This window comes from Aethalodelphis obliquidens, unplaced genomic scaffold (assembly GCF_003676395.1).
Source record: "Aethalodelphis obliquidens isolate GAN/ISIS:26980383/991018 unplaced genomic scaffold, ASM367639v1 scaffold93, whole genome shotgun sequence".
Lineage (NCBI taxonomy): Eukaryota > Metazoa > Chordata > Mammalia > Artiodactyla > Delphinidae > Aethalodelphis > Aethalodelphis obliquidens.
This window is the reverse complement of record NW_020838037.1, coordinates 4,774,890-4,846,978: the sequence shown is the minus strand read 5'-3', so window position 1 is coordinate 4,846,978 and position 72,089 is coordinate 4,774,890. Positions and strand designations below refer to the sequence as shown.

Genomic DNA, 72,089 nt, shown 5'->3' with positions numbered 1-72,089 from the left:
TTTTCTAACTCTTTATTAAAAACATATAACTTCTCTCTCTTGCATCCATTCTTCTCCTGAGGTCTTTGGTCATCTTTATGATCACTGCCTTGAACTCTTTCTTGGGTAGGTTGCCTATCTCCACTTCACTTAGTTCCTCTTCTGGGGTTTTATCATCTTCCTTCATTTGGAACATGTTCTTCTGTTGCCTCATTTTGCCTAAGTTTCTGTTTTTATTTTTATGTATCTGATGGCTTGGTTATGTTTCCCAACCTTGGAGAAGTGGCTTTTTGTAGGGGACATCCTATGTGTTACAGCAGCACTCTCCCCTCTAGTCACCTGAGCTACATGCTCTAGGGGTTCCCCCTATGAGGAATGTGTGGGACCTTCTGTTGTGGCAGGTTATGTCAGTGGTTTGGTAGGCTTTGTTGGCCCTCAGTCCATTTGGTTGCCAGGCCCTGCCTTGTGCAAAGGCTGCTGGCTGCTAGTTGGCAGCACCAGGTTATGTGGCATCTGACTGTGGAACTGCGGCTGGTTCCTGACACAATTGGATGCAGGGGCTGTGTTGTCCCAAAGCTAGTGTTGGCCTGCTAGTAGGTGGGGCCAGGACCCAGCTGGTCCCAGGGCAGGATTTGGCTTGTTACTGGGTGATCCAGGTTTGTGGGCTACAGGGCTGAGGTTTTCTTGTGGCTGGTTTCTGCCCTCTGGTAGGTGAGGCTGGTTCCAAGACTAGTGCAAGCATCCTGGGGGATAGGGCTGGGGACCAGGCAATTCTGGGGCTGGTGTCTGCCCACCAGTGAGTTGATCTGAGTCCTAGGATCTCTGGCTGAAGGATCCTGAGGGTCCCAGTTCTAGTGCCTGTGCACTGGTGTGTAGGATGGGTCCTGGGCTCTGTGGAGGGCAGGGCCATGTCTAGAGGCAGCTGTGGGCTCAGGGGTCTTAAGGCAGCCTGTCTGCTCATGGATGGGACTGTGTGTTTGCCCAGTTACTTGCTTGGCCTGAGGAGTCCCAGCACTGGCACCTATAGGCTGTTGAGCTAGGGTGGGGCTGGGTCTTGGTCCAGTAAGCTAGAAGGAGGATTCCAAAATGGTGCTTTTCAGCACCAGTGTCCATGTGGTAGAACAAGCTCCCCAAATAGCTGCTGCCAGTGTCTATGTCCCCAGTTTGAACTCCAGTTGCCTCCTGCCTCTCCAGGAGACTTTCCAAAATCAGCAGGTAAGTCTGAACCAAGCTTCTATTGACTTACTGTTTCTGCCCTTGGTCTCAGAGTGTGTAAGATATTGTGTGAGCCATTAAGAGTGAAGTTTCTATTTCCCCCAGCCCTCTTGATCTCCTGAAAGTAAGCCCCTTCAAAGCCAAATGTTCTGGGAGCTCATCTTCCTGGTGCAGGACCCCTGGTTATGGAACCTGACTTGGTGCTCAGGCCTCTCACTCCTTTGGGAGAACCTCTGCAATTATAATTATTCTCCTGTTTGTGGTTCATCCACCCAGGTATATGGGACTTGACTATATCACGTCTGCCCTCCTACCCATCTCATTGTGGTTCCTTCCTTATATCTTTAGTTGTAGAAGATCTTTTCTGGCAGGTTCCAGTCTTTTCCATTGATTTTTTATTTTTTATTTTTTTTGCAAATAGTTGTGATTTTGGTATGCCTGAGAGAGAATGTGAGATCAGGGTCTTTCTTCTCCACCATCTTGGCTGATCTTGATCTCCCTCCAAAGTCTTTTAAATTAATGAGGCATTTTTAAGTTAATAGGCTACTTTTATTTTTATTCTGTAAATTGTTAGAGTAAATCCTTTAGATATTTATAAATTGGTATGTTCATCTTTTTCTTATATATTTATAAAAGTTTGTATATATTAAATAACCCTTTGGCTGTCCCACATGTTAGACATATTTTGGCCCAATTTGTCATTTGCTTTTTAAAAATCATTTTATTATACTTTATAGTCAGGGTAAGTAAGATATTATTTAGAAAAAGTGAAATTTTCCCTTTTCTATGAATTTTAACAAAAGAATACACTCATGTAATCATCAGTACAATCAAAATATAGAGTAGTTTTATCACCCAAAAAGAATTCTCTCTTGGGACTTCCTTGGTGGTCCAGTGATTGAGACACCATGCTCCAAATGCAGGGGGCACATGTTCAATCCTTGGTCAGGGAATTAAGATTCCACATGCTGCATGGTGCAGCCAAAAAAAAAAAAAAAAAATCTCTCTAGTTCTCTTCGCCCCCAACTCTTCTCCTTACTAATCACTGATTTGTTTTCTGTCTCTGTAGTTTTTCCTTGTCCAGAATCTCATATAAATGAACTCGTACAGTATGTAGTCTTTCTAATCTGGCTTCTTTCACTTAGCATAATGCATTTCAGATTTATCCATATATCAGGTTTTTTTTCTTTCTATTGCTGAGTAGTATTCATTCTATGCATATCCACAGTGTATTAGCCATTCACCAGGTGCTGTAAATTTTGATTATTTCTGGGTTTTGGTGATTATGAATTAAAAAAATAAAGTCTCCATTATTATTCATATAGAAATGTTTGTGTAGACATATTTTTTCTTTTCCTGTGGCTAAATATTTCAGAGCATGGTAAATGTATATTGAACTTTGTAAGAAATTGACAAACAACTGTAGTCCAAATTGACTGTACCATTTTTGCATTCCCATCAACAATGTATAAGAGTTCTAGTTGCGACCTTCAAGATGGCAGAGGAGTAAGACATGGAGATCACCTTACTCCCCACAGATACATCAGAAATACATCTACATGTGGAACAACTACTACAGAACACCTACTGAACACTGGCAGAAGACCTCAGACTTCCCAAAAGGCAAGAAACCTCCCCACGTACCTGGGTAGGGCAAAAGAAAAAAGAAAAGAACAGAGACAAAAGAATAGGGACGGGACCTGCACCTCAGGGAGGGGGCTGTGAAGGAGGAAACGGTTCCACACACTCGGAAGCCTCTTCACTGGCGGAGACAAGTGGTGGTGTGGGGGAAGCTTCGGAGCGATGGAGGAGAGCACAGCATTAGGGGTGCAGAGGGCAAAGCAGAGAGATTCCCGCACAGAGGACTGGTGCCGACCAGCAATCACCAGCCTGAGAGGCTTGTCTGCTCACCCGCTGGGACAGGTGGGGGCTGGGAGCTGAGGCTCTGGCTTCGGTGGTCAGATCCCCGGGAGAGGACTGAAGTTGGCTGCATGAACACAGCCTAAAGGGGGCTAGTGCACCACAGCTAGCAAGGAGGGAGTCTGGGAAAAAGTCTGGAACTTCCTAAGAGACAAGAGACCATTGTTTCAGGGTGTGTAAGGAGAGGGGATACAGAGCACCGCCTAAACCAGCTCCAGAGAAGGGAGTGAGCCACAGCTATCAGTGCTGACACCAGAGATGGGCATGAAATGCTAAGGCTGCTGCTGCAGCCACCAAGAAGCCTGTGTGCAAGCACAGGTCACTATCCACACATCTCTTTCTGGGAGCCTGTGCAGCCTGCCACTGCCAGGGTCCTGTGGTCCAGGGACAACTTCCCCAGGAGAACACATGGCACGCCTCACGCTGTTGCAACATCACGCTGGATTCTGCTGTGGCAAGCTCTCCCAGCATTCCCTACCCCTCCCTCCCAATGGCCTGAGAGAGCCAGAGTCCCCTAATCAGCTACTCTTTAACACCATCCTGTCTGGGTGCGGAATAGATGCCCTCAGGTGACCTACATGCAGAGGTGGGGCCAATCCAAAGCTGAACCCCAACAGCTGTGAGAAAAAAGAAGAGAAAGGGAACTTTCTCCCAGCAGCCTCAGGAGCAGGGGATTAAATCTCCACAATGAAATTGATGTACCCTGCATCTGTGGAATACCTGAAGAGACAAAGAATCATCCCAAAATTGAGGTGGTAGACTTCGGGAGCAACTGTAGACTTGTGGTCTGCTGTATGTGACTGACTGGTTTCTGGTTTTATGTTATTCTTAGTTTAGTATTTAGAGTTTACTATCATTGGTAGAATTGTTTATTGATTTGGTTGCTCTCTTCCTTTTATATATATATATATTTTTTCCTTTTTCTCTTTTTGTGAGTGTGTATGTGTATGCTTCCTTGTGTGATTTTGTCTGTATAGCTTTGCTTTTAACATTTGTCCTAGGGTTCTCTCTGTCCATTTTGTTTTTAATATAGTTTTTAGCTCTTGTTATCACTGGTGGATTTGATTTTTAGTTTCGGTGCTCTCTTCTTTCTTTCTTTTTTCCTTTTTTTATTAGTTTTTATTTTTTATATTTTTAATAATTTTTTTATTTTAATAACTTTATTTCTTTTTTTTTCTTTTGTTTTTTCTTTTTTTCTCCCTTTTCTTCTGACTGTGTGGCTGACATGGTTTTCATGCTCTGGCTGGGTGTCAGGCCTGTATATCTGAGGTGGGAGAGCCGCAATCAGGATATTGGTCCACCAGAGGCCTCCCAGCTCCATATAACATCAAACATCAAAAGCTCTCCCAGAGATCTCGATCTCAATGCTAAGACCCATCTCCACTCAAAAACCAGCAAGCTACAGTGCTGAACTCTCTATGCCAAACAGCTAGCAACACAGAAACACAGCCCCACCCATTAAAAGAGAGGCTGTCTAAAATCATAATAAGGTCACAGACAACCCAAAACACATCACTGGAATGGGTCCTGCCCGCCAGAAAGACAAGATCCAGCCTCATCCACCAGAACACAGGCACTAGTCCCCTCCACCAGGAAGCCTACACAACCCACTGAATGAAACTGAGCCAATGAGGGCAGACACCAAAAATAATGGGAACTATGAATGTGCAACCTGTGAAAAGGACACCACAAACACAGTAATTTAAGCAAAATGAGAAGACAGAGAAACACACAGCGGATGAAGGTGCAAGGTAAAAACCTACCAGACCAAACAAATGAAGAGGAAGAAAGCAGTTTACCTGAAAAATAATTCATAGAAATGATAGTAAAGATGATCCAAAATCTTGGAAATAGAATTCAGAAAATACAAGAAATGTTTAACAAGGACCTAGAAGAACTAAACATCAAACAAACAATGATGAACAACACAATAAATGAAATTAAAAATTCTCCAGAGGCAATCAATAGCAGAATAACTGAGGCAGAAGAATGGAGAAGTGACCTGGAAAAGAAAATCATGGAAATAACTACTGCAGGGTACAATTAAAAAAAAAGAATGAAAAGAATTGAAGGCAGTGTTAGAGACTTCTGGACAACACTAAATGCAACAACATTCAAATTATAGGGGTCCCAGAAGAAGAAGAGAAAAAGAAAGGGACTGAGAAAATATTTGAAGAGATTATAGTTGAAAATTTCCCTAATATGGGAAAGGAAATAGTTAGTCAAGTCCAGGAAGCACAGAGAGTCCCATACAGGATAAATCCAAGGAGAAACATGCCTAGACACATATTAATCAAACTGTCAAAAATTAAATACAAAAAATATATATTACAAGAAGCAAGGGAAAAACAAAATATACCATACAAGGGAATTCCCATAAGGTTAACAGCTGATCTTTCAGCAGAAACTCTGCAAGCCAGAAAGGAGTAGCAGGACATATTTAAAGTGATGAAAGGGAAAAAACTACAACCAAGATTACTCTAGCCAGCAAGGATCTCATTCAGATTCTATGGAGAAATTAAAACCTTGACGGAGAGGCAAAAGCTAAGAGAATTCAGCACCACCAAGCCAGCTTTACAACAAATGCTAAAGGAACTTCTCTAGATAGAAAACACAAGAGAAGGAAAAGACCCCCAATAAGAAACCCAAAACAATTTTTAAAATGGTAATAGGAACATGCATAGCAATAATTACCTTAAATGTAAATGGATTAAATCCTCCAACCAAAAGGCATAGACTGGCTGAATGGATACACTAACAAGACCCGTGTATATACTGTCTACATGAGACCCACTTAAGACCTAGGGACACATACAGGCTGAAAGTTAGGGCATAGAAAAAGGTATTCCATGCAAACGGAAATCAAAAGAAATCTGGAGTAGCAATTCTCATATCAGACAAAATAGACTTTAAAATAAAGACTATTACAAGAGACAAAGGACACTACATAATGATCAAGGGATCAATCCAAGAAGAAGATATAACAATTGTAAATATTTATGCACCAACATAGGAGCACTACAATACATAAGGCAAATGCTAACAGCCATAAAAGGGGAAATGGACAGTAATGCAATCATAGTAGGGAACTTTAACACACCACTTTCACCAATGGACAGATCATCCAAAATGAAAATAAATAAGGAAATGCAAGCTTTAAATGATACATTAAACAAGATGGACTTAATTGATATTTATAGGACATTCCATCCAAAAACAACAGAATACACTTTCTTCTCAAGTGCTCCTGGAACATTCTCCAGGATAGATCATATCTTGGGTCAGAAATCAAGGCTTGGTAAATTTAAGAAAAGTGAAATCATATCAAGTATCTTTTCCAACCACAATGCTATGACACTTGATACCAATTACAGAAAAAATCTGTAAAAAATACAAACACATGGAGGCTAAGCAATACACTACTTAATAACCAAGAGATCACTGAAGAAATCAAAGAGGATATCAAAAAATACCTAGAAACAAATGACAATGAAAACACGATGACCCAAAACCTATGGGATACAGCAAAAGCAGTTCTAAGAGGGAAGTTTATAGCAATACAATCCTACCTTAAGAAACAAGAAACATGTCAAATAAACAACCTACCCTTACACCTAAACCAATTAGAGAAAAAAAACAAAGTTAGCAGAAGGAAAGAAACCATACAGATCAGATCAGAAATAAATGAAAAAGAAATGAAGGAGATGATAGCAAAGATCAATAACACTAAAAGCTGGTTTTTTGAGAAGAAGATAAACAAAATTGATAAACCATTAGCCAGACATATCAAGGAAAAAAAGGAAAAGACTCAAATCAACAATGTACAAATAAAAAAGAAGTAACAACTGACACTGAAGAAATACAAAGAATCATGAATGATTACTACAAGCAACTCTATGCCAATAAAATGGACAACCTGGAAAAATGGACAAATTCTTATAAAAGCACAACCTTCTAAGACTGAACTAGGAAGAAATAGAAAATATAAACAGACCAATCACAAGCACTGAAATTGAGACTGTGATTAAAAATCTTCCAACAAACAAAAGCCCAGGACCAGATGGCTACACAGGTGAATTCTATCAAACATTTAGAGGAGAGCTAACAACTATCCTTCTCAAACTCTTCCAAAATATAGCAGATGGAGGAACATTCCCAAACTCATTCTATGAGGCCATCATCACCCTGATACCAAAACCAGACAAAGATGTCATAAAGAACGAAAACTATAGGCCAATATCACTGATGAATGTAGATGAAAAAATGCTCAACAAAATACTAGCAAACAGAATCCAGCAGCACATTAAAAGGATCATACAACATGATCAAGCAGGGTTTATCCCAGGAATGTAAGTATTCTTCAATATACGCAAATCAATCAACGTGATAAACCATATTAACAAATTGAAGGAGAAAGACCATATGATCATCTCAATAGATGCCGAAAAAGCTTTTGAGAAAATTCAAACCCATTTATGATAAAAACTGTCCAGAAAGTAGGCAGAGAGGGAACTTACCTCAACTGAATAAAGGCCATATGTGACAAACCCACACCCAACATCGTTCTCAATGGTGAAAAACTGAACCCATTTCCACTAAGATCAGGAACAAGACAAGGTTGTCCACTATCACCACTATTATTCAACATAGTTTTGGTAGTTTTAGCCACAGCAGAGAAGAAAAAGAAATAAAAGTAATCCAAATAGGAAAAGAAGAAGTAAAACTGTCACTGTTTGCAGATACCATGATACCAAACATAGAGAATTCAAAAGATGCTACCAGAAAACTACTAGAGCTAATCAGTGAATTTGTTAAAGTAGAAGGATAAAAAATTAATGCAAAGGAATCTCTCGCATTCCTATACTATTGATGAAAAAGCTGAAAGAGAAATTAAGGAAACACACCCATTTACCTTTGCAATCAAAAGAATAAAATACCCAGGAATAAACCTACCTAAGGAGACAAAAGACCTGTATGCAGAAAACTATAAGACACTGATGAAAGAAATTAAAGGTGATACAAAGAGATAGAGAGATATCCCATGTTCTTGGATTGGAAGAATCAATATTGTGAAAATGTCTATACTACCCAAAGCAATCTACAGATTCATTTCAGTCCCTATCAAACTACCACTGGCATTTTTCACAGAACTAGAACAAAAAAATTCACAATTTGTATGGAAACACAAAAAAACCCGAATAGCCAAAGCAATCTTGAGAAAGAAAAACGGAGCCAGAGGAATCAGGCTCCCAGACTTCAGACTATACTACAAGGCTACAGTAATCAAGACAGAATGGTACCTGAACAAAACCAGAAATATAGATCAATGGACTAGGATAGAAAGCCCAGAGATAAACCCACACACCTATGGTCACCTTGTTTTTGATAAAGGAGGCAGAAATACATAATGGAGAAAAGGCAACCTCTTCAATAAGTGGTGCTGGGAAAACTGGACAGCTACATATAAAAGAATGAAATTAGAACACTCCTTAACACCATACACAAAAATAAACTCAAAATGGTTTAAAGACATAAATTTAAGGCCAGACACTCTAAAACTCTTAGAGGAAAACATAGGCAGAACACTCTTTCACATAAATCACAGCAAGATCCTTTTTGAATCACCTCCTATAGAAATGGAAATAAAAACAGAAATAAACAAAGGGGACCTAATGAAACTTAAAATCTTTTGCACAGCAAAGGAAACCATAAACAAGAGGAAAAAACAACCCTCATAATGGGAGCAAATATTTGCAAATGAAGGCAACTGACAAAGGATTAATCTCCAAATTTTACAAGCAGCTCATGAGCTCCTGCTCATGGGTAGAAGACCTAAATAAACATTACTCCAAAGAAGATATACAGATTGCCAACAAACGCTTGAAAGGATGCTCAACATCCCTAATCATTAGAGAAATGCAAATCAAAACTACAATGTGGTATCACTTCACATTGGTCAGAATGGTCATCATCAAAAAGTCTATAAACAATATATTTTGGAGAGGGTGTGGAGAAGAGGAAACCCTCTTCCACTGTTGGTGGGAATGTAAATTGATGCAGCCACTAGGGAGAACAGTATGGAGGTTCCTCAAAAAACTAAAAATAGAACTACCATACGACCCAGCAATCCCACTACTGGGCATATACCCTGAGAAAACCGTAATTCAAAAAGAGTCATGTACCACAATGTTCATTGCAGCTCTATTTACAATAGCCAGGACATGGAAGCAACCTAAGTGTCCATCAACAGATGAATGGATAAAGAAGATATGGCACATATATACAATGGAATATTACTCAGCCATAAAAAGAAACAAAATTGAGTTATTTGTAGTGAGGTGGATGGACTTAGAGTTTGTCCTACAGAGTGAAGTAAGCCAGAAAGAGAAAAATAAATACAATATGCTAACACATATATATGGAATCTAAAAAAAAAAAAAAGGTTCTGAAGAACCTAGGGGCAGGAGGACAGCAATAAAGATGCACACATAGAGAATAGACTTGAAGACACAGGGAGGCGGAAGGGTAAGCTGGGACGAAGTGAGAGAGTGTCGTGGACTTATACATACTACCAAATGTAAAATAGATAGCTAGTAGGAAGCAGCCGCATAGCACGTGGAGATCAGCTCCGTGCTTTGTGACCACCTAGAGGGGTGGGATGGGGAGAGTGGGAGGGAGACACAAGAGGGAGGAGATATGGGGATATATGTATAGTTGATTCACTTTGTTATAAAGCAGAAACTAACACACCATTGCAAACAATTATTCTTCAATAAAGACATTAAAGAAAAAAAAAGAGTTCCAGAGGGTCCATGTCCTTGACAGTACTCGATATTGTCAAGTTTGTTTTCTTTTTCCTTTTCTCTTTTTTTTTTCCCACTTTAGCCATTCTAATAAGTGTGTGGTGATATGTCACTGTGGTTTTAATTTGAATTTCTCTAAGAATAATGATGAACATTTTTCCAGTGTTTATTTGCCATTCCTACATCTACTTTTTAAAAGTGTTTAGATCTTTTGTTTATTTTAAAAATGAACCTGGGACTTCCCTGGTGGCAGTGGTTGAGAGTCCGCCTGCCGATGCACGGGACACGGGTTCATGCCCCGGTCCAGGAGGATCCCACATGCTGCAGAGCAGCTGGTCCCGTGAGCCATGGCCGCTGAGCCTGTGCGTCCGGAGCCTGTGCACGGCAAAGGGAGAGGCCACCACAGTGAGAGGCCTGCATACCAAAACAAATAAATAAATAAAAGCCCCCCCCCAAAAAAAAAAAAACAAGTGTTTGTTTAAAATTAAAAAAATGAACCTGTTTGTTTTCTTATTATTGAGTTATGTGTCTTTACACATTCTAGATGCCAGCTCTTTATCAGATATGTGTTTTGCAATTTTTTTTCCAGTTTGTGGCTTGTTTTTTCATTCTCTCAACAGCAGCTTTTCAAAGAACATGTCTTTAATTTTCATGAAGTCAAACTTATCAATTGTTTCTTTTATGACACATACTTTTTGTGTCTTATCTAAGAAATACTTGCCTATCCTAAAGTTGCAAGGATTTTCTTCTATGTTTTTTTCCAGAAGTTTTATGGCTTTAGGTTTCATACTCAGATCTATAATCCCTTTTCAGTTCACTTTATGCTTATGATGTAAGAAATGGATCATTGTTTCAGAACCATTTGTTTAAAACGACTACCTTCTCTCCAATGAATTGCCCTAGCACCTCACCTTTGTAAAACAAACAGCAAACAAACAAATCAGTTGACTATACACATGTAGATCTATATCTTGACTCAATTCCTCCATTTACCTCTGGATTTATACTTTTCCCAATACCATATTACTTTGATTACTCTCAATTTACAATAAGTCTTAAAATCAAGTAGTAGGAATTCTTCAACCTTCTTTTTCAAAATTGTTTTGAGTATTTCAGTGTTTTTATTTTTTCATATAAATTTTAGAATCAACTTGTATATTTTTACAAAAATAGAATGCTGAGATTTTATTTGGAATTGTACTGAATCTATAACTCAATCTGGGGAGAAAGTTCATTGTAATAAATATTCTCCCAGTCTGTGACCATAGTATGTCTCTCCATTTATGTAGGTCTTCTTTCTATTAGCTATTTCATCAGTGTTTTGTAGTTTTCAGCATACATTTGTTGAACTTTTATGTAAGCATTTCATATTTGTTGGTGCTATTGTAAGTGATACTTTAAATATTTCCCATATTTATAGTAGTTTTGCATTTATATATTTAATGCAATTTATGTATTTCATTTAATTAACAATGTTTCATCTGGCCTGTGTATTGCCAATATTTTTTCCCAATTCGCCATTTACCTTTTAATCTTGTTTATAGGCAAATATTAAGTCTTTTCATTCATGGTTCCTCCATTTGCATAAATTCTTTACATTTCAAATTACTTTACTTTTATCTATAGTATTTCATTTTATCTTTATGATAACTACAAAACTACAAAAAGGACCATGCTATTCCTCTTCTATAGCTTATTACACTGATATCAAAAGATTAATTTTTCTAGATTATGTAGTTTGTCAGAGGGATTTTTCAAACTAGACTTTTAGTTGCTCTGCTTCTAAATATTTTTCACAGACCCTGCACTCAAGGAGCACACAGTCTAATAGGAAAAATAGATAAATAAATGAATTGAATAACACTTCAGTGGTAGCCTTGAGGAAGTACAGTATTTAACATGAGGTGTAGTCACGCCAGTACTAACTAAAATCCTCAGTGTGCCCCTAGAAGTTGACACAGTCCTTACATCACATATTAATTTAGTTCCTGATTGAGACAGTACTTATGGGACTGCATTTTAAAACTTCCTTTACATTACTTTCTGGACTTTCTGACTTGTGTATTTTTTCTACTGATTGAAAGCTCTGAGATTATATCTTGTCATATGACAACTATCAAATGGGGTAAACCAATATTCTAAGTGTAAATTCATACATTTCTTAAGTAAAAAGTAAAAAGCAGCACTCAAAATAACCCAAATATAAAAGATAGTATCATCATGGATAATCTTTTGGAAAAGCTGGCATGCGGATCAAAATGGTACCCCTGGACCTGGCAGTAAAAATTATTGGTAAAATGTATGACTGTATATAAGGAAATGCAGCTACTAATTACTTTCAGATTAAGATTAGAATAAATCTTTAAGAGAATGACACATATTTTCCATTCTAGAAAAACACTACTTGTTATCAAAACACAAGAAATAGCAGAGGATTGTGTATATGCTTTCAGCACAAAAGAGGCTATTTCCTCAAGCTAAACATAAATGCTCATCAACAGCTTCATTTAACTCTACTCTCAGAGAACCAACCTAAGCCAAATCTGCCCTTATGATAAAATCTAAACTGTGACTCAAGAGCTAAACGATGATGATAAGTAAGACAGAATTCACAATGACTTAATCGAATATTCTTAGTCTTCTGGGGAAATAGAACTAGCCTTATAAAACACCACACAACATCAGAAACTTTCTATTTGGATCTTTGTTGATCACCCAAGTTGCAGTAATTCCTCTAGAAGGAAAAAGCTCTCCATCTGAGGACCACTGACCCACTCATCTGTCAACAGATTTTTAAAAAATGTGCTTGTATTGGTTGCAGGGATTTTAGTTTTGTTTAGGTAGAGATAAAATTTCTTTTGGATTTGTTTTAAGAAATGCAATCTTGAGACACAATATTTTATTTAACACACTTATAAATTTACTTTTATTCAACTTCAGTGTAAAGAAGGGAAGAATCCAATATGAAAGGAGAGGGATAAAAATAGGAGAACTGAAGATAAAGAGGAGTCTATTCTCAATAATGCATTTAAGAAAAACTATAACTTGAAAAGATTGAGCAGAAAAAGGAGCAAAAATAGGGAGCAGGGAAGGGAGAAGAAGGTGATGGAAGAGAAAGTACTTGCATTAATGTACATCCCACAGGAATGTACACATGGTAATTAGGTAAGGAGATAATGAAGCAAAATTCTGAAGGAAGCAATTGAACAGAAGCTATGTGAATACTTAAGAAGAAATGGGTGTTAACTATAAATAAGTATGGATGAGTTCACCAAAATCTTCTTATCAGCAGATCGAATTTCCTTCTAAAACGGGGTTATTAAATCAGTAGATCAAAGAAAGACTTCTACTGATTTAGGGTATATCTGACAAACTCTCTCTTAGTACTTTTATGAATAAAAAAAGGAAAATGTAAGTTGAATGTTGGCTATGTTAGATGGGTAGATATCTAGTTGAATAAACTTACCCAAAGCATATTGCTTAATATGTTGATTCATTCACTCATTAATTCTCCAATTATAAACTCTTAAAGTGGCTTCTATTTGCCAAGTACTATGTTAAGCCTTAGGTGTACTAAGAAGACCAAGGTGTGGTCTCACAGTCTACAAGGGAGAAGCAGTTCTATCACAAATAACTGCAATAAACTGTTCAGTAACTAAGATTAGAGGGAAATCTTTAATGAGAAGAAAAGACACTCACAAGGTTCTTTTCAAGCTTACTTTATTCAACATTTTCTCCAGTAATGTAGCTAATACCAGAAATGACTTGCTTATCATTTTTTCAGATGTCATAAAACTTGTAGATGTGGCTATACATTGGTAGATAAAAATAAGAAGTCAAAAAAGTTATAATGGCTGTAATGATGGGCTAAAACCATGATGAATTAAATAAAAATAAATAAATGTAGCAGTCTACATTTAGGTTAAATAACACAACCACATGAATACAGGACCTGGAAGACCTAACTTGACAGCAGCTAATATAAAGGGGACTTGACTCTTAGTCAAACACAAACTCAACATAGGTTAGCTGAGAAGTGTAATGGGTGAAAATACTTGTGTAATTTGAGGTTGCATTATCAAAGCAACATATCCAAGCCAAGAACTGTCACAACACTGCATTCTATGCTGGTAAGAATGATTCTGCAGTGTGGCGTAAGAATGATTCTGCAGTGTGGGGTCCAGTTCTTGGGCACACTTCAAGGAAGTATTTGACATATTAGTGAGGATTCAGCAAGAGGTAACCAGAAGGGTTTTTTATATAAAACCCATTCGTTTTATATCTTTAAAAATGTGTAAGGAAATGGAGCTCTTTAGTTTAAAGAAAGGAAGATGTAATGAAACATGACATTGTTTTCTTTAACAGTGAGTAGAATTATTCTGTGAAGTCCCCGAGGGTGAAATAGGAAAAACCAACTTTTTATTGGGATTCATTCTTTGCAAAGAATTGTCCCATGTCCTATGAACCACAGAATGTGGTTCTCATAATGACCCTGAGAGTTAGGCAGTGCAGACACTGTTACCATCATTTTATAGGTGAGGAAACAGGTTCAGAGAAGTTGGGGTTTGCCTAAAGTGAAAATGTTACAGGCCAAATTCCAATTTTCTGACCCGAGACCTATGCTTTTCCCATAATACCATGTTATCCTTCCACTTAGAAGCAGATTTTATTTCAGTACAAAGAAAGTCTTTCTAATAAGGACCACACAAGAATGAAACAGACTGCCTCACAAATTAATGATCTTTCTTTTCCAGAAAAAGGCCAACAAGAGCTGGAGGACTTTGTGTTGAGAACATATTTTGGAGGTAACTTCTACTCATGGAGGAGTGTGGGTCAGGTGACCCCTAAATCCATTTAAATAAATGTTTACCATGGGAAAAAGAGAGAGAGGAAGAAAGAAAGAGAGCGAGAGAGAGGGAGTGGGAGTGGGAGGGAGGGAGGGAGGAAAGAAAAAAGAAATTTTGAGAGATTCAAGGTGATATTCATTAGTCATCCACAGAATTCAATCATTCATTCGGCAAAAATTCACTGACCACTTACTATGTGGTAGTCGATTCTGGGACAGTAATGAGCATACCAGACTTAAAAATAAAAATCTTGGTATTAAGTACTAGTTAACTCAGTTATAATCTGTGTGACTTTTTGAGTCTAAATTTTCCCATATGTCAACTGAGTACGAAATCCGCCTCAAGAATTGTAAGGATTAAATGAGATAATATTTTTAAAGTACTAAACACATAGCAGTATCTCACAATATTAGTTCCCTTCTTCCCTTGCAGTATGAGGGGTGCCATGAAGTTGCTAGGAAATAGTTTTATGAAGTGAGTATGACAATAAGACAGGACCTAGATATAGAGAAAGTGGGGTGCAAACAGAACATCCCTTGGTGTTCCCATTATTTAGCTGGGTGGAGGGTGATCACTCAGGCTTAACTCTGTAAGAATAGGATAGTTTGTTAATTCACAAGCCTAAGTACAACATCTCTAAAACTTTGTTCTCAATCTAAGATTTATTCCTTTTCATTGATTTTTATACATTCTTGAACACATTGCACTAGTTATTCTCAGAGAGAACTGGAGAATAGGAGATATTTGTCTGTTGGATGCTCTTATAGATGAAACAGAAACAGGAACAGTATTTTACAGTGATTTAGATATCCAAAATAATATCTAACTAAACATGTTTTTAATCAGAGAAAAAAAATCATTTGCCTAAAAGTAAGAAAATTTCCACTTAGATTTACTAGTTACACATTTCTGTTTGTAAAACTGAACTTGGCTGTATCTAGAGTGGCTTAGGATGTAATAGTTTGGATAATTTTGCCAACTTCATGTTCTGGCCACAAAATAAGAACACATCAGGAGACAATGTTTCAGCTGGTTATGAAAGATTGTTGGTCAGTACATAAGCTCACCCAGCTATGGAAACCAAGTTTGTAAACAAAACCTTGCTCAGCCCCCTGCTGAGCCATTCTTTCAGAAATAAGACTGAGTGAAGACTTGTTTTATTTTTCTTCCCATTTTGCTTTAATATATAAATTAAATATTTGCTCAGTTTTACATTAAATCATTAACAAAAACTGAATTCTTATTGAATACAGAAGTGCTTTATTCACATTTGTCTCCTACTGTGTACCCAGAAGTGTAAATGTTACCACAGAAGTATGAGTAAATCTATGCTTAGGTGTTTTCCCGTGTTGAGAATATATATTTAATAGACATGAAGCAGTAAAATAGCAATATAAAATTTATTTGATGTTCATAACAGCAAACATTTATTGTATAACAAGCCTATTATGTGCTATGCATACTCATTCTTGAGAAACTTACAGTCTGGTGGAAGTGGAGGGTGGCAGATATAGACAAACTTGTAATAACGGTATAATGTAAAATGGGTTTCATTAGAGCTTAGGACTATGGTACCATTAGGAGGTTATGACAAGGTAAGATTGTGTGTCTGTGTACACAGAGAGGGTGGAGAGAGAGGGTTCCAACTCTCAAAAAAAGTTGTCTTATTGAGCCAAGCAATACCCTAACTAAATAGCTTGAAAATTACATAATGCAAAGTTTAACAAGGAAAGCAAAACAGAGATTCACTTTATTGTATATTAAAAACCAAAACAAGGGCTTCCCTGGTGGCGCGGTGGTTGAGAGTCCGCCTGCCAATGCAGGGGACACGGGTTCGTGCCCCAGTCCGGGAAGATCCCACATGCTGCGGAGCGGCTGGGCCCGTGAGCCATGGCCTCTGAGCCTGCGCATCTGGAGCCTGTGCTCCGCAACGGGAGAGGCCACAACAGTGAGAGGCCCGCATACCGCAAAAAACAAAACAAAACAAAACAAAACAAAAATAATAATAATTCTCAGCTCCCAAATACCTAAGAAGTACCTGGCAGCATGCTAAATGCAGACTCCTAGCTTCACAACAAGACCTTCTGGCTCAGCAGCTCTGGAATGGGACACTCTTCAGTTTAAACAAATCAGGTGATTCTGATGCAGATGTTATGCAGGACTCATTTTGAATTATTTTACCAAGGGAATAAAAATTAGAAAGAATAGGATACAGCTTTTCCAATCGCAGACTTCAAAGATTTAAAACTCCTTTAACAAAAAATATAAATTCCTGTAAAAAAGAGCTCTAGGTACATCCATGTTGCTGCAAATGGCATTATTTCATTCTTTTTTATGGCAGAGTAATATTCCATTGTCTAGACCTATATGGGAAAAGAATCTAAAAAAGAATGGATATATGGATATGTATAACTGATTCACTTTGCTGTACAGCAGAAACTAACACAACAATGTAAATCAACTATATTCCAATTAAAATTTAAAAAAAAGAACTCAAGGAAAGAAATAATTGTTTTTAAAATCAAAATAATTAACTATGCTCATTATCACATTTCCTCCTTTCATTTCATCCAGATGATAACATCAACTGCAAAAGGAGTGAATTAGGAGCATTTCTAGGAGAAACTTCCTGACAAATAGAGTATAATTTGGATTACGGTAGAATAAATTATTAAATAAGAGTAGAGAATGTTTTTTCCTCTGGTATCATAAGGTTACAACCACGTGATATCAAAACAACCATTTGAATGAGATAAGGTGATTCTACTCATCAAGTATTTCCTTAGGAGACTACCATGTGTACGACTGTATGGGGAGAGGAAATGGGAATATTGCTTGAGTGAAATCTAAGCTGCTGAGAAACCTAAAATGTCACTTAAGAGACAATACAAAAGTACATAAAACACACATATGGGAAACAATAAATGTATAGTAGAGACTATGAACATTAGATAAGTTCAATGAATCTTAATGTGCTCTGGACTGATGTAGGAAAAGAGCAAGAATTGGAGTCTGAAGGATGGATAGAATTTGGATCGTTAGAGAGAAGAGGAAAACAGTATTGGCAAAAGCACAGCACACTGTTTTGTTTAGGCTGCTAAACAGGGAGACAAAATGCTGGCTAAGGGAATCAAGCAGTTATTTTGAGGTCACCAAAGCACACCATTAGCTTTTCAACAATAAAAACCAGTAAAGATAGGCAGAGAGAGCAAGAAGAATAAGATAGAGACAAATAAAGGGGAAATTAAATTCCAATGAAGAAAGAAGAATGACTTCTGTTAGGCAGACAACATATTTCTTCACTGAATACCCCTGGGTTTATTTAAAGTAATAATCTAAAGAAAATAGCAAACATTTATTGAGCACTTACCGTGTATCAGACACTATTCCAAACACTTTCATGTATTAGTTCCTTTAATCCTCCTAAGAATTAAGATTGAGATAGGAACTCTTTCCACTATAGCATCAGAGTTCCTAACAGCCCATCACCCTCCTAAACAAGGAGCTTTAAATAGAAGATTGATTTCATTTGGTCATGTTCATTACTCCCAATTTTTATGCAGGAAAGAAGTTTGCTTTAGGAAAATATCCTTTATTTCCTGTGAACATTATATTTAATTAGTTGTAATGTGAATTTTAAGAGTTAAAATCAGGAAATTCCCATTGAATGTTCAATACAAACTTTACATATATTTGTCTTATGTATAAATTTTGAAATTATTAGTCTTAATAAGAAACAAAGTATATAAGCTTATACCTCAGGCTAAGAGAATGAGTCGATGTGGAGCAGAGGAAGCCCAGAGGGCAATGTCAGAAGAAAGTCACTTAAGAATTTAATAAACAAGGCCAAACAGAGTAAACTAGACACCTAATAGAAAAATGTACCTATTGTAATCTTGCATTTATGGTAATAGACCAGTTCTGTCAGTAACAAGTCAAGTGGGTTTAAGAATTACAGCTTCTATTACTTAAACTTTCCAGCAGTTCAGAAAACTCAACTGATTTTTTTTGCAACTGGGTTTTATGATGACTCTTCTGGATAATATTAAAATTCCAAACATCTCTGATCTTCTCCCAAACTTACTGAGCAAAAATTAATGACTTAAATGCAGAGCCCACCCTTGTTTAGTACTTACATGTTTCTGTCTAACCTTAGCAAGAATGCATTCCTGAAAAATTGATTTCCCCACATATACCAAGCAAGTTGTCTTCATTGACTGAATAGGCTCAAACCACCAAGTTGCTTTAAAAGTTAGTTAAATGGTCTATGTTATCTGTGTACGTAACTGTGATATGTTAATCACAGTTGCAGAAAAATTTAAGGTGACATTTATTGGACTAGTTTCCAATCATGTCTAATGATCAATAATTTTGGAAATCTGTAAACTTACTATTAGTTACATGCATTTCACATAATCATTGCAGTATTGATGTTCATACCACTTGAAATTACTGAATAGCATTTTAGATTCTGTAAAGTGCTTTGCCATACCTTATCTTACTAGAACCTTATGACAACTCTTGGAAATTGTCTATGCAAATCATCTGGCTTCTAGTCCAGAAATTTTTCTACTGCTAATAAATCAGCGTTATGAGAAGGCAAAGAGAACAGTGAATTCTCAGTTATTAATGGACAGATTTTCTAATTTATAGAGAACTGGTCTTCTCCAGCTTGACTTTTGGAAGGGTGAGACCAACTCCACAAAGTGGCTGTACAAATTCCCCTAACATATTTATCTCATTGATCATAGAAACACGGACAGACCATTCTCCCAGGAGTGCATAGAATTTTATATTTAAAAGAAATAGTTTCTGAATGAAATCCTGATGTCCGCTGATCTCTCTTTTACTTTTAGATATTATTGGGATTTTTCTTGACAATTTCTATTTTTTAGTGGTGGAGTAATTTTCCAAATTCACATGTTAAGTACTTGAAGGCTGTGTCATGGCTAGAATCTGGCTCATGATGGTTTTCTCTTCCTAGTTGTCATTTTTTCCCTTTAACTACTCTCTGATTATTGGGCTGTGGAGAGTATACAATTTCTCAATGAAATAATACAATAACTATTTGTTCATACTTCTGAAGTACTTCCTGTTTTGTTTTTTTCCATTCTGTCTGTATAAATATATAAGAAATCTGAACAATTTCCTGTTTTCCCTTAGCCCTACTAGCTTCTTTTCATGCCTTTTTCCAATTAAAGACAGGATAGACAACTCATGGAACTTATAATAGCTGGTGTCACTTCACTTTGCCTTTTTCCATCACTTCCACACACAAACCTATAGTCTATATTTCTGTTTCTCCTGTATCTTGATCTATTCGGTTACTGCCAACTGTATCCATATGCATTTGCTTAGATAGATAATATAAGGAAGGTATTGAAGGAATTTGTATTTTAACAATTGGAAGAAAATAACATTCTAAGCAGTTCTGGGCAAACTGCATATAAATCTATACTGTGGACTGCACTAAATCATAGCTTTTGTTTTTAAGGAAGCTTATATCACTTTAAAACATAACAGGATTTCTAAATAATCACTTTTCTTTAAATCTTACAGATAATTAACTTATTTATGTTAAGGAAAGTTGTTTCATGAATGTTAAAATCTTGAAAATGAAGTTACCACACTATAAGCAGATCAGTTATAATAAAGACAAAGAGGCAAGCATGTTTTACATAGATAAGCATGAAAGAAGGAAGCACAAAAGTGAAAAACAAATCTAAAAATATCTCAGCTAAGAGTAATGCCAGAAGGCAAAAACTCAGTTTAAACTGCAGACTGTGGAAACTGCTGGGAACTTCTTCAGTTAGGTTCAGGGTAAGAGAAAGGAGAAAGGCAGGGATGGTTGATGAAGAATGTCACATTGAGTACAGAGAGAAAATACAATTGCTTGAGTCCTAGTTTAGTTTCTCTCCTCTCCATTAATGTGAATGTAAATCTGAAATAAAAAGAAGATAGTTTCAAGAATGAGGGGAGTAACCAATTCTGTACACCCTGAGCTGGTTGTATCAAGCTGGAGTTTTATGTTTGTTTCTAGGTTCAATATTTTAAGAGAATTCAAAGATCATTGAAGCAAAGTATATTAATTTGTTCATCCATAAATTCATTTATTCTTCAACAAATACTTCTTGAGCAGCTACTATATACCAGAACCCAAATTATATGCTAGAAAATATATTCATTCATTCACTCATTCACTTATTCATGCATGTCCCTCATGTACCAGGCACCGTGGACAAGTCAGTTAAGGTTCCACCTATCACAGAACACACAGATATGTAAGAAACTTACAAAACAGTATAAAAATCACTGTAGTAAGCGGTGAGTAAAACATAGTAAAGCATCTATGAAGCACAGAGGACAGAGTTAAAATTTTGGCTGGAAGAAGACAGGGTTTAAATTGGGCCTTGAAGAATGAGTAATTCAGTATATGGAGGAAGGGATGAAGGGTAATGCAGGCAGAAGGATGGCATGTGCAAAGTCACTGACGTGCAACTGTACAAAGAGGCTGCATCAGGAATAAAGGCTAATTTTATTCCTCATAACAGAAACTATTACATGAGAAACATTAGAGAAACTAGAATTCTTTTATTGAGATATAGTTGATTTACAATATTATGTTAGTTTCAGGTATACAGCAAAGTGACTCAGTTATATATATACATATATATTTTCAGATTATTTTCCATTATAGGTTATCAAGATATTGAATATAGTTCCCTATGCTATACAGCAAGTCTTTGTTGATTAACTAATTTTATGTATAGCAGTTTGTATCTGTTAATCCCATACTCCTAATGTATCCCTCCTCCCTTCCTTACCCCTTTGGTAACCGTAAATTTGTTTTCTAAGTCTATGAGTCTGTTTCTGTCTTGTATATAGGTTTATTTGTATTAATTTTTAGATTCCATATATAAGTGATATCAGTGAATCTATGACAAAGTAGGCAAGAAAATACAATGGAGAAAAGACAATCTCTACAGCAAGTGGTGTTGGGAAAGCTGGACAGCTATATTTAAATTAATGAAATTAGGACACTCCATCACTCCATATATAAAAATAAACTCAAAATGGTTTAAAGACCTAAGTACAAGACATAACACCATAAAACTCCTAGAAAAGAACATAGGCAAAACATTCTCAGACATAAGTCACAGCAGTATTTTCTTAGATCAGTCTCTGAAGGCAAAAGAAATAAAAGCAAAAATAAATAAATGGGACCCAGTAAAATATAAGCTTTTGCACAGCAAAGGAAAGCATAAACAAAATGAAAAGATAACTTACAGAATGGCAGAAAATATTTGCAAAGGAAACAACCAACAAAGGCTTAATTTCCAAAATATACAAACAGCTCATACAGCTCAATATCAAAAAAACAACCCAATCAAAAAAATTGGCAGAAGACCTAAATAGACATTTCTCCAAAGAAGACATACAGATGACCAACAGGCACATGAAAAGGTGCTCAATATTGCTAATTATTAGAGAAAGACAAATCAAAACCACAATGAGGTATCGCTTCACACCAGTCAGAATGGCTATCATCAAAAATTCTACAAATAATAAATGCTGGAGAGTATGTGGAGAAAAGGAAACCCTCCTACACTGTTGGTGGGAATGTAAACTTGTGTAGCCACTATGGAAAATAATATGGAGATTCCTTTAAAAAAACTAAAAATAGAGCTACCATATGATCCAGTAATCCCACTCCTGGGCATCTTCAGAAAAGATGAAAACTGTAATTCGAAAAGATATATGCATACCAATGTTCATAGCAGCACTATTTACGATAGTCAAGACATGGAAACAACCCAAGTGCCCATCAACAGATGATTGGTTTAAAAAGATGTGATATATAGATATAGATGTAAGTATAAAACAATGCAATATTACTTGGCCATAAAAATGTAACAGGTTCTCTTGCTCATTCTCCAATGGGGAGAAAGCTGGTTCCCTATATGGGGTGAGGATAGGGGTGGTCCAAGGGTCAGTATGGAGGTATGGCTTAGGTGGTTTGCCCACCCCTTTGGTGGTATTGAGGGCAGGGGGCATGTGCAGTATATTGCTTTTGCTCCTGACATCCTGTTTTTCTCCCAGCTCTTCAGAAGTGGCAGTTGGGAGGTTTTGTTTTTTGGGTTTTTTTTTGGGGGGGTACACTTGCTTTACCATGCTGTGTTAGTTTCTGCTGTACAATGAAGTGAATCAGCTATATGTATACGTATATCCCCTCCCTCTTGGACCTCCCTCCCAACCCCCCACATCCCACCCATCTAGGTCACCACAGAACACCCAGCTGAGCTCCCTGCACTATACAACAGGTTCCCACTAGCTGTTTTACACATGGTAGTGTATATATGTCAATCCCAATCTCCCAATTCAACCCACACCCCCTTACCCCCCCCCCACATCCAAAAGTCTATTTTCTAAGTCTGCATCTCTATTCCTGCCCTGAAAATAAGTTCATTTGTATCATTTTTTTAGATTCCACATATATGCATTAACATATGATATTTGTTTTTCTCTTTATGACTTACTTCACTCTATATGACAGACTCTAGGTCTATCCACATCTCTACAAGTGACCCAATTTCATTCTTTTTTATGGCTGAGTAATATTCCATTGTGTGTATGTACCACATCTTTATCCTTTCCTCTGTCGATGGACATTTAAGTTGGTTCCATGTCCTGGCTATTGTAAATAGTGCAATGAATATTGTAAATAGTAAATGAATACTGGGGGGCATGCGTATTTTTGAATTATGGTTTTCTCCAGATGTATGCCCAAGAGTGGGATTCCTGGGTCATATGGTAGTTCTATTTTTAGTTTTTTAAGGAACCTCCATACTGTTCTCCTTAGTGGCTGTAACAGTTTACATTCCCACCAAAAGTGCAAAAGGGTTCCCTTTTCTCCACACCCTCTCCAGCATTTATTGTTTGTAGATTTTTTGATGATGGCCATTCTGACTGGTGTGAGGAGATACCTCATTGTAGTTTTCATCTGCATTTCTCTAATAATTAGTGATGTTGAGAATCTTTTCATGTGTTTTTTAGCCATCTGTATGTCTTCTTTGGAGAAATGTCTATTTAGGTCTTCCACCCATTTTTTGATTGGGTTGTTTGTTTTTTTGATATTGAGCTGCATGAGCTGTCTGTATATTTTGGAGATTAATCCCTTGCCAGTTTCTTCATTTGCAAATATTTTCTCCCATTCTGAGTGTTATCTTTTCATCTTGTTTACGATTTTCTTTGCTGTGCAAAAGTTTTAAATTAATTAGGTCTCATTGGTTTATTTTTGTTTTTATTTTAATTGCTCTTGGAGGTGGATCAAAAAAGGTCTTGCTGTGATCTTTGTCAAAATGTGTTCTGCCTATGTTTTCATCTAAGAGTTTTATACTGTCTGGTCTTATGGTCTTACGTTTAGGTCTTTAATCCATTTTGAGTTTATTTTTGTGTATGGTGTTAGGGTTTGTTCTAATTTCATTTGTTTACATATAGCTGTCCAGTTTTTCCAGCACTATTTATTGAAGAGACTGTCTTTTCTCCATTGTATATTCTTGACTCCTTTGTCATAGACTTGTCACCTAGTCTTTGTCATAGATTAGGTGACCATATGTGCATGGGTTTATCTCTGGTCTTCCTATCCTCTTCCATTGATCTATATTTCTGTTTTTGTGCCAGTACCATTTTGTGCCAGTAGCTTTGTAGTATAGTCTGAAGTCAGGAAGCCTGATTCCTCCAGCTCAGTTTTTCTTTCTCAAGATTGTTTTTGTTATTTGGAGTCTTTTGTGTTTCCATATAAATTGTAAAAATTTTTGTTCTAATTCTGTGAGAAATGCCATTGGTAATTTGATAGGCATTGCACTGAATCTGTAGATTGCTTTGGGTAGTATAGTTATTTTCACAATATTTATTCTTCCAATCCAAGAACATGGTATATCTCTCAATCTGTTTGTGTCTTTTTTTTTTTTTTTTTTTTTTTTTACAGTATGCGTACCTCTCACTGTTGTGGCCTCTCCCGTTGTGGAGCAACAGGCTCCGGATGCTCAGGCTCAGTGGCCATGGCTCACGGGCACAGCCACTCTGTGGCATGTGGAATCTTCCCAGACCAGGGCACGAACCTGTGTCCCCTGAATCGGCAGGCGGACTCTCAACCACTGTGCCAACAGAGAAGCCCTGTTTGTGTCATTTTTGATTTCTTTCATCAGTGTCTTATAGTTTACTGACTCCAGGTCTTTTACTCCTTAGGTAGGTTTATTCTTAGGTATTTTAGGCTTTTTGTTGCAATGGTAAATGGGATTGTTCCCCTAATTTCTCTTTCTGATCTTCTGTTGTTAGTGTATAGGAATGTAAGAGATTTCTGTGCATTAATTTTGTAATCTGCAACTTTACCAAATTCATTGATTAGCTCTAGTAGTTTTCTGGTGGCATCCTTAGTATTTTCTATGTACAGTATCATGTCTTCTGCAAACAGTGACAGTTTCATTTCTTCTTTTCCAATTTGGATTGCTTTTATTTCTTTTTCTTCTCTGATTGTCATGGCTAGGACTTCCAAAACTATGTTCAGTAATAGTGGGCAGAACGGATATCCTTGTCTTGTTCCTGATTTTAGAGGAAATGGTTTCACTTTTTCACCATTGAGAATGATGTTTACTGTGGGTTTGTCATATATGGCCTTTATTATGTTGAGGTAGGTTCCCTCTATGCCCACTTTCTGGAGAGTTTTTACCATAAATCAGTGTTGAATTTTGTCAAAAGCTTTTTCTGCATCTATTGAGATGATCATATGGTTTTTATTCTTTAATTTGTTAGTATGGTGTATCACACTGATTGATTTGTGTATATTGAAGAATCCTTGCATCCCTGGTATAAATCCCACTTGATCAGGGTGTATGATCGTTTTAATGTGTTGTTGGATTCAGTTTGCTAGTATTTTGTGGAGGATTTTTGAGTCAATGCTCATCAGTGATATTGGCCTGTAATTTTCTTTTCTTGTGATATCTTTGTCTGGTTTTGGTATAAGTGTGATGGTGGCTTCATAGAATGAGCTTGGGAGTGTTCCTTCGTCTGCAATTTTTTGGAAGAGTTTGAGAAGGATAGGTGTTAGCTTTTCTCTGAATGTTTGATAGAATTCACCTGTGAAGCCATCTGGTCCTGGACTTTTGTTTGTTGGATGATTTTTAATTGAAGTTTCAATTTCATTACTTGTCATTGGTCTGTTCATATTTCTATTTCTTCCTGGTTCAGTCTTGGAAGGTTGTACCTTTCTAAGAATTTGTCCATTTCTGCCAGGTTGATTATTTTATTGGCATGTAGTTTCTTGTAGTAGTCTCTTATGATCCTTTGTATTTCTGTGGTGTCCATGGTAACTTTTCCTTTTCAATTTCTAATTTCATTGGTTTGAGACCTCTCCTTTTTTTCTTGATGTGTCTGGCTAATGGTTTATCAATTTTCTTTATCTTCTCAAAGAACCAACTTTTAGTTTCATTGATTTTTGCTATTGTTTTATTCTTTTCTATTTCATTTATTTCTGCTGTGATTTTTGTGATTTCTTTCCTTCCACTAACTTTGGGTTTTCTTGTTCTTCTATTTCTAGTTGCTTTAGATGTAAAGTTAGGTTGTTTATTTGAGATTTTTCTTGTTTCTTGAGGTGATATTGAATTGCTATAAACTTCCCTCTTAGGACTGCTTTTGCTGCAACCCATAAGTTTTGGGTAGTTGTGTTTTCGTTATCATTTGTTTCTAAGTATCGTTTGATTTCCTCTTTGATTTCTTCAGTGATCTCTTGGTTATTTAGTACCATATTGTTTAACCTCCATGTGTTTGTATTTTTCACAGTTTTCTTTCCTGTAATTGATTTCTAATCTCATAGTGTTGTGGTCAGAAAAGATGCTTGATATGATTTCAATTTTCTTTAATTTCCCAAGGTTTGATTTGTTGACCCAAGATGCGATCTATCCTGGAGAATGTTGTGTGTTCACTTGATAAGAAAGTGTATTCTGCCACTTTGGGGTGGAATTTCCTATAAGTATCAGTTAAGTCTATCTGCTCTATGTGTCATTTAATCCTTGTGTTTCCTTGTTTATTTTCTGTCTGGATGACCTGTCCATTGGTGTAAGTGGGGTTTTAAAGTCCCCCAGTATTATTGTGTTACTGTCGATTTCCCATTTTATGGTTGTTAGCATTTGCCTTATGTATTGAGGTGCTCCTATGTTGGGTGCATAAATATTTACAGTTCTTCTTGGATTGATCCATTGGTTATTATGTAGGGTCCTTCCTTGTCTCTTGTAACAGTCTTTATTTTAAGGTCCAGTTTATCTGATATGAGTATTGCTACTCCAGCTTTCTTTTGATTTGCATTTATACAGAATATCTTTTTCCATCCCCTCACTTTAAGTCTGTATGTGTCCCTAGGTCTGAAGTGGGTCTCTTGTTGACAGCAAATATATGGGTCTTGTTTTTTTTATCCATTCAGCCAGTCTGTGTCTTCTGGTTGGAGCACTTAATCCATTTACATTTAAGGTAATTATCGATATGTATGCTCCTATTACCATTTTCTTTATTGCTTAGGGTTTGTTTTTGTAGACATTTTCTTTCTCTTGTGTTTCCCACCTAGGGAAATTCCTTTGGTATTTATTCATTTCAATTATTGTGTTTTCCATCACTGTTTGTTTGTTCTTTAGTTCTTCTAGGTCCTTGTTAGATATTTCTTGTATTTTCTTGATCCATGCTTCCACTCTATTTCTGAGATTTTGGATCATCTTTTTATAATTACTCTGAATTCTTCTTCAGGTAGGTTGCCTATTTCCTCTTCATTTATTTGATCTTATAGTTTTTTACCTTGCTGCTTTGTCTGTAACATATTTTTTTGTCATCTCATTTGTTTTATTTGATGGGTGGGCCTGTGTTCCTTTCTTGCTGGTTGTTTGGCCTGAGGTGTCCAGCACTGGAGTTTGCAGGCAGTTGGGTGGAGCTGGGTCTTGGTGCTGAGATGAGGACCTCCAGGAGAGCTCACACCAATTAATATTCACTGGGGTGTGAGGTTCTCTGTTAGTCCAGCTTGGGCTTGGCACTCCCACCACAGGAGCTCAGGTCCAACCCCTGGCCTGTGAACCAAGACCATGCAAGCCACATTAAAAAAAAAAAAAAAAAAAAAGCAGAACAATAACAAAAAATAAAGTTAGGAAGATAAAAAATATATTAAAAAAATTAACAATAAAAATGAAACAACAACAAAGCAAAAGAGAACCACAACAGAAAAAAAAATAAGAATAAAAAATAAGAATAAAAATAAAAGATAAAAAAATAAATTAAAAAATTTAAATTAAAAGGTAAAAATTTCCCTGGTTCCTCCTCTATCAGTGTCCTTGCCCCCACAGTGAGCTACAGCCTATCCTTTCTTCCCCAGTAGGCCTCCAAGACCTCTAGATAAGTCTCTGGACCCACTGTGTCAGCCTCATCTCTGCATGTTTTCTTCTCACCAGCATCTGTTCCTGAAACTGGCCTGGAGCACACATGTCCAAGCAGGTCAGCTGGGGTGCAGGCATCCACAGGTGCACCCACAGGGGCTGGCGCAGCCAGAGAAGGCCTTGGAGGGAGGCAGCACTCGGCCCACCTGGACCCGTGCAGTCAAAGGAGGCCCCGTTAGGGGTGGCACTTGGGCTGCCAGGACCCTTGCGGCCAGAGGAGGATTTGGTGGAGGTGGGGCTCAGGGCCAGGACCCGTGAGGTCCATGGAGGTCTTGTCGGGGGCAGTACTCAGGTCCACCAGGACCTGCATGGCTGGAGGGGGCCCTGGGAGGGCGGGGCTTATGCCCAGCACCCACGCCACAGGAAGAGGCCTTGGCGGGGGTGTGGGGACAGGGGCAGGGCTCAGGCCTGGGGTCCCATGCAGCCAGAGGGACCCCAGCGTGGGGCAGGGTTTGGTGTTCAGGCCCAGGACCCCAGCAGGCTTGTGGGGGCCTGAACTGGCAGGGGAGATGCTGGCCAAGTTCCCCTCTGATCCCCCAATCCCCCAAAGGTCCTTCTCCATCCCTGCTGATCCCCTCACTGTGAGTGGACCCCTCCGAGCGTGGGAACCTCTCCCCTCCCCCAGCTCCCCTCAGGGGCGCCAGTGTCATCCCACCTCAACTTTTCTTCCCCCTTTCCTTCCCTCCCACGTCCTACCTGGTCACACGTGGATTCCTCCCATCCCCTTAGGTGTCCGAGGTTCCCCCACCAGTGCCTCCAGTTGGGTTTTTTTTTGGTATTTTTGTATCTTATTGTCCATAATTTGCCCCAACTGCACATGCGTGCAGTTATTTTTAGTCTCTTACAATTTCTTTGTATTTTGTTGCTCGAGGAGACATTTGTCCAGGTGCAAGCACTGCAGCAAAGGGTCCCAGGTCCCAGGGCCCAGCCTGTCTCACAGGGAGCTTGATTATAGAATCCAATGCTTTCACTTTACAGATGAGAAACTGAAGCCTTGGAAAGTAAATGGGTAGTTTAAGGTCACCTAGCAAATCAGTGGTTCCATCTGGACTAGAATCACCTCCTCAGTTCCCTGTGTGATGGTTATCCCATCATATCACACTGGTGTTCTGAATTGAATCCAAATATCTGGACCCAGAATTCTCAGAGAATACACAGATGTGATAACCAAAGCACAGTCTGTGATGCTGAGGAAAAGGTGGGGAACAAGAGGCCCAGCTCCTAGAGAATTTGGGATGGGCACACATTTTTCCTTATTTTTCAAAAATAAAGAAGGTGGCTTCTCCCATCTACAGCCCTCTGAGGACTTTATTTCAACACAGGAGAAATATACACCAGGTTAAAGAATCATAATAAGGAAGAGATGATCACAAGGAACCAGCATGGAAAACAATTCACCTCAAACTACATTTTCTTTACTCTTTAACATGGTAAGGAAATATATTTACTCCATCATTCATTTCTTCATCTTATCAACAAGGAAATATTTGTTTGAGTACCTGTTATGGGTCTCACACTGAACTAAATATAGTAGGAAGATGAGAGACCACATATTTGGTTTTAAGGGCTCAAGACAATACAACGTAACATGACCAATGCTATATATAGAAGGTAAGAGAGGATGTTGGGGAGTAGGTGCAGGTGAGCAATGCCTTCCCAGTAAAAGCAATATCTATGCTGGGATTAGGGGTTTCAAAGCATGAGTGAGAGTTAGCCAGGGGACACCTTTCAAGATGGTGAGAGTAGCATGTGAAGGAATAGTAAATTTGGTAAATTGCAAGTAGCGTAGTGCTGTCCTGTAAGTATATGGTATCTATATTTCACCAGTTGACAAAATCTATATAATAATCTTTGTGCATAATATAAACATGTCAGGTAGATGGATTACTGACCAGCTGAATGGCCCCTCCCCAAGAGTAAGGAGCAACAAATTTATGTAGATGGGGCAAAGGTTTTAATTGGCTTTATTCAATTTTATTTATGAGGTTAAAAATAAAAGTACAATTTGAGCAATAGCTTAACATTGACTAATACAGAATATTCATAGATATGAAGCATTTGTTAACTACAAATTCTATGAGAAAAAGCAAGTTAAGGCTACCAATTAACGATATTGTAGAAGATATATAAGCATCAAGTACAAGATTTCTTTTTGAGAATCTATATTTATACAGATTAGAGTTTTACAAAATGAGAGGCCCAAGTGACCAGAAAGAGCAGTGGAGTAGAAGGAGAGTTTTAAAATTCAAGTTTAGATGTGCCATTTAGTATCCATTCAATCTTGGGGAAATTTCTTTGGGATCCATTTCTGTCTCCAAAGAGAGAGGGATGGACTAGATACGCTTTATTAAATTCCTAGTTTAAAAAGTTAATTTCAAAATACAACTAGTTTTCAAGAACATGATTCTTGCCCTTATATCCCAAGTTCCAAGGTCCAGTAGGAATATCAACAAATATTTCCTGAATGAATCAATCAATCAGTGTTACTTCTGCACTGGCCCCAATCGTAACCTATGACTACCATGGGCAACAGGGGCAGAACAAGTAGAGAAAATGATCTACAGTGGGTCCTGGTGAAAATTCCTGTTTCAAGGTTAGTCTCTCTTCCTTCATTGGAAGAATGGGTAAAATCAGCAAAGGAGAAGGCATGCTTCTTTATATAACCTTTATTTACTTTTTTAAATTACCAAAGTAATACATACTCATTGAACATATTCAATACAGAAAATACAGAGAATGAAGTAAAAATTAAAACTCCTGGTGATTCTATCATCAAGAAGCTACCATTTTTCTGATTTTGGTGTAAAACCTTTCAGTCTTTTCTCTGTACATTTACACATACACTGGAGTAACCAATTGTACATACTGCTTTAAACCTGTTTTCCCCCCTTTGATAATACAGCATGTATTTTTCAAGATGGTGTACTCCACTGTATGAATATATTATAATTTATATAACGAATTTCCTGTTGGTAAGCATTTAGGTTATTTCCCTTTTTTCTATCTGTAAAATATGATATGATTAAAATGTTTTACAAATTTTTAATTTATCGTGTAGGATAAATTCCTAGGCATAGAATTGCTAAGTGAGAGAATATGAACATTATTAAGGCTTTTGAACATATTTGCCTAAATTTCTTCCAGAAAGGATCTGCCAATTTATATTTCCTTCAGCAAAATATAAAAATTCCTGTTTCCCTGTACCCTTATCTACAATGAGTATTATCAATTTAAAAATCTGTGCCAATTTTGGAGGCAAAAATGTCATAATTGTTTTAATATGCATTTCTTATTTTGATTTACATTTGTTTAGTAACTTTAATAGTAGGTCAACATTAAAGATAGGGCTGTACTGGAATTTCTGCCATACAGTGAAAAAAAATAGACAAAAGATAGACACCTTACATAAGCAAAATCATTTATTTATCTGTTCATCTTCATGTATTCATTTGTTCCATTTACTAAGTGCTTTCCCTATACTGTGGCTAATTGTGAACAGTGGAAAAATAAAAGGCAAAAATACACAATCCCTGCTCTCCAGATCACAGTTTAGTTAAGAAAACAAATATGTAAATTATACTTTATAATACAGTGTTATCAACACTCTAATAAAAGTATATATAAAATGATAGTGGTTAAAAGATAAGCAGGAAGGAAAGGATGTTTCTTAAAAAATAATCAGACCCTGAATAGGGGTGGAACCCTCAATGACTACAGGAGGCAGAAAAGATACGGGTATTTCAGAGGCAAAGAAAGGTGCTGTGACTTTTGAACATAAGAGAAAAGTTCCAATAAATCCAATCTTACATCATAAGGACTATTACCAATTCATACATTTTCAGCTCAAAAAGAATCATATTTTCCCTTATTCAGCTGGTGGCCTGTCAACTTTTTTCATTTATTGTGTAACACCAGACTACTCAATGTAACCATCTTATGACCAATTCAAAACAAATTACCAATTAACGGGGGAAAATGACTCATTAGTAAGTAAAGACGTAAGCAGTTAAAGCAAATGAAGCATTCATCCTTCAGGAAGCTTTTTTTCAAAAAGCTGTTCTTCATGGTTTATCTTGTGGTTTGCTTCCTTCAATAAGGCAGCAATCTTAGAAATAATGTCAGCATGAAGAGCTCATGACTTACTCACCTCTGACATAACTTTAGCATCTCATTGGAGTTTCCAACTGATCCAAAAATGTTTCTTCTGATCATGAGATTTTGTGGCTTCACATATTTACTTTTCTTCCCATAAGAGGCAACAGGTTTCCTGACAGATTGCAGGAGCTGACATTCCAAGGCTCCCATTCTTTTCATTAATTAATATCGTATTTTTCTTTGTCATTCAACAAAAGTTTATTTGGAACCCACTGCATTCAAAGCGCAGCATTATGTTTTACTTGGCATTTTACAAACACTTTGAAGTACAATATCAATATGAACAACAGCCTTACCTCTACTTCACAGAAGAGGAATAGGAAACTACCGTAATCTCAAAGCCCTATAGCCAGTAAGCAGCAAAACAGAAATTCAGAATACAGATCTTTGCTCTCTAAGCCCAGGGCTCTTTCCACACTGTGCCTTCCTTACCAGTCTCCCAGTTCCCAGCCTCTTTCCTCTCCAGCTGTCTAATTCATGTACTTAAAACACCAAAGTACCACCCACCTTCGTCAAGTCTCACTGACTCTGAGAAGCTGTCTTGACCATTTCAGTTCAAAGAATTCTTCCTCCTCTGAACTCCTAAAGCTTGTTGCTCATATTATTCAACTGGTCCTAACTCAGAAAATGCTTAGTGGGATCTCTGTCTTCAATTATGAAATAATTTTAGTATCTATTTAGAAGGCACTGTGTCAGTCTATGTGGACCTACTCTAGTGCTATTCATACTTAAATTCTATTCAGTTCTACAAACATTTTGACAGCCTACTATGAGTGAGGCACTATGCTAAGAGCTGAAGACATTGTTTCTTCCCTCAAGAACCTTAGTCTAATGGGAATGTAGATATGTAAATTTTTTATGTACACGTGTACATTTATTCATTCATTTATTAATTCAGTAAGGAAACTCTAATTTACTGGCTATGCTACCACTGGGAACAAAAAGATAAGACATGGCCCATCTTTCAAGTAACTTGTAGTTACTTGAAAGAAGATAGACACATCAATGTTTTCATTCATTCAATAAACATCTATTTAAACCCTTATTATGTTGTGGACACAGAGCAAGGAACACTTATGAACATCATCCCTGTTCACAGAGCTGTTTCTCCTTTAAAGATTATAATACTCAAGGATAACTACACTCTTTTTTACATGTAAAAAGGGACCTCAGCTAGACATTCATTCATTCATTCTTATATCTATTCCAAATCTCTCTTGGCAGTTCTCATGTAACACTTCCTTTTAGACCAACTCTAGATAATGAACCTAAGAATTATCATAAACTTTATAGTACTAGTATAAACATTTCCAATAATGCTGAAATATATCTCATCTTATTCCATACTAAAACAATGTCAGCCACATTTTGGCTTTTATGCAGAGAATTAAAAAATTATGCAGAGAGAATTATGCAGAGTCTGGGCTTTCTCATTCTATTACTTTATTCACGTTTGACAGGCCAAAGTGCAAAGGTGGAAGCAGTGAGTTTCCAAACACGCTGGTCAGAGCTAGGGGTTCCTCTGAGATTTCTCAGAAGTGATAGTGGCAGTGGGGGTGGTGAGAGGGAAAGACTCAGAGCTTCCTATTTCAACCAGAGCATGTCAGTTTGCCCTGTTTTAGATACTGTGCTTCTAAGTACAACTTCTTTTGGAAAAGAATCCTGCTACTTACATTAATGAAACAAGGTTTAAGAGAATCAAATAATGTAATAACACATAGTATCTTGGCTTTATAATTTTTAATTATTTGTCTTAAAAAGAGTCCTTACTATGAGGTCAAAATGGTCCACTTTTAAAGACAGCTACAGCAGCTAATGGTGCCGAGTGTTTATTACTTGGTGCCGAGTGCACTCTAAATTGATCATCTCATTTAGTCACAGTTAATATCCCTAGGAATGACCATTTCACTATAATGCCCCACATTAATGGAGCAAATAAATCAGTTCGTATCACTGACTAATATTAGAGACTAATTTGTCAAAAGGTTTGCATTTCTAAATGTAACTGATTTAGTGGATCAACTTTATTTTGCCATTTATTTCACTCTATTATATAATAAGCAACACTTAATGAACACAAATCCATCCTACCAAGTCCAATTGATCTGTTTTCCAGACACCAGTGTAGCTCATATTTACTGCAAGCATTATTTCATTTCATCCTCAAAACAATCTTATGAGGTAAGGACTATTATTCTCATGTTACAGGTAAGAAAATTGAGGAACTAGCATGTAGAAGTAGGGACCCTAAAAAGACTGGGGAGCAGAAGGATTATGTGTGGGCAAACTTTCTGGGTGAACAGTGGGAAAAGGAGAAGTGTCCTCATCCCAGAAAGCTTGGTTTCACCTCAAACTGACAAGGGCCAGACAGGAGCCGTCCATTTCCACATTTATCCTTCTTCTCCACTTCGGTGACCATCAAAAGGCTAGACCTCCATTCTCAATGAATGCCATAGGTATTTCTACTCACTGCTCTTGATCGTGGGTGGAGATGAAGACTATCAGCAAAAGGAGTGGGAGCAAAGATGGAGAGTTGGAATAATCTCCACAACCTTTTTGTATTTGTTAATAGAAGGGCTTTCCTGCAAGGGAAAAAGTATGAAAAGAAAATAGATTTCTGCAAAGGCCTTGACTCTGTTTTTTTTTCCCTGTCTTTTTTCATTCATTTATCCATACGCTATGAACTAACTTAAGTACCAAGCACTGTGATGGGCACTAGGAAGTACCAAAAATAAATGAGTCATGATTTCTATTATTGAAGGAAAAAGACATTTAAATAGATACAGCACAAGACAGTAAATGCTATAAGATGCTACACCAAAGCTTATTTAGGCAGGGACTATATTTTACTTATTTTTGGAGCCGCAACTCTTTATCACAAAAGATAAAGAGTGTGATAGCACAAAGTTAACAGCTCAATACATTTCCTGAATGAATGTTTTCATGACCAATATTTCTTCTGATTGGCTTCAAATTCTCTTATGCTCATATATGTGTGGACCCTCTATATAAGATCTTAACGTAACTGTAGTAAGCTACGCTTGTGTTTCCTTGGACTTCATATGCAAGTATCAACTGTCGATCCTAGATATACTAAAATCAACCACTAGCCTAATTTTATGCTTTCCCAGCAATTGAAAAAATATAGTAGATAGTATACTTGTCGATTGAGAAACAAATCCATTCATTAATTGGGATTGAATATAGGTACAGTAATACATTTGGCTAAATTAATCCATTCACAGCTCTTCACAGTCTAGAGGCAAGCCTGCCCTCTAGTGCTAAAACTCACAAATTGAATCAGAATAGCAATTTCCAACTATCAGAAAAAAAGAACTAGCATTTCAGATATATTAAAATGCAAAACTGTATTATCCCAAAACAAAAAGCCTCATTACAAGAATAAAACGGCATTCCCCCTTTTAAATTTGTCATATGCTTATATATTATCAATCTTGTTTCTTAAATCTCGGAGCTTCCATAACATTGTGGAAGGTAATGATTTTGTGTGTAGCAGAAAATGTTAACATCACATTTGTAATTGAAAAAATCACAAAAGTTGGCCCCAAATTTCACTAATCACATATCTTCAATTCAGGCCTATTCTCTGGTTATACTTACTAAGTGATCTATCCATGCCCTGACTTAAACTAAGGCTATACACCAATGATGTCATATGATACATATATATATATATATATATATATATATATATATATATATATATATATATAGTACATTCAGCTCAGACCTCCCTATAACTTCAAACTCAAATATCCAACTGCATGCTCTACATTTCCCTCGGGACATCTAATAGGCTTAACTAACATAACATATCCAAAACTAAATTCGCGATTTTCCCGTCCTCAAACCTGCTCCTGAGTCTTACTCATCTTGGTAAATGGCTGCTTCATTCACAGTTCTTCAAGCTAAAAATCTTGGAGTCATTCTTGATTCTTCTTTCTCATACCCGACATCCAATCCATCAGCATATTCTATGAGCTCTATTATCAAAATATTTTCAGAATCCGACCACTTATTATTTCCATTGCCCTCGGTCTCATTCAAACTACGCCATTTCTCATCTGGATTACTGTATTACCCTCCTATCTAATTCTACAGACTTCCATCCTCGCTTTGATCAGAACCCTAACTGCTTCCCCCTTCACTCAATGAAAGTCTAAGTCTTTGGAAAGGCCTACAGTGCCCTACATGATTAACTACAATCAGGCACAATCATTACTCCCAATCTCTCTAACTTCATTTTCTAATCCTGGCTAATATTCTCGTCTTGCTCGTTATCGTCTCAATGATTTCCTTGCCATTTCTTAAAAACACCAGGCAGACTACCAGCTCAGAACAGTAGTCCTGAGCTGACTACTGAAGAACAGAAAGTCCTTCTGCCTGGAATGCTCTTCTCCTGATTATCCATATGGCTTAACCGTTTGCTTCTTGAGACTTCTGCTCAATATCACTTCATCAGTGTATACTCCATTTAAAATGGCAACCCTATACTCACACACTCCCCAGACCCCTTCCTCGACTTATTTTCCCTAATAGCATGCCACCATATGATATTTTATCAATTTTTAACATATTTTATCAATTAAAATGAAAATCCCATAAGGGTCAGAAATAGTTGTCTATTCTATGCCTAGAACACGTCTCAGAACATACTAGATGCTTGGGATTTATTGAAACATTTAGTCCAAGAGGAATATGAATAAGTCAGATATAATAAGTGGTAGAATAAAACACAAAATCTCTGCTATTCCAGTTTATACAGGATGGAAAAATTTGTTAGAAAAAAAAAGAACTATTCTGACTAATTGCTTTTCATTTAAATACCAAGGTGTATTCATTCAACATTTACTTAGTGCTGTGGATAGGGCCCTATTTGAATTTCACAACAATACTGGTAAGTATTATTATCGCTATTTTACAGACAATAAAACTGATGACAGAAGTCAAGTAACTTGTCTAAAAGTGACATAACAAGGATGTGGCAAAGAGGAAACCAACTCAGGTTTCTTTGATATTACTTCTAAAAACTCTCTCAATATTTAAAGTAGTTCCAAGGAATGATATAAATCCAAAAACAGGTAAGGTTTCTACATTTGTAGATTAAAAATAACTGTGTATAAACTTGCTATAAGCCATTTGATTTGCATAATAGAATACGGGGAAAGTACTAAAGGTAAACTAATTGCACTTAATTCAATACTCACAAAAAATAATTTTGCTAAGTTTGATAACTTAATAACACTAAGTCTCTAATGACAAGTTGTTTAAATAATTTAGCCTTTCATCTTTCATGGCTCAAATGCAACTGGAAGCAATCATATGGAAGCACATTTTCTTTTCACCAAAATATGTGACGGACTTTTATCCAGAAGCTATTTTCTACATGGAAAAATAAATTACGGGTAATACCCAGTAACACTCAGTTTATTTACACACACACACACCATTGAGTCTGGGGTAAAGCTGGTTTCATACATACCCATTTTGCTTATTTTTGTTAGCTTTAAAAATAATTTTAAGTACTGTATTTGAGTATTTCATAATATCCACAATTTTAGTTTATATGTAAAACAATACGTCATGTGTGGCACAATTTTCATTATTACTTTAAAGCTGAGAACACCAAAATTGCAAAGGATAAAATTTCTTCAAAATGATATAACTTGGGGAAAAACTAAGAAAATTTTAATATAACTCTTACATTTATGGACCATAGATCCACAAAATAAATAAAACAAAGCTCCAATGAAATTGGCATAGTAAGATAAGAATCCATACTCATGTTAAAGTCTAACCTTTTTACTGGATGTATTTTAAATAATATTTAACACATGATAAACCAGAACCCATGCAAAATTAAGCCATATTATAAAAGGTTTAATAAATTACAGACAAAGCACACAAAATAAAAAGAAAATGATCAAACCAATAACAACTGGTCTAGGAAAGGAGCAAAGGAAGCACAATCTGTATAGGATATAAAAGATTATAAAGTGGATATAGCAAATTTATGATGTTTTATTAAGACTGATATTTGAGAAAAGGTAAATAAATTGTGCTTTAAAAGATCTAAAGATTTGGTCCAGTGAAGTAAAAGTTCACAAGAAGAGTCTCTACAATTAAATAGTGAATTAGAGATAATTCACCTGAGGCTTGGGGCAGGAATTTATCTTTACATAATCTATATAAATTTGACCATAAAATTTAGACTGCTTTTTTGGGCTTCGGCAGTACTACTTATAGGTAACAATGTCTGTCAACAAAAAAGATCAAGTCTTAAGCAATTTGTTTGTCTGCTTGTTAACAGATACTTATGAAAGTAATAAAACTATATTCATTAAAAAGTTATATGATCTAGGGACTTCCCTGGCGGCACAGTGGTTAAGAATCTGCCTGCCAATGCAGGGGACACGGGTTCAAGCCATGATCCGGAAAGATCCCACATGCCGCAGAGCAACTAAGCCCGTGTGCCACAACTATTGAGCCTGCACTCTAGAGCCCGGGAGCCACAACTACTGAGCCCACGCACCTAGAGCCTATGCTCCACAACGAGAAGTCACCACAATGAGAAGCCCACGCACCGCAAGAGTAGCCCCCGCTCGCCGCAACTAGAGAAAGCCAGCGCAGCAACGAAAACCCAATGCAGCCAAAAATAAATAAATAAAAAATAAATTTATATAAAAAAACTTCTGATCCAAAATATTTAATAATCCAGATTGGCCTTTCCTCAGGATATCAAAGATATTTTGCTGTTACTTCTCTTTTCTCCTGAAGAGTAAATAAAGCCTTCTTTGAAATGTTTCCATGTAATGATTGCCAGTATCAGTCAAGAAGTAATACTACCTCAAGAAGAGAGAATTCCTCTTTAAGAATTCTTTAGACGTATGATTAAGAGATTATTTTGCCTTTTCTCTTTGTTTAACATAGAAATGCATTTAAATTATGTATTAAAATGTCCCCAATTTATTTGATACTTTAGACATTTGGTAAGCACATGAGAGATGTGCTACAAAACTTTAGGCTATAGGAGCCTTGAAAGCCCGAACAAAACTTTATGAGATTATGAATTATCACAACAGTTTTAAGTACACTTCAAGAAAGCAGTTAAAAAAAAATTAGTATTCTTACTGGCTTCTCAAGCTGAGTACATAATGTATTTCAATAAATGCTTTTGTAACTTCCCATAGCATTTAAGGAGAAGGGACATGTTTTGATGAAGAAATAGTTCAAAGTAAAATGTTTCAGGGCTTCCCTGGTTGCACAGTGGTTAATATTCTGCCTGCCAATGCAGGTTCGAGCCCTGGCTCGGGAAGATCCCACATGCCGCGGAGCAACTAAGCCCGTGCGCCACAACTACTGAGCCTGCGCTCAAAAGCCCACGCACCACAACTACTGAGCCCACGCACCACAACTACTGAAGCCTGCGTGCCTAGAGCCCGTGCTCCGCAACAAGAAGCCACCGCAATGAGAAGCCCACGTACTGCAACGAAGAACAGCCCCCACTCACCACAACTAGAGAAAGCCCGCGAGCAGCAACAAAGACCCAACACAGCCAAAAATAAAAATAAATAAATAAATAAATTTATTTTTTTAAAAAGTAAAATGTTTCATTATTAATACTCTACATTAACTTGTATGCTTTAAAAACTCTATTTTAAAATTCTACTCTCTTCCTCACCTGCTCACACAGTGACAGCATCAATATTGTTAAAGATAAATTTTTGGCTCAACAGATGCAAAGGCATTTGTATTTAGGAGAAGTACTCTTAAGGGTCAATCTAACATTCCCATAGAAGGCCCTCATATTCCCATTTAAGAAACACTAATCTAGAGTACTTCAAACAAAGTAATACTCAAATCAACAAAACCTATACATTATACATAAAAATACTATTACTGTCAAAAATGGATGATGTCAAGAAGTTTACTGGAAGCATTCGAAAAACAAGAAACCATTAGACAATAAAAGACAAACATTGCAACAGAGTCAGGTCAGCACACAATACACCATTTTTTATCTCCTATTCAAGTAAGTTACCTGAATCCCTAGGCTATTTCCTAAAGATACCATTCCTTGTTAAAAATTACTGGCTCCTAGGGTTTGGGGGACAAACTCTCCATCCTCTCACAGTTGAGAATCAACACCTGGCTCTACTTTTTTCCAGTAGTATAACATCTGTATGCTATTCTGTAAGAAGTCGTTTCCAATGATAAAGCACCATTGACTATTTCATACCACATGAAGGAAGTAATACTGAAAATTTTACAACAGGAGTTCTGGGAAGGCACTTAAAGCTAACTAGCTAAAAGAGCTCCAACAGTTAGAAGGTTTCTTTTTCATACTGCAGGCTCCTTAATACTATCTTCTTTGCTTATACCACTTAACCTCTTGATCAGTAGTTTCCCAATAAATTATGTTCAAATATAAATTAAAAAAAGAAAAGCCAAGAAAGGACAAGCCCACATTCTGAGATGAATGAGGCAGAGTAAGTTTGCTTCCAAAATAAATGAATGACTCTAAGAAGTGAAGAGAACTAGGAAGAGCAAGAGAGTAAAGCAAGCATGGCCTGGGTATAAGTGGGCTGTTGACATAAGGAAGAAGTAAGTTTCATTTAAATTTTCAGGTTCAAAGTCTAAAAGGTATCTTTGGATAAGTAAGCAAACTAAACAGTTTCATATATTTTATTTATTTAAAGGTCATCTATAAGTTTTGAGTGTTCCTTATTTCACTTTAATATTGAAGATGACAAAGACAATAAATTTTGTTCAGGCCATATATTGACAACTTGTAAAATTTCATTTTAAATTATATGTTTTGGAATTAAATAAAAATTGGCAATATTCTTCAAGTTCAGAAGTTGTTCCTTGAAAAGTCAAATTATCAAGACTCAAATGTCTAAAAATCTAAATGCTTTACAGTTGTCCCTCAGTATCTGAAGGGGACTGCTTCCAGGAGCCCCCAAGTTTACCAAAATCTGCAGATGCTCAAGTTCCATAGTTGGCCCTCCACATCCACAGGTTCTGCATCCATGGAGCCAGAGGGTTGACTGCATACTTATTTTTAAAAATCTGCCTATAAGCAGACCCACGCAGTTCAAACCCATGTTGTTCAAGGATCGACTGTACTTATGACAAATTTAATATTAAAACATCATTCATAATGTCATAACACTGTATGCTCAGTTCCAGTAATTCAGTGATTCTAATACTTAGCACAAGTATTCCAGGAAAATTAACCTTAACTATCAGACATTTAAGGGAAAAATTGTTTTCCATATTATACCAGTGTTTTACAAAGTTGTACAAAGTGATTTCATTAAGAAGTAAAACAGCAATCATTTTCTCCCAGCCCATTAACCAAAAAGCAAAATAAAATAAAAATCTTTAAAATGCTATTCTCCCATAAATAGTCACTTCTGTAATCACTCATTAAATAAACTCACCATCAAAAATCAACCTTTACCTTAAATCCCAATAGAAATGTCCTTATTATGGAAAAGTAACTTATTTACTTTTTTCCACTCATACAATGAAACTAGGAATGTTACGGAGGTTGTGACTTGGCTGTAAATGTGAACAAGGTTTTCATATCACTGGGACATTGGATGGTTTGAAAAGGAATGTACAAACAGCCCTGCTGCTAGTCCAAAAGATGCCTTTCGTGTGAATTAGAAAAAAGGCTGTCCTGTCCTCAAGATACTTTATTGCCAAGTCAGAAATATGATAATTAGCAATGTAATTGTACCAATGTAAATGGCACCCTTGAGTTGGGCACAATTACACCCAGAGTTCTCCCATAAGTCCTTATTCTATTATATATTTTTTCCAATATATATTTTAACTAAGTCCACAACATCAGAGCTAAGGTTCCCTTATGACCAAAAAAGAGATGGAGGAGGGGTGCCCTCAACAAAACTCCCCAAATCACAAAATGACAGTTAAAAAAGATCATATATATATGCCACTAACAACAACAATAATGATGATGACACAGCTTCAATACTAGTCTTAATTTCTCTCATAAGGCTGTCTGATTTTGAAACCATTAATATATGAACCTTGCTCTTTCAAATATAAATGAAATTTTTAAACTTATAGAATACAGAAAACTTAAAATTCACATTAAGAATATACATGCAATGCTGATTTATGCTTATTGACAATACTATTTAATGGTTAGGAAAAAAAAATAACTAGACATAATCTTTCCAATTCTAAACTGTGCAGATAGAGTATGTGCACAATATGTTGGCAGCTTTCACAGAAAACCACAGCTGAAAGCTGGAGCACTTCCAATATCCAGAAATGTATTTTATTAGCTGCATCAGAAAATCATACCCCAGAAGTCAAGGCCAATAAATATTCTTTCTAATTGTGCAGAAATGAATATAATGAGCTATACCATCAGCAGACTACACTGCCAAATATTAAGATTGTTTAAAATCTTTAAAATTCCACAAACTCCCGGTATGACAGACCTCTAAAATTCAAGAATTAAAATTTACAAAAATAAATACCACTCTGACACTCAAGGGACATCTTCACTTTAAGGCCTTTGTCACAAATCTGAATCTTTATTGTTCTGAAATAAATGTTATAAACATAACTCAAAACAAAAACTTCAATATTCAGTCTCGGAAGAGGTGTGGCTCAATGCCCATAACATGTAACAAGAAAACTTCCTTTAAAAAAAAGGAAAAAAAAGTACTATGAGAAGTCTTTCATATGAGTCAAAATGCACCCCTTTGGTTTTTTCTTTTTTTTCCTCGTCTCATTAGCTTGTACACACGTAAGGATCTAAAGGTTTGCATTTTCTTCACAATAGTTCTTGCTATGACGTCTGACGAACTTTCTGCCACTCGACAAATTCATCAAGAAGAACAGGCCCTAGAAATAAAAGGAGCAATGTTATTAGAGTTCAGGGAACACATCTCTCCAACTATAAAACAAACTCCCCACAAACTCTGTGGTGATGATAGGGAACTGACCCTTCCCTTCTCCAGGTGGTTTCCTTTCAGCCTCCCTATTCTACTTAATGAGTGCTTTCTTAGCCTTTTTTCTTTTTTCTTTTGACGTAAGGGACTTTCCACAATAGATATTTGTAGAAACCTGCTTCTCAAGATTTGTTTCATGAACTCTCCAATACTAAGTCATTATTAACCTCTCTCTTTTTCTAACTGCCCACAGCTTTCTGCCATTTAATTATTAAACAATCTGAAAAGTGTTTAACGTACTATTTCTGTTACCTCAGCAAGAAGTTTGTAACAGTTTATTGAAGGTGTGGCCATATTAGAGACTTATATATTGTTTCAGTAATAGGACCTAGTATAAATCTGAACACAAAGCAAGTACCTAACAAATACCTGACTTAAGAACTATTGTAAAAGATATTTTTATAACGCAGGGGGTTCAAATTCATTTACTTACAAAAGTCAGATAGGTAGTTTAAATAAGCTCACTGTTTATTTTTTGTAAATGTAGGAAACTCATTGCCACAAAGAAATATGCTTGCCCTATTCTTCTTAAAGCACACAACCCTCTGGTGGTCTCACTTTTCCTCTTGCTTTCGATAGACATATTTCTCTACTGTAAGAAAAACAGCAGACCAGCATAATAATAAATGGCAACTGAAAAGCAACCTAGTTGTTGGCATACTGTGGACCAACACACCAGAATGCAAGTCCAACATAAGCCACTACTTGGTTCCAGCCTAATTCCTATAAAAGAACACAGGAACAGTTTTGTCAGATTTTCTAACTTTTTAAGCAAATCCAGAAGCTTTTATTTTTATACAAAATGTCTCAGTTATAATGTTGACTCAAATGCACATGAAAATACACATTTGCAGGCCAGACATAGTCCTTGGGCTGCCAGTTTACTGCTGTAAGGTATTATTTCTAAAAATATTAAATTTTATACTATTTTGTAGGGGGAAGACACAATATATATAGAAAGAAATAAAGTTATCCCTTCTTCAGTATTTTGTTTCTTCAGTGTCACAAAAATAAGTCCATAATTTCAGTTTACATTTATAGGAATGTATCTTTTCTATGTAACCCTTCACAACGTTAAAACAACATATGCAACCAAACTGATGGTGGGAAATAAAAAATTTATCGTGAGAATTCGTTTGGCTTATCTAAATAATTTATCATTACTTCAAAGTTCTATTTTATGGCATTCTCGATTTTCCACTGAAGGGGATGGACAGATGTTTTAATTTGAAGGATTAAAAAATTGTAAATATTTCATTTCCTGTTTACTCAATAATTCCTGAGGGAAGTTACTTTGACATCATTTGCCATATTGTGAATGGCTATTATGATATTAATTTTAAAGCTTCTGCTATTGTAGCTGAGGTTTTGCTTTCCTATTTTTAAGATCATGACTTTACTTTTCTTTCACAGGAAAATGCCAGGAAAGGCAGGAATAAAGCAGAATTTTAGCTTCCAGCTGCAGAAATTATATTCTAAATTTAGCTACCAAGTAACCGAAAATATTTCATTTACCAGCACAGATTTTATAATGTTGCTCAATCTAAGTTCTGTACCTTCTACACCTGCCTCCTCCACACTTCTCACACAATTAAATAAGAAATTGTTAGGAAGTTTAAATCCTTTATGGTAATGCTACACAAATCCACGTTCTCATTTAATAGTTTTAAGAATTTTACTTTCATAGGAAAACATTATACTTACAAGCACCATCTTCATCATAGTTACTAAGATCGGCATGGACTGTTCTGCTGAATTCTAACACATTGTACCACTGATCTTTGTTCATAACGCGATACTTTGATTGCTGTAGAAATGATATAATTTTTGGATTACAGAACAAGCACTATTTATTAGGACTTGACTTCAATAAACACAGTTATAACCTTTTTGTGATTTAGTCTTTCCTAAAACATTTATTCCTCTTTTAATTATTTGTGTTTCTAAGAGAATCCTCAGGGTCACTTAGATGTCAACTTCATCAAATTTATTTTTCCCTTTTTCTTTCATTCTTTAATTTTTGGGGGAGGCGGGGCACGGCATGCGGGATCTTAGTTCCCCCACTAGGGATCCAACCCCTGCAGTGGAAGCATGGATCTTATCCGCTAGACTGCCAGGGAAGTCCCCTTCTTTCATTCTTGAGGAATAACATGAGTGTCAAGGGCGCTAATAGTAAGGGTAAAACTCAATAAACTTTTACCAATGTATATGCTTGTGTAATCACCAATGAGATCAAGCTATACAATGTTTCCCAACACAGTAAATTCCCTCCTACTGCTTCTCACTAAATCATTTCTTTACGTAAGATTTACTGTTTAGCACATTTTGAAGTTGGCATCTTTGGAGGCAATGGAAAGGGTACAGACTTGGGTTCAAATCTCACTTCTGCTACCTGAGTGACCTTGGGAAAGTTATTCATTGGCTAAGTTGAGATAAAACATAATTCAAAATGGTGTTATAAAGATTTAAAAAGATAATGTATGTCAAACACCCTCCACATAACAAGCATTTGAAAATATTTACTTCTCTCAGCTCCTTTTAGAGGGGAATATTTTTACAGAGTTATACTTATCGTTGCCCCAAAACTACTAATATGAGGAAGATTGATAACATCCATCAACCAATCTACTTTATTAGGCTTAAAGATTTAAGTGTGCACAAACCCATTCACATAAGACCTTCTTATACCACTGTCTATTATCACAAGTTTTAAACGAAGCTAATCTGGGGAACTTGTTATGATAAACAACCAGCTTTATGAGAAATTATTTTCGAAGAAAAAGCATCTGTATTCAAGAAACAGTGAGAAGTGAGAAGTATACAAAAAAATGAAATGAAATAAAATGAAATAAACAAAATAAAATAGAAAGAAGCACAAAAACAGATAGGAAACTAAAGAAAGCAATGAAAAAAAGGACAGTATCTTCTTCAAACCACCACATACAGAAGGTGCTATGATAAACCTAAAAGAATACTTTCTTCATAAATTCAGCATACATTTCTCAGTAATCACTATATTTAAGTACATCCTCATATTTGTGTACATAAAGTTTATTCTAATTCTTTACATTGAACCTACGTTTTAATACTAAAATTGGTTCTCTTATATTGATTTTTTCAGCCTAATACCCTGTATAACAGAGAGAAACCTGATTTAGAAAGCTTGAGATTTGTGCACTAGCATATATTCTCTCCTGCAAAAATCCCAAGAAACTAATTTTACATGAAGGATGTCTGTGCTAAAATATATTTTCTGAAGGTTTCTTTTTTATCTTTTTTTTTTGTGGGGGGTTGCAAGGCAGGGAATAAAAATGAACTTATGTACAGAATATGTTAATGAACATGAACTCATGTCTAAAAATGACAGCGGATACATACACATTTTAACAAATTTTCAAACACTTAAGCAGAATTTTTAAAAAGCACAGTATTAAAAAATCTACTTGTTTTTCTTCAATTAAAGGAATATTTTCAATCAGCTTAAGTTTTAAAATATTATTTTAAAAATAAAAACACATACATACCTCCAGGTACTGGTAAAATACTGAAAACAGTGGCCATGTCCTCCCAAGGAGAAGAGCTAACATAGACTTAGCTGTATCAATATCAAGGCTTCTCTGATCTTTATCCTAAAATAAAGGTAAAAGTTTCCCTAAGTGTGGTTTCAAGATTAAAAAAATATTAAAATTGAAAACATGGAAATTCCACCTACCCTTGCAAAATCAAAGGCATATCTGTAGATATTCTTAAATGAAGAAATATCATTCAACTGTGAGCGCAAAAAGTCAAATTTGTTCTGTAACTTTTCTGTGCAGTCACACCTTAAATTAAAAAAATCAAACATATTACATAATTAAGAAAATTAAATAAAAGCATCTTTAGGGGTTAGAAGGAATGCATTAAAGAAAAAACTGAGCACATTTATGAAGTTAATTTAGGTTTAAAATTCTCTGATTCACAAATTTAGAATAACAAACTATTGCCTTGTATCTACCAATGCAATACAAAAAGGAAAGATGATAAAAGAAAATCTGGCAATCAATGAAAGTTCACTCCAATAACTTTTCTTTAAAAAAAAACACAACTCCATCAAAAACTCGAATAAAATCACAAATATTTGATAAAAAGAGATGTACTAAAATGTGCTTTTACCACAAATAAAGTTAAGATGACAGAACAAATAAAATTAATCAGGCGTCTGATACAAATTTCACTGGGAAGTTCTTAGGCACCAGCTTGGTGAAAGAGATTAGCCATGATTGCTTTTACAAGTTTAGTATATAACTCAGAGGAAATACATTAGTGATTCAGTCATAAACTCAGATTCCTACATTTTTAGTAAACAAAAAATCAAAGTAAATCAGTGATAGCACCTAACTTCACATAAGGCACATATACAAAAGAATGCAAACAAGTAATACGTGTTATTTCTAAAGACTAGACATGAAGTATAAGAAGCTAAAGAGATGGAATGTCCAAAAATATTTACTGGCTTTCTGACTCCCCCTGGGTTGATATATTCCCCTACTTAGGAAGAAGCAAGGCAGACAAAGCCTTTCACAATTGGCACAAATCTCCAGTCTCATCTCCTGCCAGGGCCCAATATCCTTAAAATATAACTGTGCTCTAGTTATAATTTCACTTACTATTCCCAAATGTCACAGCTATGCTTTAGCACACATTATTTTATCTACTTGATATGCTGTTCCTTCTAACATTTTGACAAAATATTACTCATCAAAACCTAACTCACAGTTTGCGCTCTCTGAGATCATGACTCCCTCCGATCAAATTAGTTGTACCATCTACTGTGACCAACTGTATTCCACTCAATACTGAATTTTAGTACTCATGACGTAGACACCTAGCATTCTCAGCTTTAACCAAGACTTTCACTATTCTAAATCAAAATTGTGATGTGTAGTAACTTATTGTTTTATTAAGGTGTAAATGTCTAGTGTTACTTAACTCTTGCATTCTTAGAATAAGCCAAACTTGGTCATGTTACCTATTTTATACACTGCTAGATATCTTGCTATGTTCATAAGTGAGACTGGCTTGTAAATTTTATTCTTTCACACTCTCTTTTGTAGTTCTATAACAAGCTTATACCATAAGCTTCAAAAACAACAAAAAAAGAGAAATAGTACCCTTTCTTCTGTTTTCTGAAAAAGTTTACTGAACACTGGAATTAGGATTTGTCCAAACTCAGCAACTGAAAATCCACCTGGGCCTTTTCATTGAGGGAAGGAAAACCTTTTAATTACTAAATCAGCATTTTAAATGGCTATCAGACCATTCAGATTTTCTATGTCTTTTTGAATCAGTTTTGGTCATTTATACACTTTTCTGATCATTTATTTCATATATAATTTTATTTAAATATGCCAATTAAAATATTTATAATATTTTCTAATATGATTATTATATTTATAGATTTTTGCCTTTTCTTTGCTTTTCTTAATCACCTTGCCATAATTTAATTCTCTCAATTGTATCTTTTTTCTATTTTAGTAAGGTCTGGACATCTTTTTATCTCTTCTGCTTTCTTTGGGTTAATCCTTTTTCTAACTTCTTAAATTAGATACCAGTTCATTTGGTTTCAGGCTTTTCTTCTCTTTTAATATAACATTTAACACTATAGACCTCCCTCTAAGTACAATTTTAGCTTCAGCCACAGTTTTGTAAGTATTATTGATTTGATTATTCACTTGTAAATGAAGCCTTAACAAGAGTGGTTTCAGAGGAGTCGCAGGGATAAAAGTTTTGCTAGAATAGGTTTAAAAGAAAGATCGAGAAGAGAGAAACTGGAGAAAATAAGCATAGACAACTGCTTTCAAAGAGTCTGGTTCTAAAATGGAGCAGAGAAAAGAGCTCTAAAGTGGAATAGTGAAGGAGGGCAGAAGGTTTGCTTTTTAAAAAAATAGATACAAGAAATAACTTCTACTTTTAGGAAGATGAAGTAAATGTTCTCTTCCCTATCTCTCCTGCTAATTCAACTAAAAGCCCTAGACATTATATATAAAACAAACATAAGAAGACTCTGAAAGAATCTGAGAAACAATACAGTAGTATGTTCCCTGGGTTTTCTTTTTGCCTTGTCTATCGCAGACTTGGAGATGAAGGAGTCAGAAAAACGGAAATGCCAATGAGGGCAGACAAACAAACAAACAAAACAAACAAACAAAAAGCCTGCTCTCCCACTAGTCAAAAGTAAGCAGCCTAACAAGACAGAAAACATTAGAAAGAAACACTCTTCTCCTGTCAAACACCAAAGAAAAAACTGGCTCAAACCCCAGTAACGCCAGCAAAGACTGAATGGGGACCTGAATGGTCTACCCTCACCAGAGTATAAGGAGTTTGCCCTCTCAAATTCTGCAGTGTCAGTAGTGGAAACCACATGGGGAACATGAAATTCCACTCCCACCAGTTAGTAAAAAGCAGCCAATCCTCCTCTGACCTGAGGTAGTGTCAGAGGAGGATTTATAAAGAGTCAGGGCTTTCACCATCACTGCAGGAACAAGGCCACCACCCTAGTAGTGTCAGTAGAGACTTTTTGGGGAACAAGAAAGTATCATTGGAGGCCTAGTGGGACCTAAAACTCTCATGTCTGCTAACAGTAATGAGGACTTCCCTGCTCGGATGTCAACAGATGCAGAGTGAGGAACTTTGATTTCTATAGGCTGGAAGTAATAAGGTAGTGGCCCTCACTTTTCCTGCTTAAGTGGTATGAGAGGAAGCTAGCTAAAACAGAAGGCTTAAATAAGATCCAGAGTTTCATAATGTAATACTCAAATCTTACAGGTTTCAATAGAGAAGAAAAAATAATTGCTTGCCACAGCAAAACCAAGATCTCAAATAGAAAGGAAAAAGACAATCAATAGATGCAAACACTGAAATGATAGAGATGTTTAGAATTACTTGACACAGATTTTAAAGCAGCTATTATAAAAATGCTTCAAAAAGCAATCATGAACAAATTAAAACAAATGAAAAGATAGACACTACCAGCAAAGAAATACAAAGTCTAAGGAAAGAAATATATAAAAGAACCAAATGGAACTTTTTGAATTATAAAATACAGGGCAGACTTAAACCCTAATATATCAATAATTAAATTAAATATAAGTAGCCTAAATATAACAATTATAAGAGAGAGATTGACAGAGTAGGTAAAAAAAAAAAAAAAACCTAACTCTGCTATTTAGAAGAAACTGACTTCAAACATAATACAGGCAGATTGAAAGTAAAAGAATGGAAAAAGATATATTGTAGAAACAACCAAAAGAAAAGAGGGGTGGCTACACTAATATCAGCTAATGTAGACTTCAGAGCAAAGAAATTAACAGAATAGAGAGGAACATTACATAATGACAAAAGGTCAATCCACCAAGACATAACAATCCTAAATGTATGCACCAGACAATGGAGCTGCAAAATATGAGACAAAAACTTATAGAACTGAAAGGGGAAATAAACAAATTCACAATTACAGTTACAGATTTCCACACCTCTCTCTCAGCAATTGAGAGAACAACTACACAGAACATCAGTAGACATATAGAAGCATTCAACAGCACCATCAATCAACAGGATCTAATTGACATTAATAGAACATTCTATTTAATGGCAACAAAATACTTATTCTTTTCAATCCTGAGCCATAAACAAACCTTGACAGATATAAAAGAATTGAAATCACACAGAATATGTCCTCTGACCACAATGAAACCCAACTAGAAATAACACTTAGAAACTAAACAGCCAACTCCTAAATAATCCATGGGTGAGAGCAAGTCTCAGCGGAAACCAAAAAATATACTGAACTGAATGAAAATGAAAAAACATGTCAAATTTTGTGAGACACAAAGCAGTGCTGACAGGGAAATTTACAGCACTAAATACAAACATCAGAAAAGAGAAAAAGTCTCAATCAATAATCTAAGCTCCTACCTTTGGAATCTTTTCTAGAGAAAAAAATCAATGAAACAAAGATGTGATTCTTTGGAAAAGATCAATAAAATTGACAAGTCTCTAGCAAGAATGACAAAGAAAAAAGAGAAGACAAAGATTACCAACATCAGGGATGAAACAAACGATATCATTACAGACCTGCAGATATCAAAAGGATATAAATTTGACAACTTAAGATGAAATGGACCAATTCCTTAAAAAGAAAAAAAAATACAACACTCAAAATTTTAACTATTTGAGTATGTAACTATTAAATTATTAATAAATTGAATTCAAAAGTTAAAAACATCTATAAAAGACATCTACAGGTTCAGGTGGTTTCACTGGAGAATTCCACCAATCTTTGAAGACCAATTCTACAGCCTCCTTCAAAACATAAACTATAAGGAAAAACTTCCCAATTCATTTTATAAAGCCAGTATCACCTTAACAGCAAAACCAGAAAAAGATAGTATTTAAAAAAAATCATCACAAGAAAAAAAAAATTTATAGCTATGTATACTGATGGATGTTAACTAGCCTTATTGTGGTGATCATTTTGCAATATATACAAATACTGAATCATTACGTTATACACCTGAAACTAATATAATGTTATATATGTCAATTGTACCTCAATAAATAAGAAAAAGAAAGAAAATAAAATTACAGGCCAATATCCCTCATGAAGCCATAATAAAATATTAGCAAGTAGAATTAAGAAGTATATAAAAATAATTATAAACCATGATCAAGTGGGATTTATTACAGGTATGCAAGATTGATTCAGTACTCAAAAATCAATGTAATCACATTCGTAGGCTAAAAAAAGAAAAATTACATGATTATATGATTTAACGCAGAAAAAATATTTAAAATATATAATATCTATTCATGTTAAAACTCACAGAAAAACAGAAATAGAGGAGAACTCCCTCAACTTGATAAAGAGCACCTACAAACAACCTACCAGAAAAAGTACTTAATGGTGAAAGACTGACGTGTTTACCTCACCATGGGGAGCCAAAAAAGGATGTCTGCACTCACCACACTTATTCAACACAGAAGTTCTAGCCAATGCAATATTTCAAGGAAGGAAATAAAGGGCATACAGACCAGAAAAAAAAATAAAACTGTCCCTATTTCATGTCATAATCATATGACATGACTGTCTGTGGAAAACACAAGGAATACACACAAAAGAATCTTAGAATAAGTGAGTTCAGCAAGGTCACAGGACATACAAAAATCAATTATATTTCTATATATTAATAATGAGCATGTGGATGCTAAAATTAAACATACAATACTACTTACAGTGGTCAAAATAAAGATGAAATATTTAGGTTTAATTCTTACAAAACATGTACAGGACATATGTTTGACACAAGACTGATGAAAGAAACCAAACACTTAAATAAATGGAGACACACCTATCTTCCACCAATTGAAAGAGTCAAAAAAGTAAAGATGTAATTATTCTGAAATTCACATTCAGTTTAACAAGAACCTCAGTAAGATTTTTTGTAAATATAGAAGATTATTCTAAAATTTTTGGAAAAGCAAAGAAACTGTAGTAGCTTAAAAAAAATTTGAAAAAAGATGAAATCAGTCTACCTGACTTCAAGACTTAGTATGTAGCTAAAGTAATCCACACTGTGTGGTAGTGGAAGAAGATCAACAGAACAGAGAACCTAGAAAAAGACCACACAAATATGCCCAAATGATTTTTGACAGAAGTGTAAAGCAATTCAATAGGAGAAAGAGATTTTTCAACAAATGGTACTGGTGCAAGTGGACATCCACAGGTAAAGAAATAAACCAAAATCTAAGTCTCATACTTTTTAAAGAAATCAACTCAAAATGGATTACTGATTTAAAAGTAAAATGTAAAAATATAAACCTTCTAGAAAAAATGTAAGAAAAAATTCTCGGGATCTAGAGCTAGGCAAAGAATTCTTAAGACTTGACACCAAAAACACATAAAAAGGAAAAACTGATAAACTGGACATCATCAAAATTTAAAACTTTTGCTCTGCAGAATTCCTTTGAAGAGAATGAAAACACAAGCTACAGAGGGGGAGAAAATATTTGCAAACCACATATTCAATGAAGGAATTAAATCTAGAATATAGAGAAAACTCTCAAAACTTAACAGTAAAAAAAAAAATTTATCCACTATAGCTCTTAACCTCTTTCCTATTTTCCTCAGATATTGTAGGTCACTGATTCCTATTTTATTTACATCTATCTCCTTTGCAGCTCACCTATTGAGTTTTAAATCTTTTATATATTTCACTTTTAGAAATGTAATTATCTGAAATCTGATCATCTGAGACCATTCCTCTTTTTTCTTTTAAAACACATTAAATGTAGTTATTTTATACTGAGACTATAATTATTCAAAATACTAGCCTTAAAGTCTTATTTTAAAGTTTAAGATCTGTTTCACAACTTGTTTAGTGATTTCTGATTGTTAATGATCACTGAAATTTTTTCTGCAGAAATTGAGGCTTCTGTTTAAAATGCTTTCCTGTACAGAAGAATTGCTTCCATGAAACACATGGGAGTACTGATTACCTGGGACAATTCCAAAATACGTTTCTGGATTGTGCCTAAATCTGACGAAGAGCCGTGCCATGCGGCTTGTGGGTTCTCAGTTCACCACCAGGGACTGAACCCGGGCCACAGCAGTGAAAGACCGGAATCCTAACCATTAGGCCACTGGGGAACTCCCCACAAAGAGCTTTTAATTAGGAATTCTCTCAACCAGAAGCCCTCTGCCTCCAACTGTATATGCAGAACCAAGCCCAAGCAATCAAGTCTCCATCTATTGGGTAGGTTTGGCCTCAATGACTAAATATAGGAGGTTTTGATCTGATTCTCGTTGCAATTTGTCTCCAGTTCCCAACATGCACAGATAAACGGCAAGATCCTAGGTGACTAAGAATAGGTAGGTATCCTCAGGGTAAATGCCAGCTCCGTAGATCCCTATGGAATCACCATCTCTTATAAATTCTGGCCTCTGATTATTTTCCTTAATTTACATTCAAGTCCAGGTGTGTTTTTTTAAAAGATGCTTTAATAATTTATCCGACATTTAACTGTTTAATATGGGAAATGGTTTGTTTGCACATTTAGGATGCCATAACTGCCAGAAACAAAAATCAAAATTTGGATAAGTTAATCATCTAATTTGTCTGGGGCCTAGTTCCTTGCATATGTATGAGTGCACAAAATGTTTCATGCAGAAACAAGAAAAATTTATTCTTATCATTTATTAGAAATTTATTACTTACTATTTCAATAAATGGCTTCTATTAGTACAAAAATTCTTCATTATATGAAAAAGTTTTAATGAAAGTTGAAAATGCAGTTAACTTCTACTAGAAGACTACACAAAAGAAACAAATTCTCAGATTATATGCTACTATTAAGCTGTCTGAAAATTAGGAAATGAAGTCTTCAATATCTCCAGTTATCAACTGAAAATGTTCAGAAGGTACTAGTACTAAAGTAGCTAGTTACATGTACTCCCTTCCCCATCATGATCTATTTTAGGTAGGGGCCTCATTTTCTGTAAATCTTTGTAGCTTCCTGAAGCAGTGCTTTTCACATTTTTTTTAGTGATGTGACTCACATTTTCACACAAAATCTCATGCAGAATCTTAACAGACTTGCGATTCAGGAAGGCAAACAAGTTAAAGGATACCTCCCTACTTTCAAAAGTTATCTCTCACTACCACCAGAGTTTGAAAATCATCCTCGTGGCATATTAACATGGGGCCTGGCATATAGAAGCACTCCAAAATTATTTGTTAAATAAAAGTATTATTTAACAAGATTATGTTAAATAATAAACCACAAAGTAGATGATATATTAATTTAATTACAAGAAGTTTCAAAATTCCTACCTGGGGAAAGGTTAGTGGAAAACTGTAGTTCAAACAAAATTGTAAAGTGTATAAGTAGTGACTGACAAGTCTCTCAAGGAGATAAGAATCCAAGAGATTACAATCCTTCCCAAATATTTTACATTCCATAGGTACATAGAGTGACAATATTACTTAGTATATGATCTCAACAAGCTTAAGACAGAGATAAAGAATGAAGTTTCAAGTCAAATACAGACCAGTTAAAATTCCAATTTCTCCACTTTCCAGTCATGTGGCTTTAGGCAAGTTACTTAACCTTTACCGATCTGTTTCCCATTTTAAAACCACAAAAACAGTAAGAGACAACCGTAAGATTAAATGAGAATCAGGTAGTAAATGCGTAGCACAGTTCTTAGCTTGACAGGCTCCTTTTGAGGCAAATGGCTGAAAAATCATCTTCACATTGGTGGCTCGCTCCAAACTATTTCTTATCATTATAATCGCTTATCTACATCTTTCAGTTGAGAAATAATTTAATAGAACTGACAATTAATGTTTTCTTCTTGGAGAAGAGTGAAAAAAATAAGAGCACGAACTTCCGTATCTATTACCAACATCATAAAGACCGTGACCAGACCCAGCAAAACCAGTAATCATGCCCAAGCAGTTAAACACGATTCTTATAGTTAATCTAGCCCCAAAATAGACTCACAAGAGTTAATAATGTTGACACCTCCTAACTTGGCAAGTTTAGAAAGACTATTTCCCCTGAACTAAAAAGAAATGCATACTTAACTAGTGTAGCATGGAAAGTAAGAATAGCACTTTTTAAAATAACAATCAAATAAAACCACACAGATTTTAGGGAACACTGGCACAATATGACAGCAATCTCCAAGGTCACTGCTGTTAGAATCAGTGAAATGGGTTTAAATTTCAACATAAAGGCTTAGGAATTAATTTCTTGAGTATTGTTAAACATCTGATTAACAAGAGAGGCTTCTGAATTTCTGCTTCACTTAAGACCTTTAAAATGAGAAAAAATTTTCATTTATATATTAGATCTAAGTGAGGTTATCTTCCTTAATCATTAAGTCAGTAAGAATGCCATGACACACTGATGTATAACAGGAAGAATTTTATTCACCAAGTTATGGATTTAGAACTTTCTCTGATGAGATTGGGCGCATTGAGAGTGGTACGGCCATAGACTAGAACTTTCTCTGAATCAGGTGTATCAATCTGAACCATACAATTAATCCATCTCTGGGGGGTATTTGGAAATGTGGAGCGGGGGCATTTTGAAATTGTTTTGATGACTCTGGGGGAGAGCAAAGGGGAAGAATGCCAATGGCAATTAGTACTTGGGCCCAAAATGCTAAGTGAATGATAGTCATACACAACAGACACCACAGTATCCAATCTATTCAACTCTTCCACTCCCACCAAAAAAATTGTATAAATGTTCCCCATTCCTCTCTCCTAAAGAAAGTGAAGCCAGTTAAGCCTATAATCTTCAAAGTACAATGCTCAATATGGAGATCAGAAGGTGTACAACTTGTAGTCTACTGGCAGACAGCTTAGTTACTACCATTCTTGTCAGATGCTATCCTCTTGGCTCTTTTTTTCATTATCATAATCAAGTATACTCTTGTCAAAGATATATGCCCACAATTTTCTCTAACAGCATGGTAGATGCTCCAACAACAAACTTTCAGCTAGTAGATATGAGAAAAGTTATCCGCTCCAGTAAGGTATGCCAGAATAAAATTTTCAAGTATCCTTGGAATCTTGCCTCTACAGATGTGCATCTTAATGGGGATAAGGTCCACAGATTTTCTAAGGTTCTCAAAAGAGTCTATGACCTAAAAAAAAAAAAACCTCCTCTATTGAAAACTATCCCCAAAATCTTTGATGATTCCTATGCTCAAAAATCTCTGATGGCTTCCCAAGCTAAAACATATGGTTTGAACTCTCTCAACATATTAGTCAAAGCCCTGCATAATGTAGCCATTATCCCAACTATCTGGAGTTTAAAACTACTCTGTCAATTTTCTTTATGTACCTTTTGATTCTAGCAAACTAGACATATGTTTTCTTTTCTCAAGGTTCTGCTCACAATTTCTTCTTGAAACAACATTTTCCTATACCCTCAACCATCAAAATCCTAATCATTCTTCAAGGTCCAGTTCAAATGCCACACCTACAGTAAAGACTTTCCCGTCTACTCAGCTGGAATTAACCTCTTTAGCAGCTGTGCTTTCATAGTATTTGGTAATTTTACTCTAGTACTTGTCCCATCCCACCTGGATTTATGGTTACAGTATGCCTATGGTTACAGTATGGCTGCAGTAATGCCTTTCCCGCCCTAATGAAATGTAACTAAGGGACAGAGTTGTGTCCCATGCCTCATTGTGATCATCAGTAAGTGGCACAGTACTTTAGATAAAATAGGTGTTTAAATATCTCCTAAATTAAATCTGACTTGAAGGGAAATTTGATTATTATTAAACAATGATGAAAATGAAATAGAGGAAAGTATCTGGAAAGGATACGGCAATTACATCCCCGAAACTTAAAAAAATGGCCATTCTAGTCCAATTATATACAAATTCATACCCATAAATTCTTTCACACAAAAGAGAAGGACAATTCAGTTGTGGAAAGTCTGTATGAGTAACAGCTTTAAAATAAATAAATGTAAAAAAAAAAAGTATTCTGAAAACTGTTAAGCATTATACAGTTACAGATTATAATTAACCATGATTATGACAGTCCCCTATTCTTGACCATAATATACATTTTAACTACCAGACTGTTTCTATTCTTTAGCAGAGCTCTACTTAAAGTTTTCTACGTGTTAAAATTCATTAATTTGAAATAATTGATAACTACATTAAGATGATTTAGGAACCATCAAATAACTATGTCCAGATTAAATTAAATCCTAAAAATATGAAAAATCTATAAAAGGAATCAAGTCTGTGAAATTTTACATTTTATAATGATTATATAAAACCAAGTATACTAGACAACTATACATTTTTAAAAAAACAAGTTTTATAGATTCTTTTGTCTCTATTGGTTTACATTTTAAACTATTTTATTCCTAGCAAGTTCTTTACAAGAAGATTCAGGGAGTAATAAGATTAAGCCAATTAAGAGAAGATACTCTGTACTTCAACAAAGCAATCTAGATCATTGGGGGTAAAAAAAAAAAAATAACATTTTCCCAGTCAAGAGTGCTTGCCTAATTTTAGTAGCTTTAAAGATCTACACTATAGAGTTCTAAGCAGATGGGCAGGGGATAATAAATGAATGAAACAGAAACCTCTGGGTCAATTTTAAGTCCTAAATATTGCTTTTATTTTGTAAAGCCTGTGAACTTCCTATTGGAAAGATACGCTAATAAACAACATGTTCATGGGTTCATCAATTTCCCTAGCATATACCCAAGGCTATATGCTAATTATTCACAAGTAAATACTAGAAACACTTTGTGTTTACATATTTCTGTTATACAGAGGCTCTTTATATTATATCAAGTAATTCAAAAACATAAATAATTAGAAACTTTTGGTTTAAAAATACACAAACAATTGTTAGCTGAGATATTTTAAAAAGCAATAGACAAAAAAAGCAGTAGGAATAGTACATAAAGCAGTTGTAATGCCAAATAAAATGTCTTACAATTGACAAGCCATGCAACAACTGATATAAATTTTAATAAAACAGACTGAGCTACATGAAATTAGTTTATATTCTTTGCATAATCTTATATATTTTGTCTTTCTCTATAAAGCTAATTGAATGGTGAGAAACAGCCCAGAGAATTTCAGAATCAACATTTTAATTTGACATGTCATGACACCTAGATGAATGGCAGTCTTGGTTATAAATACTATGATTTTAAAAGTTAATAATGGCCGTCTATTTTATAAAGAATGTAACAAAGGAATATACATAAAGGGATGATGCAATAGGAAGTACAGTATGGTAGACTGGTATTCAGGAAATTTAAATTCTACGTCCTAGCTCTGCCACTAAGAACTATGTAAACTCTGGCAAAAATTTTCTTCACCTCTCTGAGTCTCAGACTCCTCATCTCACTTATAAGTAATAAAAGTGAGAGGGTTGATTTTATGTTCTATTCTAGGAACTATGATTTGGTTCATATGAGCAAAGATTTTTACATTAAACAAATATATATACATATACATATGTGTATGTGTATACATACACACACATATATATTTATATATATACACAAACACACACATACACACACACACAAAATATCTAAATGTTAATACTGGTTAAAAAGGAGAATTACAAAACATTAGACACTGAAAATCCAAATATAAATATTTAAGTTTCATATGAACAAATACACTTAAAAAAAATAACCAAGTATTTTGAAATTTAAGGATAGGCAAACAAGGAGTAAAGAACAGTTAAGTGTGTTAATAAAAGCATAATCACAACAGGAAATCACATGGCTAATTAACCTCCAGTTTGGGGCTCAAAAATATTATAAATTTATGCTTGCTCTAACTATTTTAGAATGTTGACTATTAATAACTTCCTGCATGAACATCAGGAACATGACATAATATAAAATTAATACACAATTACTGACTCTGAAACTAAGCACACTTTACTCTGAAAAGCCAAAATCAAATTATTTTTATAAAGAAGCAATTTTATAACTTATAAAAGCGTCCCAAGGCAGCATCCTAAACTGAAAGTATACAACTATAAAATGGCTAACGGTTGCACAGGAGCCAAACAATATTTCTACTTTTGTATTCATGAGATTCATTTGGCAAAAAAGAAATAATAAAAGTATCATGTAACTCTCTTCAAATTTCTTTTTTTTAAATTTTTTTGCATTGAAGTAGAGTTGATTTACAATGTTGTGCCAATCTCTGCTGTACAGCAAAGTGACTCAGTTATACACATACAGACATTCTTTTTTTTATATATCAAATTTCTTTTTTAAGTCAAGTGTAAAACTGAAGAGAGAGGAGGCCCCAGAGCTTAGGACTGCCCAGGAACAAACTCCTCATGTAGTAGAATTCTACATTCTGAGAAGGAAATCCCTTATCACTCAAACATCCCGTGAGTAAATAACTTTGATCATGAATCTCTAATTCACCCATCAAGAGAGTCAATGAGTTTTAATAGAACTGTTCTTAGGTTCTTTCTTAGGGAATATGAAAACTGGAGTAACAGTTCATTTTGCCAAAGACCATAATATAAATTTTGTCAATCCTAAACTGATTGTTCTAGATCAAACCAATTTGATTAATTTAAGGTGAAACCTTACTCCCAAAAAACTACGAAGCACAAAATATCAATTAAGATCTTCAAATAGGCCATCAAATTTGTTTTTTAAAAAAATTTCTTACTGTAATGAAGTCATCCCCTTTAACCATTCTTCCTTGGTAAAAAATCCCATGCTTTCAGCCTCCAATTTCCACGCTAAAACTAACATAATAATCTGGAAAGAACAGAACATAAAGGATAGGGGAAAAGTCAGCATAGAGATAATCATGTCTATATTTATCATGGAGAGCATTTTTATACAACTATTTCCATCCTTTAACTATTAAAGAGTACAATCTCTGGAATTATTAACTGTAAAGAAATTTAGATGGGCCAATTTCTTAAAAGCAAAAAGTTCTAACAATTTCTGAAGGTAGAATCTCTCTTACTCTATTACAAATGACATTTGTATCAAGAAAGAGAACACGTGCCCAATTTAAATACATTTAAAAAAACCTAAATGAAAATCTACAATATTCATGAAGAAACAAAATCTTCTGATAAGATTAAAGTGTTCCAATTTTTAGAAATTTATGAATATGCTATACCCCACTTGTATTCCATTTTACTTAGAAATAAAACATACATTTTCAGGTTCAACACCAATGTCTTCACAAAATTTTTCCATTCCTTCTGGCCCTACAACTTCATCAGGACCTTCAAAGACAAAAATAATTTATATATTTTATTGTTATAATTTAATATCAACATAAAACATAAGTCACTGTGTTAAAGGCATCTATGAATACACCATAACATTTTTTGTGAATAACTGAATTTGAATTTTGGCATACCTTTGATAAAGTATAAATACTTGTCACCAGATTAAAAATTTTTTAATTTTGAAATACTCTTTGAAAACCACATTATAAAATATAATTAAGGAAACAGAAAACAAAGCAACGTTAGTATCAATCGCTAGCTTGTACAATAACTTGAACCTATCCATTAAAAATACGTTTACTGAGAACCTCCTCTGAAGAAAATTTTTCACAATGCATTAACAAAGAAGCACAAGAAGGTTTGAGCTTCTTATTCTACTAGACTGTGCCAGTACCAACCCACAATTCAAGACAGTAAACAAAGGAGAGTATCTGTTTCTTACTAAAACAGAAGGTCATTCATTAACCTTCTGAAATATACCCAAATAAAATTTACTAGTTTTAAGATACATTATGAAAATAATGATGTAAGGAAATTACAACATTCAGATTCCAGAATGAGATATTTTCCTTGGTCCTAAAACAGACAGTAAAGCATAAGCATTATGTCATCTTAATGTAGAAATAAATGCTTAATCCCTCAATTAGCTATGTCTATTATTAGTCCAAAAATTAAGTACATTTTCCTTATATTTTTCTCCTTAGTAACAGTAAATATAAGTCAGTACACCAATTCTCATATTTTTTACGTTATCAGATTCCCATATAGTAATTACATCATTGCTAGGTCTCTTTTTTGACTTGATAAAACAAATTTGTGACAACATGAATGGACCTTGAGGGCATTTTGCTAAGTGAAACAAGTCAGACAGAGAAAGGCAAACACCATATGAGCTCACTTGTATAAGCAATCTACCAACCCCCTTCCTCTCCCCCAAACTCAAATACAGAGAACAGACTGGTGGTTGCCAGAGGCAGGGGTGGGCAAAATGGGTGAAGCTGGTCAAAAGGTACAAACTTCCAAACTTAGTAAGTCCTGGGGATGTAACATAGAGCAGAATGACTATAGTTAATAATACGGTTTTGCGTATTTGAAAGTATCTAAGAGAGTGAATCATAAAACTCTCATCACAAGAAAACAAAATTTGTGACTATGTGTAGTGACAGGTGGTGATCATTTTGCGATATATACATATATCATTATGTTGTACACCTGAAATATAATGAGGAAGGTAAAACAAATTTTAAAATATAAAATATGATAGAAATATTTACCACACCTGGTTTTTGAAAGAAAATACAGTCTTCAAATATTATTGTTAAAGTAGCTAAGAGAAACTTGTTTTCCTTTCTTAAGGACTGAAAATACTCCAGATTTGTAAGTCATAGACTAGACCAAGGCTGCTCAGGTGGCATTTTATATCACCACCATTAGTTCACAAGCACAACATGTAGCCAATGTCCTATGGTTTTTCTTCATAGAAGAATGTGACCATCCAATATGTGACCAGTTAAACTCTTACTATCTCAGATAAGGTCCAAGCTGCTAAGATGATGTTCACAACATGGTCTGAAACCAAAACCTTTTCAAAAATTTTCTAGTTTAAATAAGCATTGCACTTAGTTATGCAGTGAGGTGTTAAAAGGTGAAGGGGTGGTAATTGCAGGAAACTTTCACTTCCTAATATATATTTGGAGGGGTTTTTTATGAGAATGTGTTAATTATGTAATTTTAAAAGCACACATATACAATTAAGGTGTTAAAAAATACTGAATATGAATCCTTATATGTGGTTTGGATGAAAGTAAAAATCAGATAAAAAATTTAATGGAAGAAAAGTTTTTTTCTTAAGGCATGATGGAAATATATTCTACACTTTTCTAATGCAACAAGAAAGCAGACTTGCCCTCAAAGCTGCCATCATTAGTAGTTAGAAGAGAAAGTCATGTCAAGAAATATCAGTTACTGTCATAAAATATAGCCTCCCTAGAAAATGGGAGATTAGTGATTAAAATTTGATAAGAATCAAGTTAAATTATGTTATATGGAGATATATAAGATAGATATAAGACCCTTCTGTAACTTTCACAAAGTGAAAGTGACTTTCACAAAGCAATGCAAATAATGATAGCAAAAATCTAAATCTAAAACAAGGTCTATACTAATGTTCTTTTCCCCAGATTGCATAACATCAATTACACTTATTGAAACAAACTCTTCAATAAAACTACTCCCAGGGTAAAACCTCTGGAGTGGAATTTAACTGACTTTTTCAGGCACAAAATAGGCTTCCACTCAACTTAAGAATCTATGAAAATGATTTAGTTCACTCTACCAGCTGGTTACTTATTAGGATCATGCATTCTATCCCACCTTTTTTCTGATTCCTTATAAGACCTTAAAAGTGCCTTTTCACCTTCTATGCTTTTGTTCAGTAACAGGCCCAATGTATTACTGAATCCTTGCTGATGTAAATAGCACTCAAGATGAGAGGTGTTATGAAAGGGCAAAATCATCAGGCTTATCACACATGACCTATAATATATAAATAAGATTTGTGGTAAAACATTTTTAAAACTTAAAAAAAAATCAATTTTCTGATGTTTTAATAACCATAAGGAAATGTTCCCAGGTATACCTGCAGGGTCTAAAACAATGCCAGCCATAGCAGATGCTCAGGAGAAAAAAAAAAAAAAATCTGCTCAATGAAATGACACAGTACCTTCAACATAAACTACCTAGGAACTATACCGTTAATTTTGGAACAGTATTGTGAAAATATACAACCAGTAAATCTGATGCTGCAATACTATTACTCTTTTAATAATAGCTGACACTTATTGGGTTCTGACTATATTTAACCAGGTACAGCGATAAGTGCTTTCTTAACATGTATTATCTCAGTAGGCACAATTATTGTCTCCATTTTAAAAAGGGACATCCCAGTTACTGTTTATTTGGCAAACAACTGGCACCTCCTTATCAATTAGGTCTCTGACCAAAGTAATCTCTAGAGAGACCTTCCCTATTCACCTTATTTGAAAGTCCATCCCAACTTTCTACTTTCTATCCCTGAATCATACCATATTTATTACTTTTATAATCCCCCACAATCTGTAATTATCTTACCTACTTAACTTATTTACTGTCTGTCTTCCCTGCTGGAAGGCAAGTCCCTCAAGGGCAGGGATCTTGTCTAATTTGTTTACCACTATATTCCCAGCACTTAGCACAGTGCCTGACCTACAAGTGCTCAATAAATATGCATCATTCAGTGAAGGACAGAAGATAAGTTAACCTAAAGTACACTTACTAATATTTTCTTTGTAAAAGAAAAACTAGCTGCCATGTACATATTTTAAAATAAGACAGTAGTAGTTAAAGCATAGGCTCTATGGTCAGAATGACCTGATTTTGAATCCAGATTCTTGTCACTGTACGATCTTGGGCAAATCACTTAATCTAAGCCTCAGTTTTCTCGTCTAGAAAATAAGGATAACACCACCTACTTAACAGAATGGTCATAGGAGAATTATATAATTAGCACAATTTCTGTAATAAAGATAGCAATTATTTTGCTGGCCATTAAAAAATGCTTGTATAGGAAATAAATGTTTAAATCAAATATTATGCTACCCAGGAAAGTCCCTACGAGAAGTAAAACAAGCAAGCATGAAAGAAAAAAAAAATTGACTAATTTTATGGTATCTAGTACCCTTTATAGGCAAAATAAGATAACTGACCTTTTGATTCTGTATCATTATCATACCTACTGGTAAAACTGGCATTTTGAATACTGGGTCAACATTTTAAATGGAGGTCAAAAGAAAATGAATTCCCTCTATTTAATTTGGGTTAGTGGTTGTCTTGGGATGCCAGTAATAGCAGTTTTTCTGGTCTAGAAAGAATCTGTTCTGTTACTAAACAATTTTTAAATTATACTTTTGGGATCACTCAGTGGATCCCAACAGTGAAGTTACTGTCCTCCAAAATGGTCTTATTTTCCATACAGTTAGCCTAAACCTTAACCTTAAGTTCGAAGTACTCTTGAGACCTTAACTTGATTAGCAATAAATACAAGACAATGACTGCATATACACTTTTATTCTAAACAAACACTCTGAGAATGATAGTGATAAAAGGGGAAAAACAAAACAAAACAAAAAACCCAACCAGGGAGGCAGGTAAAAGAAATGAAACAAAGGGGAGGAAAGAAAAAAAAAAAACAAAAAAAAACTTTAAAATCAATAATTCCAAAAGAACTAAATCATTCTAAGGGGAAAAAAATTTCTTTTCATATATGCTTATGAAGAAGTTAATAATAAATGGAAAACAAGTGTTCTTTTTCATATATTTGCTTAACTCGTTGGCCTCATCCCAGGCTTTGACTTTTACCTCTGAACTACAGTTTCACCCTAGTCCTAGAGTTTTTCATTCACCACTTACAGGATTTACTGTAGTTTAAATTAGTTTCCTGAAGAAGCTTTCCCTGAAACTTCCAAGGCTGGATCATACATTTCTCCTATGAACTCTCACAGTGCATCTTCCTAATATAGCATATAGTACACTGTACTAATATCAGTCTGTTTATTATTGCATCTCCAGTAGAAATGAATGGCTAAATAAATAGCAATTATATTAAAGGGTAAATCTGTCATGTAATGATATACCTGAGTTTTAAATCTTTTACTATGTCTCCCAAGAGTTTCAGAAAATGTCAGTTTATGGTTCAGAAAAATTTCAAAAGAAAACTGAAAAGAAAAACAAATATAAAATGTTTTATTACATACTTTGTGTTTTCCAGAATACCAACTCTACTGTAGCCAATGGATGTAAACCAGTAAGTGAATCTGTTTACAAATTTTACTAACAGTAAATGAGTTTCACTCCTCCCATTAAACATATACTGAATTATATATTTAAAGAAATATCAGCCTTAAAGGGCAACAAATTCTTAGCCTAACCATAATCCTCTGTCTTGACCCTGATCTCAGCACAAAGGACTAACACATAGCAGGCCTGCAATAAATAATTTGTTAAATGAATAAACCAAAAGAACGTTTTAAAGCATGTGACTGTTATCTTCTTATATTAATTTCATTACCTGCATACTCATAAAACCAAGCCAGGCACTTCTTGCTTGAAAAATGTTCCTCTCCACTTATTAGTCTAGCAGGGGGTTGGGATCTGCAATAGCTTAGAAAACACACAAATGCCTAAGAATTTTAACAAGTCTCAACTGTTAGTGAAAAGCTAAGTTCAATATGAACTACTTCAATTCAAACCAAAGTATTTTTTTTTTTACAGTTGGTGTTATAGGGAAAAATTGGAATTGTTAAATACTTGCAATTTGAAACAGTAATCTATATATAAAAATTTCTGTCTAACAAAACCCAAATGCTACTTTGCTCACTATCAAATTCCAAAAATATCACTAAAATTATTTCCCCCAGATTTCAAAAGACCACACAGAAGTTCAACCTGATGGTCTCAATCCAGGACTGGTAGTTGGGTATAAATCTTTACAGTGATTCTTCTGCTGATTTGTATGGAAATTACATATGTGTATAATTTGAAAACAAATCTTACAAAGTATATTTTGATACTCAGTGAATCAATATTTCAGAATAATATTATATATTAAGAGTTGTTTATTTATCATCTACCAAGCTTAAATCAATATTTTAAAGACAAAAGATAATATAGGAGTTAAGGCTATAATTAGATTCCACAGATTAAAAAGAAAAAAAAAACCCTAACAGATAATACCAGTTCAAATAATTGGGCCAAAGCCTTGAGGATTTAATGAACAGAGAACCTTTTCTCAAGGTTCCACACTACCACAATGACTTAGGAATGCTATAACTTATGCAACTGAATAATGTAATACAAAATAAGGGTGCCATATTTAAAATTTTAAGTTGATAGAGCAAAGTATCACCTGAGTTCTAATAATACTGACTGCTCAGCAGTTTTAATGTGCTTAATTTAAATAATTTTGATACATTATACAATTAAGATTACTACAAGTTAATGTGACAAAAAACTAATTTGCATGTTTCAAAAAATATGAGCTAATGGAGTAACTATGTCAAATTCTAGTATGAGTTATCAAGAGGTATAAGAAAACAGCAGTATCTTTCACAGTAATAGTCCAAGAAATACCCTTGGGATCTTTTGCCAAACACAGTAATGAGGAAAAAAATTCAACCAATTACAAAAAGGATAATGCAGACTAAAGAAGTCACCTACCTCACATTTTAAGCAGACCTCTCTTTAAGGATAGTTCTATCATTATCTCTTCTTTATAATGCTGGCTACTTTAAATGGTGGCATCTTAAGTTGTTACATTAAGTGCCAACCACTAATACAGTCAAGACACCCGAAAAGGGAATTTTAAAAACTCACTTCTCACACCTAAATCGCAATGATTTTTTGCAGCATACAACGTTGCTGTAATGCCTTAATGACACGCTACAAGGGGATCAAAGAGCTATACAACTACAGCTCTGCCTTTTCTTTTTCTCCAAGAGGATACAGAGTACAATAGCTCTCAAATTATTAATATTTATATTGAGAGCTAACAGCATCCTGATGGCTGAAAAACAAAACGCACGCAGGGCCTTTCCAACTCCGCACATAAGGACTTGGCTCAGGTGGAGGCGCTATATACTTCCAGAAAATGGGGCTCCTACTGGGATGGTCCGGGTTAGATCACTCCAAATACTAAATCTGGAGGGCAATTACAGCATAAGGAGCTTTTTTTCTACCATTCCCATGGCAGTTGTCAGATCAAAATTCCTCGTGCTCTATTCCTTTCTTCACACTCTACAAAGAAATTCTAGAAGTGACCCTTGCACGGACTGTACTCACTTCTAGGTCTGGAAGGAAGGAGGGGGAAGGGATTAAGGGAGTAGGGGGTAACGGGAAAGAGGGCAATTTGCGTACGCATTCCTGTTTCTCCACCCTCCCTGGCACGTAGGCTCAACGTGAGGCGACTCTCCGAGTCCCTTCGCTGGCGCCAGAGCACACAAACCGAACATGAGGTGGAGCCGAGCGCAGACTCGCGCGGTTCCGCGCCTCCCACCTAGGTTTATCAGAGGGGGTTCACCTCTCCCCAGCCCGAGCCCCGGAGACCCGGCCCGCCTCCTTCTTCTCTAGCCCTGCAGCAGAGGAGGTAAGACTGAAGGGTAGGGTAAGGTGGTACCTGGAGATTTTACACTTTTTGAGGCCTCCGTCTTCCGCTACTGCCGCTGCCACCCCAGGAGATTTTCTCTTCTTCTTCACCGGCATCTTCCGCCCTCCCCGGCAGGGCGGGCAGGGGAGCCGGGGAAGGGGCTTGCTGTCAGCTGAAGACTCCTCAGTGCTGGCACTCGGTTCCCAGAGACAGCAGCAAGCGAAGGAGCAGAGTCGCCAGCCCGCCCCAGAGCGGCCCAGCCCGGCCGCTGCCCGCTCCCAGGTCCCCTCCTCGTCCTTCTCTGCTCGAGGCAGCGGATACTCCTCGCCGGCAGGCACTGCGGCTCGATCACACTGGGAAGAGAACGCGGACAGCGTAGCACCTCCACCAGTAACACACTCGGAAAGCAAGAGGCTCACTCCGACCCGGACGCGAATCGCCCAGGGCCGGAAGTGACGCAAGCGCAGAGACGGACGCTGGGAGGGGCGTGGCTTTGGAGGGTCCCCGCTACCTTCCGCTCAGCTGGGTTACACTGTGTGGACTCCGCGGTTGGGGAAATTGGAATACATTGATCGTTTGACTACCTTAGGTTGTCCAGTGTATCCAGACCTTTCTCACGAAGCTTCCACCCTGTGCTAATACTGAAAGTCACCCCCCAAAAAGGTCTTATGAAACCACTAATACTCTGCAGTTGGCGTTAAAAATAACCTGGTAAAGTAAGCCAGGTTTCACTTCTAATCTCTTCCGTGCGGTAACCTAACGTTGTTTCCCACCCCTTAAATACATGTTTCTTTATGGGCCATCGATCAGCCTCCCACTTACCCATCCCCACTTCTCCGCCGTCCCTGACCTCTGCTTATTACTTTTTCTCTTATTAAAACTTAGCTCCACCATTTCTGTTTCACAGAGCTCACCTTTCCGAGACAGTAGGTGATCGCTGACCTAGTAAAGAGGAATTTGAAGGACAATTCTAAGGGATTATGCAGTTCCCTGTTACTTAGCATCAAAAGAATGTTGTTCTAGAATTCTGTAATCCTCCAACCCAATTAAAAGTGCATGAGGCAAAAAAAAAATTTTTTTTAATAAGATCAATTCTCTAAAAAGAAATAGCATCTGTAAGTTGAGGACAGAGAACTGTTAAAACTCAGTGCAATCAGCAAAATCTAGACTGTCAGAAGATCTACAAGAAAAATGACGAGATTCCACAACAAATTATTAGAAAGAGGGAGAGAGAAGGAAATTTTTAGAAGGTACTTTAAAAATAGATCAATCACTTTTTGTATGTGGTTCTTCTTTTAATCCTTATTCAAATGGCATAAACAATGTTTTGGCATTTATGGGACAATTGGAAAATTGAACATAAGCTGATATTTGATAAAATTCTAGAACAGTCAAATTTATGTGTATGACAGCTATCAGTGATGCTTGGGGTTTGGGTTGGGGTGGTGATGGAGGGGGAAGACTTGACTGCAAGAGGCACAAGGGAACTTTTTAGATAATAGTAATATTCTATATCTTGATTAAGGTGGTGGTATATATACTTGTCAAAACTCATTGAACTGTACAACTAAAAATGTATGCCTTTTATTGTATGAATGTCATTCCTCAGTAAGGTTGATTTAAAAGGTGCCTAAAAAATCCCACAAAACAAAACAAAGGACAATAACAAAACCCTATTAGACATAACCAAGCTTATTTCTTCAAGAAGTGAGCTACAAAAGCTAAACATCCCTTTTCCCAAATGGGACAAAGGAAATGGGATAAAAATCTAAAGGAGAGGCACGAAGACCTCAGAGGACAATGTTCAAGGGATATCCTTACAGGGAGCAGAATGAAGGCCTATTTGAAGGATAAGAAACCCTCATAATGCCTGTCTAGCAGGATACCAGCATTGTTACGGACCCGGGACTATTGCACATCTTCTTTTCTAAATAGGAATATTTATTGTGGTTATCGTGTCCCTTCTCCACTGTTGTTTATTGCATGAGAGTGGGGAGCAGATAATTGTCTCTGAGTTCACAGGTGACTGGACCATAAAGAGCCACTTCCAGATGTAAGGAAGAAGACCCCATCACACCTGGATATTCTGGAGATTCAGCTGAATGCACTGACTGAATAGGAGCCTGCCTGCATCTATAGAATTCTCTGAAAAAAAAATACAATTGTGAGTCTATGTATGATATTCACTCATTCAGTCTGTTACTCAAACAATATTTAGTGATCACTTAAACTAGGAACTGCTGGAATTAGGGATATAAAAGGCAGGTATGACTCTTGCATTCATGATGCTTACAGTTTGGAGGAGGAAATATATGTAGCCTATTTACGTTTAAAAGAACATTATGAACAAAGAATAGGGTCAATAATCTATGCTTGTTAGTGATATTAAAGGGAAGGTGATTTCCCTGCAAATCACTTAGATCATTTTCTTCATTGCTTTCCCTGATCAGTACATAATGCACCACTATACCTCCATTCTCAAAATAAAGCATTCCATTACTCCAATTGCTCTAATAGAAGGGGCATCACTGTGAGCAGTATAGAATTGCCTAGTTAAGTGGTTTTAATCTTTTCTGCTGTTCACCAACACACAGATATACATTATTTTTCATCAAGAAAGCACCTAGGGCTTCCCTGGTGGCGCAGTGGTTGAAAGTCCGCCTGCCGATTCAGGGGACATGGGTTCGTGCCCCGGTCCAGGAAGATCACACATGCCATGGAGCAGCTAGGCCCGTAAGCCATGGCCGCTGAGCCTGCGCGTCCGGAGCCTGTGCTCCGCAACGGGAGAAGCCACATTTAATAAATGTAAATTAGAAGGAAAGGGAGGGATGAAGCATTTACCTTAAATAGAAACACATGTGTTCTGGTTTCAGCTCCAAAGACACTCAGTGACTTTAGGTAAGACACAAAGCTTCCTTTCTCTTTCATCTTATTTTACTGTTACATGAAGTTTATAGAAAAAATAACTAAATAATATCCATCCATAAAGACAGAGGACATATATTTATGCCAAATGGGGCAGTGGGCAAAAGGACTGAAACTGAGCCATAGCTTTGATCTATTTGACATTTTGGTTGTATATTCATCCCTTAGCTTGGGGGGTGGGTTATAGCATGAAGCTATGAAAAAGATCGTTTAAAATTGTTGTATCTATATCAAAGCAGCCAAAAATAGTGCCCTGAAATATATTAATTCATATATCCTGTACATAGTCTATTTTTTTCTTAACACTTCTTTAAAATAGGGCATTTCAACTTGCCAGAAAAACAAACAATACAAAAATTAAGTGATCTGTGGGATGCCACTTATTATTGGGGTCCTGGATCTATACAAATACTCTCCTTTCCATACATTAACATTGATATTTTTCAAAATAACCTTATAGGTCAAAATTTTGTAAAATACTTCCATATATATAAACCCAGAGATAGAAGACTATGGAAATATCCTGGCAGTCCAGTGGTGAGGACTCTGTGCTTTCACTGCCATGGGCCTGGCTTCCATCCCTGCCTTGGGGAACTAAGATCCCTCAAGCCACGTGGGGTGGCCAAAAAAAAAAAAAAAAAAAGACTATAAGAGACAAATATGGAGAGACAAATAACAGTAGAGAGACAAATAACAATGAAAACACAACAATCCAAAACCTACATGACACAGCAAAAGCAGTTCTAAGAGGGAACTTTACAG

The 72,089-nt window shown here is 35.7% G+C and overlaps 1 protein-coding gene and 1 long non-coding RNA gene across 7 annotated transcripts; one reads left to right on the top strand and one right to left on the bottom strand.

Annotated features, from left to right (window-relative positions):
• Positions 1-14,085: 14,085 nt before the first annotated feature.
• On the top strand, positions 14,086-39,740 carry LOC113614297 (uncharacterized). Of its 3 annotated transcripts, none has more exons than XR_003430574.1 (5): positions 14,086-14,156; positions 14,672-14,722; positions 28,173-28,291; positions 29,556-29,663; positions 39,704-39,740. It is a non-coding gene; the product is annotated as an uncharacterized LOC113614297 (long non-coding RNA). The 3 variants fall into 3 exon arrangements; XR_003430572.1 differs by having other exon boundaries at positions 29,529-29,663; XR_003430573.1 differs by lacking the exon at positions 39,704-39,740 and adding an exon at positions 38,771-38,786 and having other exon boundaries at positions 29,529-29,663.
• A 2,987-nt stretch (positions 39,741-42,727) lies between these two features.
• Positions 42,728-68,870, bottom strand: DCUN1D5 (defective in cullin neddylation 1 domain containing 5). Of its 4 annotated transcripts, XM_027095670.1 has the most exons (8): positions 68,433-68,870; positions 66,330-66,421; positions 61,149-61,219; positions 60,646-60,737; positions 47,119-47,227; positions 46,931-47,035; positions 45,111-45,213; positions 42,728-43,299 (listed from the first exon to the last, which is right to left on the bottom strand). In XM_027095670.1, exons 1-8 carry the CDS (start codon positions 68,516-68,518, stop codon positions 43,244-43,246), a joined length of 714 nt encoding a protein of 237 aa, XP_026951471.1. In that variant the 5' UTR covers positions 68,519-68,870; the 3' UTR covers positions 42,728-43,243. The 4 variants fall into 4 exon arrangements, with proteins under 4 accessions (XP_026951471.1, XP_026951472.1, XP_026951473.1 ...); XM_027095671.1 differs by lacking the exon at positions 66,330-66,421 and having other exon boundaries at positions 68,433-68,860; XM_027095672.1 differs by lacking the exons at positions 60,646-60,737; positions 66,330-66,421 and having other exon boundaries at positions 68,433-68,462.
• Positions 68,871-72,089: the final 3,219 nt, after the last annotated feature.

Bases quoted from the DNA above. Each gene is read 5' to 3' on its own strand.
- DCUN1D5 (XM_027095670.1), bottom strand. From the start codon at position 68,518: ATGCCGGTGAAGAAGAAGAGAAAATCTCCTGGGGTGGCAGCGGCAGTA. The intron at 61,220-66,329 runs GTAATGAAATTA...TTGTCTTTGAAG, and splicing joins TTGGTTTTATGAGTATGCAG to GTCCTGATGAAGTTGTAGGG. The intron at 47,228-60,645 runs GTAAGAAATTTT...TTTTAATTTAAG, and splicing joins AAGGGGATGACTTCATTACA to GTGTGACTGCACAGAAAAGT.